This window comes from Oncorhynchus gorbuscha, linkage group LG10 (genome assembly GCF_021184085.1).
Source record: "Oncorhynchus gorbuscha isolate QuinsamMale2020 ecotype Even-year linkage group LG10, OgorEven_v1.0, whole genome shotgun sequence".
NCBI classification, from domain to species: domain Eukaryota; kingdom Metazoa; phylum Chordata; class Actinopteri; order Salmoniformes; family Salmonidae; genus Oncorhynchus; species Oncorhynchus gorbuscha.
This window is the reverse complement of record NC_060182.1, coordinates 60,341,948-60,402,895: the sequence shown is the minus strand read 5'-3', so window position 1 is coordinate 60,402,895 and position 60,948 is coordinate 60,341,948. Positions and strand designations below refer to the sequence as shown.

At 42.9% G+C, this 60,948-nt stretch overlaps 2 protein-coding genes across 3 annotated transcripts; one reads left to right on the top strand and one right to left on the bottom strand.

Moving 5' to 3' along the window:
• Positions 1–7,204: 7,204 nt before the first annotated feature.
• Positions 7,205–33,115, top strand: LOC124046309 (prepronociceptin-like). Its single transcript, XM_046366542.1, has 3 exons — positions 7,205–7,325; positions 26,775–26,924; positions 30,404–33,115. The coding sequence occupies exons 2-3, from the start codon at positions 26,799–26,801 to the stop codon at positions 31,022–31,024; spliced, it is 747 nt and encodes a 248-aa protein (XP_046222498.1). The 5' UTR covers positions 7,205–7,325; positions 26,775–26,798; the 3' UTR covers positions 31,025–33,115.
• Positions 32,882–60,281, bottom strand: LOC124046308 (zinc finger protein 395-like). Of its 2 annotated transcripts, none has more exons than XM_046366540.1 (10): positions 59,939–60,281; positions 50,728–51,033; positions 49,555–49,784; positions 45,685–45,791; positions 45,350–45,561; positions 45,100–45,200; positions 44,605–44,935; positions 43,471–43,563; positions 35,479–35,597; positions 32,882–35,243 (listed from the first exon to the last, which is right to left on the bottom strand). In XM_046366540.1, the coding sequence occupies exons 2-10, from the start codon at positions 50,920–50,922 to the stop codon at positions 35,132–35,134; spliced, it is 1,500 nt and encodes a 499-aa protein (XP_046222496.1). In that variant the 5' UTR covers positions 50,923–51,033; positions 59,939–60,281; the 3' UTR covers positions 32,882–35,131. The 2 variants fall into 2 exon arrangements, with proteins under 2 accessions (XP_046222496.1, XP_046222497.1); XM_046366541.1 differs by having other exon boundaries at positions 45,350–45,558.
• Positions 60,282–60,948: the final 667 nt, after the last annotated feature.

Sequence of the window (60,948 nt, the reverse complement as noted above, 5' to 3'; positions counted from 1 at the left end):
CACAGACTGGAATATATTCTGTGATTCTTCCGATGGCATTGAGGAGTACACCACATACACCATTGGCTTTATCAATAATTGCATTGAGGACGTGTCCCCACAGTGACTGTACATACATACTCCAACCAGAAGCCATGGATTACTACAGGCAACATTCGCACTGCGCTAAGGGGTAGAGCTGCAGCTTTCAAGGAAAGGGACTCTAACCCAGAAGCTTATAAGAAATCCCGCTATGCCCTCAGATGAACCATCAAACAGGCAAAGCATCAATATCAATACAGGACTAAGATCGAATCATACTATACCGACTGGATGTGGCAGGGCTTGCAAACTATTACAGACTACAAAGGGAAGCACAGCCATGAGCTTCCCAGTGACACAAGCCTACCAGATGAACTAATTAACTTCTATGCTCGCTTCGAGGAAAGTAACAGTGAGACATGCATGAAAGCATCAGCTGTTGTGGACGACCGTGTGATCACGCACTCCGCAGCCGATGTGAGTACGACATTTAAACAGGTCAACATTCCCAAGGCCACTGGGCCAGACGGATTACCAGGACGTGTACTCCAAGCAGGCGCTGACAAACTGGCTAGTGTCTTCACTGATATTTTTACCTCTCCCTGTCTGAGTCTGTAATACCAGCATGTTTCAAGCAGACCACCATAGTCCCTGTGCCCAAGAACACTAAGGTAACCTGCCTAAATGACTACCAGCCAGTAGCACTCATGTCTGTAGCCATGAAATTCTTTGAAAGGCTGGTAACGGCTCACATCAACACCATGATCCCAGAAACCCTGGACCCACTCCAATTTGCATACCGTACCAACAGATCCACAGATGACGCAATCTCTATGGCACTCCACACTGCCCTTTCCCACATGGACAAAAGGAACATCTATGTGAGAATGCTATTCATTGACTACAGCTCAGCGTTCAACACCATAGTGCCCTCAAAGCTCATCACTAAGCTAAGGACCCTGGGACTAAACACCTCCCTCCGCAACTGGATCCTGGACTTCCTGACGGGCCGCCCCAGGTGGTAAGGGTAGGTAACAACACATCCACCACGCTGATCCTCACCACTGGGCCCCCTTAAGGGTTTGTGTGCTCAGTCCCCTCCTGTACTCCCTGTACACTTATGACTGCACGGCCAGGCATGACCCCAACACCATCATTACGTTTGCTGATGACACAACAGTGGTAGGCCTGATCACCAACAACGATGAGACAGCCTATAGTGAGGAGGTCAGAGAACTGACCGTGTGGTGTAGGGCAACAACCTCTCACTCAACGTGATCAAGACAGAGGACATTATTGTGGACTATTATTGTGGTCTTACCTTTGTCATCTTGAATAACCATAGCCCCACTGATAAGATTGACAAGGGTTGGCATGACTCGGATCTTGTTGCACTTTAACCAGTTCTTTAATCACATTGAATCCAAGCAGCGGACTCTCAATCTCCATGCAACTCACCAGAAACGGGTCCTGAATGGATAGGTTGGGGTCCTCATTCCCAGGTAAGTTTACAGTGATTTCGACCCAACCATCAAATAGTATAATGTCTCCATTCATGGCATACATGTCAAATCTTCTGACGTCATGCCCAGGTAGGTATCTGTCCTTCCAGGCATGGACTATGATGCTAATTTGGGCCCCTGTATTAAGTAAGCCACTGGCTCCAAGTCCACTTGTGTAACATTGAATGATGCCCTTATTCCCTGTGAGCCAGACAACTTTATCCTTCTTCACAGCTGTTTGACCTGTTGAGCATGAAGTAGAAGTTTTCCTTGGCTTACCTCTCTTCTTGACACTAGCTGCTTCTCTGGATACGCATGGTGAGGCCATACTGCTGAAGTGCAGTCTCTGTACCTCGGCCCCTTGTAAACCTTCAGGTTGCTGCGGCCCGGTCACTGGTCGTTCTCATTGCTCTCATTTCCCAAACGCCTGAGGTTCTTTAAGACAGCCTAACACCCTGTGTCCTTCCTTGCAACAATAGAAGCATTGTTCGAAACATTTCACACAGCCATATAGTCTCACTCATTTAGGCATAGGCGGGACTTAAATGTAAATGTAAATGTAAATGTGTGCTCTGGCTGTACTGGCTGTTTCAGGGAGTCTATTATGCTTGCTAGTGATTCAACCTCTGCACCGTTGTTGTGTGGTGGTGGTATTTCTGCTTTTACGATCGGGGACCTCTTCCTTAGCATTAGGATCTTTACCAGGGTCTTCCTCAAGCTGAAAACATTTGTAGGTCTATGGCAGAGTGTTGATCCTACCTACATTTCCTCCTGCTTTCATCGTTCGTCATTTTCATTACATGCCTCAGTATAGCTTCATCATTTACATTTACATTTAAGTCATTTAGCAGACGCTCTTATCCAGAGCGACTTACAAATTGGTGCATTCACCTTATGACATCCAGTGGAACAGTCACTTTACAATAGTGCATCTAAATCTTAAAGGGGGGGTGAGAAGGATTACTTATCCTATCCTAGGTATTCCTTAAAGAGGTGGGGTTTCAGGTGCCTCCGGAAGGTGGTGATTGACTCCGCTGTCCTGGCGTCGTGAGGGAGTTTGTTCCACCATTGGGGGGCCAGAGCAGCGAACAGTTTTGACTGGGCTGAGCGGGAACTGTACTTCCTCAGTGGTAGGGAGGCGAGCAGGCCAGAGGTGGATGAACACAGTGCCCTTGTTTGGGTGTAGGGCCTGATCAGAGCCTGGAGGTACTGAGGTGCCGTTCCCCTCACAGCTCCGTAGGCAAGCACCATGGTCTTGTAGCGGATGCGAGCTTCAACTGGAAGCCAGTGGAGAGCGGAGGAGCGGGGTGACGTGAGAGAACTTGGGAAGGTTGAACACCAGACGGGCTGCCGCGTTCTGGATGAGTTGTAGGGGTTTAATGGCACAAGCAGGGAGCCCAGCCAACAGCGAGTTGCAGTAATCCAGACGGGAGATGACAAGTGCCTGGATTAGGACCTGCGCCGCTTCCTGTGTGAGGCAGGGTCGTACTCTGCGGATGTTGTAGAGCATGAACCTACAGGAACGGGCCACCGCCTTGATGTTAGTTGAGAACGACAGGGTGTTGTCCAGGATCACGCCAAGGTTCTTAGCGCTCTGGGAGGAGGACACAATGGAGTTGTCAACCGTGATGGCGAGATCATGGAACGGGCAGTCCTTCCCCGGGAGGAAGAGCAGCTCCGTCTTGCCGAGGTTCAGCTTGAGGTGGTGATCCGTCATCCACACTGATATGTCTGCCAGACATGCAGAGATGCGATTCGCCACCTGGTCATCAGAAGGGGGAAAGGAGAAGATTAATTGTGTGTCGTCTGCATAGCAATGATAGGAGAGACCATGTGAGGTTATGACAGAGCCAAGTGACTTGGTGTATAGCGAGAATAGGAGAGGGCCTAGAACAGAGCCCTGGGGGACACCAGTGGTGAGAGCGCATGGTGAGGAGACAGATTCTCACCACGCCACCTGGTAGGAGCGACCTGTCAGGTAGGACGCAATCCAAGCATGGGCCGCGCCGGAGATGCCAAACTCGGAGAGGGTGGAGAGGAGGATCTGATGGTTCACAGTATCGAAGGCAGCCGATAGGTCTAGAAGGATGAGAGCAGAGGAGAGAGAGTTAGCTTTAGCGGTGCGGAGCGCCTCCGTGATACAGAGAAGAGCAGTCTCAGTTGAATGACTAGTCTTGAAACCTGGCTGATTTGGATCAAGAAGGTCATTCTGAGAGAGATAGCGGGAGAGCTGGCCAAGGACGGCACGTTCAAGAGTTTTGGAGAGAAAAGAAAGAAGGGATACTGGTCTGTAGTTGTTGACATCGGAGGGATCGAGTGTAGGTTTTTTCAGAAGGGGTGCAACTCTCGCTCTCTTGAAGACGGAAGGGACGTAGCCAGCGGTCAGGGATGAGTTGATGAGCGAGGTGAGGTAAGGGAGAAGGTCTCCGGAAATGGTCTGGAGAAGAGAGGAGGGGATAGGGTCAAGCGGGCAGGTTGTTGGGCGGCCGGCCGTCACAAGACGCGAGATTTCATCTGGAGAGAGAGGGGAGAAAGAGGTCAGAGCACAGGGTAGGGCAGTGTGAGCAGAACCAGCGGTGTCGTTTGACTTAGCAAACGAGGATCGGATGTCGTCGACCTTCTTTTCAAAATGGTTGACGAAGTCATCTGCAGAGAGGGAGGAGGGGGGGGAGGAGGATTCAGGAGGGAGGAGAAGGTGGCAAAGAGCTTCCTAGGGTTAGAGGCAGAAGCTTGGAATTTAGAGTGGTAGAAAGTGGCTTTAGCAGCAGAGACAGAAGAGGAAAATGTAGAGAGGAGGGAGCGAAAGGATGCCAGGTCCGCAGGGAGGCGAGTTTTCCTCTATTTCCGCTCGGCTGCCCGGAGCCCTGTTCTGTGAGCTCGCAATGAGTCGTCGAGCCACGGAGCGGGAGGGGAGGACCGAGCCGGCCTGGAGGATAGGGGGCATAGAGAGTCAAAGGATGCAGAAAGGGAGGAGAGGATTGAGGGTTGAGGAGGGTTGAGGAGGCAGAATCAGGAGATAGGTTGGAGAAGGTTTGAGCAGAGGGAAGAGATGATAGGATGGAAGAGGAGAGAATAGCGGGGGAGAGAGAGCGAAGGTTGGGACGGCGCGATACCATCCGAGTAGGGGCAGTGTGGGAAGTGTTGGATGAGAGCTTCCCGAGAGGAGAGGTTTCAGCTCCCAGCAACATCACCATGTCTTTCCCCTAGTCCTTGGTAGGAATACACCTTGGACTATATCTGAGCTGTCCTTTATGTCAGAATTGGCTTGTTTTGACGTGAACAGGGTACTTTGTTTTAACCCTATAACTCGGCAGAGGAACTGTTGTGGCGTCTCATGCTTGTTTTGTTTGGTGCATACTAGCTCCTGTGCTATTACTTTCACCCATACCAGACTGGAGAAACCCCTTCAGCTCAGCTACTGTAATGTCATGCTTATTTATGATCATGTCCTTTAAGTTCCCTGGCTTTATTATCCTTCTGACTATCTATGGATCACTGAAGTTCTCCTAGGCACCTTCTTGTTGGAGAATATCGTTGTAGCTTATGTTGGACGCATTGTCGCCTATTTGACCCCCCTGTATTTTGAATTCCCTCCAGTGGAGGTAGGAGAGATCTCTTCGGAAGACCACTTTGTCATGTGTCTGGTGTGATACAGATTCGGATTGACTGCTACTGTGTGGTAGATTACTGTGTGGTTCTGCGTACAGGGTCTCAATAAGCTGTCGTGTAGGAGTAAGTTTACATTAGGGAAGTTTCTTACCTAGCTCCTCATAGCCTGAGAGTAACCTCTGGTACTCTGTGTGTGGTATGTCATGGGCTACATTAGCTGTGGTTACATTGGCTGCATCAATGGATAGAGAGAGTGTGTTGTGTGACTCGACATTAACCTTTGTGCGCGCAGGTGGTGCAACGGTTACACTACGGGCCTAGATAAGAGCGTCAATGGAATCTTTCAAACCTAACAATTCAACCATCCCCATATCCTTGGACTCAAGCAAAGGCTTACTATATATAAAAGTATTGACAAAATCAAAACCCTCCTCATTACCCACTTCAAGCTCTGATGGCTCTTTGTCTAGTATCTGACCCACGGTGTTGGCGCCCTTAAAGAGTTCCTTAGCCCGACAAAACGCGCAGGCACTTCCTAATGTCCCACACTAGGACTCTTCCTCCTGTTGTCTGACATGGCAACCTCTTCTTTTATCCCTCACACAGTCCCAGATGTCTGATTTACAGCCTCAACTCTCACTCTGATGTTCTGGAACACAGCCTCAGCTTCTGCTTGGTGCCAGATGTCATAGATCACTGGATCAGGTCCCAACCAGCAGGTGTCGCCAATCCCGGACGAGCCCCCAAAAATCTGTTACAGGTCCCAGATAATTGGTTTCCTGAGTCTTCATTTAATAAAATAAAGCGAACCGGAGCTTAAAAAGTGTACTTTTACAACTTAAAAAAGGTTAACATCCATGTTAAATCATTTCCACCTACCATGACTTATTACTTACAATGGGGAGACTTAGCATTTTATAGCTTCAACAAAAACTACTCCAAAATGTACCTTAAACATCACACGTGCTGGCAAGATGGCGCCGACAGACATGGCAGCTCTGCTTCTAGCTCCTAAGCACAAGCATTTCGCTACACCCGCAATAACATCTGCTAAATATGTGTATGTGACCAATAAAATGTGATTTTAAACAGATAGCAAAACATGTTATCTTACTATTTCGAAGTATATTTTGTATAGTTATACATTACAAACCTGTAAAACAGGAGAACTTATGAGACAAGAAGTTTCCTCAATAGAATGAGGAAGTAAGATCACAATCACCAGTGTCAAGGCCACCAACCAACAGATCTGCTGGCTCCACCTAGTGGTACCAATACATTTCAGTGCACATGAATGCTAAACCTGGACGACTGCAATAATTAAATAAAAGTAATGCATGCTATGGCTCAGAAATAATAAAACCATTTCTTAAAAATCTAAAACACATCGAATTAACATAAAACTGTACACCGCTTACATTTTGGGTGCGTCACATTAAAACGATTATGACTTTGTCATCTGGAAACGACTCAATGAATACACTTTAAAAAAAATCTTATGATGTTTTTATCCTGTACTAAGACAGTGAAATTACATTAGATCTAGACCTGTGTTCCTTATCTTGTGGGTATCTTTTAGGAGGCCTGAATAATGGAGAGAGAGGGATGGTGATGAGAGAGAGATGCAGAGAGAGAGAGAGAGAGAGAGATTGAGGAAGAGATGGTCTTGGGGTGATATTGGTGCTGAGTACATAGTTTGTCTGTATTTTTAGCCCATCACAGTTTGTTCCCAGGAAGTGTGTTGGTCAGATGACGTAGGAGACCGCAGGTTAGATAGCCGCATTGATACACTGATGCGTCTGTCCATCATAAATAATAAGCCCCCTCTCTTCTCTTTCCTTCTGTATCTTTCACCCGCTTTCAATTGCCCCCTCTCTTTCCTCATCCACCCTCTCCCTCTCCCCATGTCTCCAAACCCTCCCTCTCTCTCTCTCTAACTCTCCAACCATTCCCCCTCTCTCTTTCCACCCTCTCCCCCCTCTCTCCAGCCCCCCTCCTCTCTGTGATGAAAGTAAAAGAGGGATGCAGGGGGCTGCACCAAAGGGAGGGGTGTGTCCCTCTATAAGAGGTCTGAGCAACAGCCTGTCTGTATAGATGAAATACACTGAGATAGAAGACAGGACACTTACTAGATCTACTGTACTGTAGACCTAAATCACCCAAAAGACCTACGCCCAAACGCCTCATACACAGGTAAGTCTGACCTTAGACCTTCGGACTTTGGCTTAAGGTGTGGGGGTGGAAGAGAAGTCACCTGGCTTGGTTTGAGATGGGACCCTTCCCTGACTGCCACTGAAGGAGTTTGGGTTCAGCTTTAAACCCGAGAAGTTGCCAACGGCTTAGTGCCGTTTGGCATATCTTATGGCGGCTAGTTTATTTATAGTATGGCATGTGTTAGGAATTGGGTTATTAGGGTTCATTAGTTTCGAGCAGCGTATCATTTCTCTCTGGGTTTTCGTTGAAGTTGGGTGGACTTTTCCACACTGTCATTTAAATGCGAGGCATGTACATTGCACCTGAAAACAAATGAGAAGAACTGAAAAGAGGGAAATGGAAAGACCTCCGCAATAAGTTTGTTGAATCCGTCTGATAGATGTATCTGATGTGACACAAACACATAAGGAGAAAAGCAGAAAATAATGTTGCTCATACTGTCATTTAATTCCCTGAGAATGTGAAGTAACATGGCAATATATTACAGCAACTTTTTAGTGTTATCTTCTTAGCGATTTAATTGGGTTGTACGGTACATACCTCGGGGAGTTTTGCGATGTGTATCAAGAGTAATTGCTGGTAAACACTCACCGCTTAAGCCAAGCACTCTTTCTCGTTTATTCCCTTTGTCTGCGCTCTTTCTCTTTCTGTGCTCTCCTCTTTGGGTGCGCTCTTTCTTCCCCCCTTTTCTATCGCTGCTGTCTTTCTTCAATGTCTTTCCGTGTTGTTTTTCTTTCCGTGCTCTTTCTATCTCTTCCCGGTGCTTGTGGCACAGTTAAAGTCCTGACCCATGACAGGAGCATATTTTTGCCACTACTCTCATTATTATCCTATTGGTCCTCAAATCAATGCATCTCCACAGAGACGATGCAAGACCATTATTTTTGCACATTTAATACCCGAGGGAGAAGATTACATGTTCAATCTTTATGCTTAGGTGCAAAATACTAGGTGCAAAATACTAGGTGCAAAATACATTTACTGTTGATGATCTAATGACGGTAGAGGATGAACCACATAGCTGCCTATAATGCCTGCGAAAGCTCGGGGGCAGTTTCTGTTGCTTTCCAGGACTCAGTTTGTGTGTTCTGTTAATGGAACATCACCACCACCACTTAAATTAGTGGCTATCTACAATTAATTCATTACTGCCTTTTAATTGGCTTTGATTAAACTATATTATTTTAAAGGTTAATTCCAAACCTGGTTTAACAGTGGTTTGTTTGATGGAGGGGTTTTCCTTTTGAATATCAGTCAATATCAATTTGGGTTTATTTAAAGGAGTCAATCAGGATTCCCAGCTCTTAACGAGCTTTTAACTGATTATTGGCTTAAACTGTACATGACTAACAGCCTCTTGGGCGATAAAGGCGAGTTGATGGGCTAATACTGGTGCTTCCAGAGTGGTGAAGGCACAGAGGGACCCAGGAGGTCAGATTTAAAGCTGCACATCGACCAGAGCTGCTATCGGTCAAATTTCATTACAGGCTGATATTTGAGAGCACAGCAAGACTCTACTTAATCAAATGATCTTTATATTTTTCTCAAAAGATACTCTTTATAAACACTGTGAACCTGAACATAATCCAAGTAGGCTTTTCTTAGGATGACATTTTTTCATTTGAAATTCCTCAAATGAATGAAATAATGTATTATTTCCATTTAGCATATTCCTGAAGACTTGCGTTAGCTCCCCAAGCATATGCTTAGGCTTTAGCTCAGTGGGCATGTACAGCTTCATGGCGCTCTGACGACCCTGGTTCAAAATCCAGTCGTGACCAATATTATCGTCTCAGGGACCAGGTTTTTCTGCCGTTACGTCTTCAATACACCGATTAGACTCAGAATGTGTTTGTGCGCTTGTGTGTGTGTGTGTGTGTGTGTGTGTGTGTGCGTTTGCGTGCATCTGCTTACTTGCACCCGCCCGTGTGTCTGCATGACTGCATGCATATTTTCTTGTCTGCCTGTGTGTGTAAAAGAGAGCGAGAGGAGTGTATAAATGTTATTTTAAAGGGATTCCAAGACAATTAAACGCTGTCTCCTCAGACCTGCGGGCAGAATAATTCTAAACGTTCCCCATCCGGCACGACACAGATTTGCGTAAACTGTGAAATTACCCTTGATTAGCTCTCTTGTTGTTCTTCTGAGCAGCTGTTTGAATGGGCCTCAGCATCAGATAGACACAAAATACGTTCTACTCTTGAGTCATGTTAATGACACGGTTTATGTTATGTTGTAATAGTTGAAAAGTTGTTGGAAACCCTCAAATATATATTTGTGGATCAGTTGTGTAGTACTACCGGCAGTACTAGGCAGCCACTCAGTCTGAGGAGAAAAGAGAGTCAAGACTAACGGCATCCATATCAGGAAGTTGTCAAACTGCATTCCTAATATGGACTCCATCAGTGATGTAGTGGTAAAATATATGGTTGGTTATGTGAAAAAAGTAACACTCTCCATACTTAATATTTTTTCTGTGAGTTTTATTTTTTAATATACAACACAAAACAAAACACCAATTATAAAAAACATTCTCAAAAATGGTGTCACGATCGTTATAATGATTGGACCAAGGCGCAGCGTGCATAGAATTCCACATGTTTAATAATGAATAAACTCAACAAACAAGACAGAAGAAAACCGAAACGTGACGTTTTGGGCTGCTCACAGGCAGCTACACAAAAACAAGATCCCACAAAACACAAAGGGGAAATGGCTGCCTAAATATGATCCCGAATCAGTGACAACGATAAACAGCTGCCTCTGATTGGGAACCATACCAGGCCAAGATAAAAATATAAATCACCTAGATGACGCACCCTAGTCACACACCGACCTAACCAACATAGAGAAAGAAAAGTATATATATTATTATATTATATTATATATTATATATATATATTATATATATATATATTATATTATATATATATTATATATATATATATATATATATATATATATATATATATATATATATATATATTATACATTATATATAATATTATTATTATTATTATTATTAAAAGCTGGTCAGGGCGTGACAGATGGTCAACAGACAATTTTCAAATTCTGTCAAATGTGTCTGGTTTATGTTTGATTTTGTAATATATATATATATATATAAAATATATATATATAGTCTAATGGCATGTACAGTATCAGTCCAAAATTTGGACACACATACTCATTCAACGGTTTTTCTTTATTTTCACTATTTTCTACAATGTAGAATAATAGTGAAGACCTCAAAATTATGAAATAATGCATGGATTCACGTAGTAACCAAAAAAGTGTTAAACAATTCTAAATATATTTTAGATTCTTCTAAGCAGCCACCCTTTCCCTTGATGACAGCTTTGCACACTTTTGGCATTCTCTCAACCAGCTTCACCTGGAATGCTTTCCCAACAGTCATGAAGGAGTTCCCAGATATGCTGAGCACTTGTTGGCTGCTTTTCCTTCACTCTGTGGTCCAACTCATCCCAAAACCATCTCAATTGGGTTGAGGTCGGGTGATTGTGGAGGCCAGGTCATCTGATGCAGCACTCCATCACACTCCTCCTTGGTAAAATAGCCCTTACATAGCCTGGAGGTGTGTTGGGCCATTGTCCTATTGAAAAACAAATGATAGTCCCACAAAGAGCAAACCAGATGGGATTAAGTATCGCTGCAAAATGCTGTGGTAATCATGCAGGTTAAGTGTGCCTTGTATTCTAAATAAATCACTGACATTGTCACCAGCAAAGCACCCCCACACCATCACACCTCCTCCTCCATGCTTCACGGTGGGAACCACACATGCAGAGATCATCTGTTCACCTACTCTGCGTTTCACAAAGACAGGGCAGTTGGAACCAAAAATCTCAAATTTGGACTCATCAGACCAAAGGACAGATTTCCACAGTCTAATGTCCATTGCTCATGTTTCTTGGCCCAATCAAGTCTGTTCTTATTATTGGTGTCCTTTAGTAGTGGTTTCTTTGCAGCAATTTGACCATGAAGGCCTGATTCACACAGTCTCCTCTGAACAGTTGATGTTGAGATGTGTCTGTTACTTGAACTCTATGAAGCATTTATTTGGGCTGAAATTTCTGAAATACAGTTACCGCTACTGCAGAGGATAAGTTCATTAGAGTTAACTCTGGTTCTTCCTTTCCTGTGGCGGTACTCATGAGTGCCAGTTTCATCATAGCGCTAGATTGTTTTTGCGACTTCACTTGAAGAAACATTCAAAGTTCTTGACATTTTGCGGACTGACTGACATTCTTGTGTTAATGTGTTTGAGCCAATCAGAAAACAGAAGATAGAAGATAGATTTGGTAAAAGTCCATATAAAAGTCCATATTATGGCAAGAACAGCTCAATATGCAGAGAAACGACAGTCCATCAATACTTTAAGAAGGAATAAAATTCCACAAATAAAATGTTAACCTGTTAATTGAAATGCATTCCAGGTGACTACCTCATGAAGCTGGTTCAGAGAATGTCAAGAGTGTGCAAAGCTGTCATCAAGGCAAAGGGTGGCTACTTTGAAGAATCTCAAATATAAAATAAATTTGGATTTGTTTAAAACCTTTTTTGTTACAAAGCTCAGCAAAAAAAGAAACTTCTCTTTTTCAGGACCCTGTCTTTTAAAGATAATTCGTAAAAATCCAAATAACTTCACAGATATTCATTGTAAAGGGTTTAAACACTGTTTCCCATGTTTGTTCAATGAACCATAAACAATTGATCAATTTGTAAGTCGCTCTGGATAAGAGCGTCTGCTAAATGACTTAAATGTAAATGTAAATGATGAACATGCACCTGTGGAACGGTCGTTAAGACACTAACAGCTTACAGACGGTAGGCAATTAAGGTCACAGTTAAGAAAACCTAGGACACTAAAGAGGCAATTCTACTGACTCTGAAAAACACCAAAAGAAAGATGCCCAGGGTCCCTGCTCATCTACGCAAACGTGCCTTAGGCATGTTGCAAGGAGGCATGAGGACTGCAGTTGTGGCCAGGGCAATAAATTGCAATGTCCGTACTGTGAGACGCCTAAGACAGCGCTACAGGGAGACAAGACGGACAGCTGATTGTCCTCGCAGTGGCAGACCACGTGTAACAACACCTGCACAGGATCGGTACATCCAAACATCACACCTGCGGGACTGGTACAGGAGTTAGACAAGGAATGCACAATCCCTCCATCAGTGCTCAGACTGTCCGCAATAGGCTGAGAGAGGCTGGACTGAAGGCTTGAAGGCAGGTCCTTACCAGACATCACCATCAACAACAACGCCTATGGGCATAAAGCCACCGTCGCTGGACCAGACTGGCAAAAAGTGTTCTTCACTGATGAGTCGCGGTTTTGTCTCACCAGGAGTGATGGTCGGATTCGCATTTATCGTTGAAGGAATGAGCATTACACCGAGGCCTGAACTCTGGAGCTGGATCAATTTGGAGGTGGAGGGTCCGTCATGTTCTGGGGCGGTGTGTCACAGCATCATCGGACTGAGCTTGTTGTCATTGCAGACAATCTCAGTGCTGTGCGTTACAGGAAAGACATCCTCCTCCCTCATGTGGTACCCTTCCTGCAGGCTCATCCTGACATGACCCTCCAGCATGACAATGCCACCAGCCATACTGCTTGTTCTGTGCGTGATTTCCTGCTAGACAGGAAATGTTCTGCCCTGGCCAGCGAAGACCCCGGATCTCAATCCCATTGAGCACGTCTGGGATCTGTTGGATTGGAGGGTGAGGGCTAGGGCCATTCCCCCCAGACATGTCCGGGAACTTGCAGGTGCCTTGGTGGAAGTGTGGGGTAACATCTCACAGCAAGAACTGGCAAATCGGTGCCACCAGATACTGACTGTTACTTTTGATTTTGACCCCCCCTTTGTTCAGGGACACATTTTTCCATTTCTGTTAGTCACATATCTGTGTAACTTGTTCAGTTTATGTCTCAGTTGTTGAATCTTGTTATGTTCATACAAATATTTACACATGTTAAGTTTGCCGAAAATAAACACAGTTGACAGTGAGAGGACGGTTCTTTTTTTGCTGAGTTGCTGAGTACATGATTCCACATGTGTTCATTCATATTTTTTCACTATTTTTCTCAAATGTAGAAAATAGTAAAATTAAAGAAAACCCTTGAATACGTGTCCAAACCTTTGACTGGTACTGTAGGCACGGTAGATAGTTCTGTCCTCCAGTTTGTTATTGAGGGTGGATATGAGGCATTCCAATTCTTGGCTATAATTTATTTTTTTGCAATTAGAGTTAGGTTACAAAACTTTCTCTGATATTGATCACCAGTATTTACATATCCAACAAAAAATAATCGTGGAGATGAATGGAAAAAAATAAATTCCTAGACCTAATGAAATGATAACACATACATTATCCCAAAATGGTGTCAGTTTGTCACAGGACCACAGCATATGCAATAGGGTTTGTTTGTGCGTTTTGAATCTCCAACAGACGTGACATTTCTGGGTGCATTACATTCATTTAGGCAGGAGTGTAGTAAGTCGTATGAGTTATCTTAAATTGCGGTAGTTTATGTCTTATGTTGTAAGAGCAGGTATGAACACTCACATATACAGTTGAAGTTTACATACACTTAGGTTGGAGTCATTAAAACTAGTTTTTCAACCACTCCACAAATTTCTTGTTAACAAACTATAGTTTTGGCAAGTCAGTTAGGACATATAATTTGGCCATGACACAATTCATTTTTACAACATTTGTTTACAGACAGATTATTTCACTTTTAATTCACTGTATCACAATTCCAGTGGGTCAGAAGTTTACATACACTAAGTTGAATGTGCCTTTAAACAGCTTGGAAAATTCCCGAAAATTATGTCATGGCCTTAGAAGCTTCTGATAGGCTAATGGACATCATTTGAGTCAATTGGAGGTGTACCTTTGGATGTATTTCAAGGCCTACCTTCAATCTCTGTGCCTCTTTGCTTGACATCGTGAGAAAGTCAAAAGAAATCAAGACCTCAGAAAAAAATTGCAGACCTCCACAAGTCTGGTTCATCCTTGGCAGGAATTTTTCAAACTCCTGAATGTACCACGATCATCTGTACAAACAATAGTATGCAAGTATAAAAACCATGGGACCACGCAGCCTTCATTCCGCTCTGGAAGGAGATGCTTTCTGTCTCCTAGAGATGAACGTACTTTGGTGAGGAAAGTGCAAATCAATCCCAGAACAACATCAAAGGGTCTTGTGAAGATGCTGGAGGAAACAGGTACAAAGGTATCTATATCCACATTAAAACTAATCCTATATCAACATAACCTGAAAGGTCGCTCAGCAAGGAAGAAGCCACTGCTCCAAATCTGCCATAAAAAAGCCAGACTACGGTTTGCAACTGCACATGGGGACAAATATCATACCTTTTGGAGAAATGTCCTCTGGTCTGATGAAACAAAAATAGAACTGTTTGGCCATAATTACCATTGTTATGTTTGCAGGAAAAACGGGGAGCCTTGCAAGCCAAAGAACACCATTCCAACCGCGAAGCACGGGGGTGGCAGCATCATGTTGTGGGGTTGCTTTGCTGCAGGAGGGACTAGTGCCCTTCACAAAATAGATGTCATCATGTGGATATATTGCAGCAACATCTCACGACATCAGTCAGGAAGCTAAAGCTTGGTCGCAAATGGGTCTTCCAAATGGAGAACGACCCCAAGCATACTTCCAAAGTTGTGTCAAAATGGCTTAAGGACAACAAAGTCAAGGTATTGGAATGGCCATCACAAAGCCCTGACCTCAATCCTATAGAAAATGTGTGGGCAGAACTCAAAAAGTGTGTGCGAGTAAGGAGTCCTACAAACTTGACTCAGTTACACCAGCTCTGTCAGGAGGAATGGGCCAAAATTCACCCAACTTATTGTGGGAAGCTTGTGGAAGGCTACCCAAAACATTTGACCCAAGTTAAACAATTTAAAGGCAATGCTACTAAATACTAATTGAGTGTATGTAAACTTCTGACCCACTAGGAATGCGTTGAAAGAAAAAAAAAGCTGAAATAAATAATTCTCTCTACTATTATTCTGACATTTCACATTCTTAAAATAAACTGACCTAAAACAGGGTATTTTTACTAGGATTAAATGTCAAGAATTGTAAAAAACTGAGTTTAAATGTATTTGGCTAAGGTGTATGTAAACTTCCGACTTCAACTGTATATGACCAATGGTTTTTCCACTCACGATCTGTTTCCAAGTTCTTCCTTTTTCCAGGTAGAGTTTCAATCAACATCTTTTGGTGCAGCAGCTTCTTTCAGTATTTTGTTTTATGTTGGATCCCTTACGTCCATCCAGATTCTGTTGAAGTGATTGAATAAGAATTCTGAGTTGTAAGAACTGAATGAAATTGACCTTGGATTATCCAAATCTTGTAATTGATTGAATGACAATAGAGATCATCATAGTACACATGTAAACAATGAATGATGCCACTTTGGAAGCAGGACTTAAAGGTGTTGTCATTAAACTCTAGAGGTAAGGTGGGGGTTATTCCAAATTGGGGTGCCTGGTGGTATTGGTTTTATGGTGTACATTTTCAGAAATACAAAATGGAATTGAGAATAATTTGGATTGCATTTTTTCTTCAATGCCTTGGACCCGAAGTCGTGAATATACAGTATTTTAGACTGTATGGTATACTATTTGTGACTTCAATACTTTCAATAGATTTTTTTCACAAAAGGTGTGTAAAAGCTCACACAAAATTACAAAGGTGTGTAAATGGCGTTTACATGTTTTTACCCTGCCCTACACAGCTGGATACCATATAGACACGTTTTACATGTTTTTACCCTGCCCTACACAGCTGGATACCATATAGACACGTTTTACATGTTTTTACCCTGCCCTACAAAGCTGGATACCATATAGACACGTTTTACATGTTTTTACCCTGCCCTACAAAGCTGGATACCATATAGACACGTTTTACATGTTTTTACCCTGCCCTACACAGCTGGATACCATACTAGACACGTTTTACATGTTTTTACCCTGCCCTACAAAGCTGGATACCATATAGACACGTTTTACATGTTTTTACCCTGCCCTACACAGCTGGATACCATATAGACACGTTTTACCTGTTTTTACCCTGCCCTACACAGCTGGCTACCATATACCATATAGACACGTTTTACATGTTTGATCAATTGAGGGAGAAATAAGAAATTAGTTGACTGTTGTTCTAATATTAGTTTTCAATTGCAAACAGTTTTACCTGTTTTTACCTAAATGTCCCTAGAAAAATGGATACCATATAGACACGTTTTACATGATTAAAAAAGCTGGATACCATATAGACACGTTTTACATGTTTTTACCCTGTGCTCTATGGAACAGTGTCCTAAATGTCCCTAGAAAAATGGATTAAAAAAAGTATTGTTCCTCTTCTTTCTAAGTGGCTCATCCTTGTTGGATCAATTGGGAGCTGAACAGAATGACACGCAATGACATGTGTTTGGAGGAAAAATCTGAGGTCTGTATCTCTCCATTCCCTTCATTATTGACAGCTCATGGGGTGTTCTTTGATAAGGGGTCGGAGGTCGTGTGTGTGGTGGTGAACACCTGGTGAGGACTAGTCTAAAGTCACAGGATTAGAGTGTGTTAATCCAATCATAATGCCACAACTCAGTTGGGCTCCTCTCTCTCTCTTTGTGTGTTTCCAGGATTTTATGAGATCTCTCTGTCCCGTTTATTATCCCTTTCTACAGTCAGGGATGAGGTGTTTGCAGATATGTGTGCTTGTGTGTGGCTGTGTGCGTGCGTAGGTGTGGACGTGCATATACACATTTGTGTGCATGTGTTTGCGTATATGTGCGCATGTGTGTAACACACCTCTGAACTGCCTCACCTCTACTCCTAACCTCCAGTGAAGTGAATTCATCTCAATAAAGAGAGAGATTGATTTAGGTCCATGTGTATCTCTTAATGCCTTCTCCATTAGATCAGCCTCTGCCACGTCATGGTTGTCGCAGCAAATCAACTCTGCTGCTGCCTCTCACTGCATCACAGGTCTGAAGTGTGTCATGCTATTATTGATATATACACCCATCGGCCAGTTTTTTAGGTACACCCATCTAGCACCGGGTCTAGTACCATTGCCTCCATAACAGCCTGACATTCTTCGGAGCATTTCTACAAGGTGTCCACAAGGATGTTGGTCCATACTAATGCGATGGCATCATGCAGTTGCTGCAGATTGGACGGCGGTACTGTAATAGTGCCTGTGTGTAGCTGGTGTAGAGGCTCCAGCAGCGCACCGACACTGACCTCGGGGACGACTCGGAGGACGAGCTGCAGAGCGATCCGGATGGAGACGGTGGAACTCCCGCAGCAACGACGAGTCCAAGATGTCCTCCACCGGCACCCGGCATCTCTCCTCCGGACCGTACCCCTCCAGTCCACGAGGACCTGAAGGTCCCTCGCCCGACGCTTCGATTCCAGGATGGCTCGAACACTATACGCCGGGGCCCCCTCGATGTCCAGGGCGCGGAGGAACCTCCCGCACCTCAGATTCCTGGAGTGGACCAGCCACCACCGGCCTGAGGAGAGACACATGGAATGAGGGGTTAATACGGTAAACGGGGGGAAGCTGTAACCTTTAACACACCTCGTTCACTCTCCTCAGGACTTTGAATGGCTCCACAAACCGCGGGCCCAGCTTCTGGCAGGGCAAGCGGAGGGGCAGGTTTCGGGTCGAAAGCCAGACCCGGTGCGAACACCGGGGCCTCACTGCGGTGGCGGTCAGCGCTCGCCTTCTGCCGCCTCATGGCCCATTGCAGGTGCCCGAGGACTCCCTCGGGAGCACGAGCCGAATCCCGCTGGGACCGGGTGAAGGAGGGGTGGACAGTGGGGCCTGCTGTAGTGGGGCTGGTGGAGGTGCTGGAAAACCTCCTCCTCTCTCCCAACGATCTATCGTCTGCAGCACGCGATCCATGGCGGTGCCCAGACGTTGCAACATGGTTGCGTGCTGCTGGACTCGTTCCTCTATCACCACAGGGAGAGAGTCTGCTCCTGCTTACTCCATTCAGCGGGTGAGTGATTCTGCAATAGTGCCTGTGCGTAGCTGGTGTAGAGGAGTCAGGCGCAGGACAGCAGATATGAGTAATAAACGTAATTTACTCAAATATTCACAAATACAAGCACAATAAATCAGTCCTACAATAATGGACCGTACAAACAACCGATCACTCACAAACAACCATGGGGGAACAGAGGGTTAAATAATGAACAAGTAATTGGGGGATTGAAACCAGGTGTGTAAGACAAGGACAAAACAAATGGAAAATTAAAAGTGGATCAGCGATGGCTAGAAGGCCGGTGACGTCGACTGCCGAACGCCGCCCGAACAAGGAGAGGGACCGACTTCGGCGGAAGTCGTGACGGGTACATTCAGGACTGCCACTGACTGGATTTTTCTTTTTGTCGCACCATTCTCGGGTAACCCTAGACACTGACACATTTAAGTAGCATTTTTTCCACTGTGTTTTAAGGGATATTGTTTTGAGTTAGTGCATGTTGCACCTCTGTTGTTACAGTTCGTTGTTTGTTTAATTTATCCTTTGTTGTTTTTGTGCGTTTTCAATGAAATAATATGTGGAAACCATATCACGCTGCAGCTTGTTCCGATATTTATTCCAGCGAACGTGACAATAGTCAACATACCTAATGAAATAATGTGTTAGTAATCCAAGTAGTTTAGCACTTAAACCGGCTGGCCCAAAAGTTGGAAGAGTTCCAATGTTGTGTTGGGTTGCCAGTTAGCTAACGTAGCATCCCTCTGTTTGGGCAGGGTGTTTGATTAGGCTAAACTAGCTAGCTGTATTTGCTAGCTAAGTAATTAAGTGAATCTCAATGTGAAAAAAAAGTTGATCTCTCTCTCTCGCTTCTCCTTAATTTTGGAAGAAATACATTCGTTCAAAACTGTTCAACTATTGTCTTTTTCTCTCTTTGAGTCAACTACTCACCACGTTTATGCAGTGCTAGCTAGCTGTAGCTTATGCTTTCAGTACTAGATTCATTCTCTGATCCTTTGATTGGGTGGACAACGTCATTTTATGCTGCAAGAGCTCTGATAGGTTGGAGGACGTCCTCCGGAAGTTGTCATAATTCCCGTGTAAGTCTATGGAAGGGGCTGAGAACAATGAGCCTCCTAGGTTTTGTAGTGAAGTCAATGTCCCCAGAGGAGGACGGAAGCTTGCTGTCCTCCGGCTACAACATAGTGCTATGCTACAGAGTGCTGTTGAGGCTAAAGCAGACCTTAATTTCAAAATAGTGTGTTTTTATCAATTATCTGGTGATGTGATTATATTTAGTACAGTTTTATATAACAACGATAACTTTTTAATGTTGAATTATTTGTTCTTTAAATAAAATTCACTGAGGAGGATGGTCCTTCCCTTCCTCCTCTGATGAGCCTCCACTGCTCTAAGATAATATCTATCTATCGCTATATTGATCCGTGGTGCTGTGGGACCAATACTGATGTGGTTTTACAGGGTGGAAGATGATACATTTAACTGATAGTTAGTGATGTATACTATTGATACAGAGGCTGATGTTTGGCATGGTATATCAACGTTTGTCACTGATCCGCCCTCGTTCATCGATAAAGTTGTAATGTGTTGAAGAATATAGTCGTGACTGGCATTCTCGGTAGAGGTTGTGGTTGTTAATTTCCCTCAGTACCATTCTATCCTAATAGCTTGTCTTTATTGTATCCATTGAAGTCATGAGCTTGAAATATTCTAGACACGTAGCACACAGGATGTCAAGTTGAAGCACCTTGTTTACAAGCTATTATTATTTTCAATCATAATCTTCTTCGTCTGCTATGTGGCATGTAAAGGCAATGTTTCTATGTTCGCGGAGACCGCATTTATTGTATTCATTTATGGTATTCACCATCAGAAAATACCTTCAAATGGTGCATAGCAGACAATGCGCCATCGGATTGAATCCCAGCCTTCCCCAGAACACTGGTCCTATTCCTTTGACTGTAGTGGGAGCAGACAGACAGAGTCAAGAAAGACACAGACCCCATGGATCATTTTTTGGTTATTATTAGCAGGTCTAGCAGTCAGATTCACCAGAGGACTTTGATAACCCAATTACTGTGTTTAATTAAGTGATTTACTCAGCAATAAGCCGGTTAATTAAACAATTATAGCTGGGCTATCTGGAGACGGGGACCTGCTGATGAGCTGCAGGTGTGAAGGAGGGAATGAGAGCGTGAGGGAAAAACTGCAGATACTGGGAAAATAGTATTTCATACAATATTGTGTGTGTGTGTGTGTGTGTGTGTGTGTGTGTGTGTGTGTGTGTGTGTGTGTGTGTGTGTGTGTGTGTGTGTGTGTGTGTGTGTGTGTGTGTGTGTGTGTGTGTGTGTGTGTGTGTGTGTGTGTGTGTGTGTGTGTGTGTGTGTGTGTGTGTGTGTGTGTGTGTGTGCGCATTCTGCTCCTGTGGTACATTCCTTTTCTAATTGAGGGATGATATAAACACCTCTTAGATAGTGGCAGCCGTAGCCTTTTTAACCTCTGATCACTTACATTACCTCTCTTTGCCTCACACACAGGGCCGATTCCAGGCATAAGCAACGTAAGCGGTCGCTTTGGGCCCCCGACCAAAACAAATGGAAAAAAATTGTTACGTTCACCCGGTGCAATTTTGAAATTTGGTTGTGCATCAGCAGTTTTTATCTTGTTTTTTTCTTATTATGTCAGTCAATGACAGTCCTTCAATCATCCATGTCAGCTAACACTTTTTAGATTGGTAGTTAGTCTAGTCAGCATGCAGGGCACGTGCCCAGGAGCCCTGATCTCTAGGGAGCCCGTATAGACCTTGTTATTCTCACTCAGCTGCAGTGCCTTCAGAAAGTATTCATACCCCTTGACTTATTCCACATTTTGTGTTACAGACTGAATTCAAAATGAGTTAAATGAAATAAAAATACACGAGAGAGACAGTGCCGGCCCTTCTCGCACACCACTTAGGTGGTGAAAAGGATGGGGTGAGAAATAAATGTGTGGGATTGTGGTTCCTTTCCCTCTCTCTCTGTGGAACACTGAAGCTGGAAGTGTACGTCAGAAGACGTCCAAATGCCCCTATCTCAAAAGTGTTGAATGATCTATGCCAATATTGGCAAACAGTTCATCTATCCTTCACTCTCTCTCTCTCTGGCTGCTGTATCCAACATTTAATTCCATTTCAGTCCAGCTTGAATGTTCATCATGTTAGACACGCCGTTCCACAGAAGAATGTTCCGGACAAAGTATTTGAATTTGAACCCATTCTGATTCTATGGTTCCGGGTGAGTTAGTGTTCCGGCCACATCATTGGTCCACTATCTCTCTGTATCTCTCCGTTGTTCTCTCAACACTTTCCTCATTACCGCAGTGTCCTCATCAAGGCCAGGAAATGTCAAATAATTTACTAATCTCAAGGAAAGTGTTAAATCCGGATTATTCACACATGGCTGATTCTCCTACAGCAATTTGTCTGTCTAGGCCTCTCCCTCCTATTACAAGGCAAAGTGATAAGTTCAACTTAATTGCAAATATGTCCTTGTTTTCTCTTATCATAGTTTTCCTGTGCTTGTAGAGCATTTTCTGACAATAGCTGTAGAGGGCTTTTGTGCAGTAGCTGAAATTTCTCTAAATATTTTCCTTTATCCATGATTTTCATTTGCAGTGCCACACTCACAACCTGTTGTGATGTCATAATGCACATAAACAGAATTGTTCATGCGTTTATTTATTCTTTCTACTCCATTTCGCTTCCTGATTATGCATTTCTGTCGATAGGGACATTGTCAATCATACTGGATGTGTGTTTCTCTGGTCCCAGAGAACACACACACACACACACACACACACACACACACACACACACACACACACACACACACACACACACACACACACACACACACACACACACACACACACACACACACACACACACACACACACACACACACACACACACACACACACACACACACACACACACACACACACACACACACACACACACACACACACACACACGAGTGCACAATGGAGCTTGAGAACCCAATGGTGCTTTTAGCACAAGGCTCATTTGTCAATCATATCAGTGGCTCAAACCCAGTGGTATTTACACTGGTACTGGCATGGCTGCTTTGGTCTGATAATGAACCCTCATAGAGTTGGTCTCCGTATTTCATATCATGGATGTATCTGAGTGGGGTACCCCTGCATACAATAAACAGTATTTGTGGGTAGGTAAGAGCACGTTATAATAACGTTCAGTAATAAACCATTTAAAAGTAATGAACAAAACAGTTCTCACTATTTATTCATTATTGCTCTCACAATTGTAAATGTTAGTAAGCTAGTTATTCACGTGTGTATAAACAACTTTTCAATTCTGTATTAATGATTCAAAGGATAATTCATGAGATGTTTAATATAGGTCCTTATAAACCATTTGCTAATCATCACTAATCACTGGCAAGTGTCTTCACTGACATTTTCAACCTCTCCCTGACCGAGTCTGTAATACCTACGTTTCAAACAGACCACCACAGTCCCTGTGCCCAAGAAAGCAAAGGTAACCTGCCGAAATGATTACCGCCCCGTAGCACTCACGTCGGTAGCCAGGAATTGCTTTGAAAGGCTGGTCATGTCTCACATCAATACCAACATATCGGAAAACCTAGAGATACTCCAATGCCCCATACCGCCCCAACATATACACAGATGACGCAATCTCAATCGCCCTTTCCCACCTGGGCAAAAGGAACACCTATGTGAGAATGCTCCTTCAATGTTAGCAAGATAAAGGAGCTGATCGTGGAGTATAGGAAAAGGAACGCCGAACAGGCCCTCATTAACATCGACGGAGCTGGAGTGGAGCAGGTCGAGAATTTTTCAGGTTCCTTGGTGTCCACCTCACCAACGAACTGTTATGGTCCAAACACACCAAGACAGTTGTAAAGAGGGCACAACAACACATTTTGTTGCTCAGCATCTGACCATTAGGTGCTACGGAGGGTAGTGCATACAGCCCAGTACATCACTGGGGCTAAGCCTCCTGACATCCAGGACCTATATCCTCGGCAGTGTGAGAGGAAGGCCCCAAAAATTTTCAAAGACTCCAGTCACCCAAGTCATAGACTGTTCTCTCTGCTACCGCGCAGCAAGCGGTACCAGAGCACCAAGTCTAGGTCCAAAAGGCTCCTTAACAGCTTCTTCCTGCTGAACAATTAATCGAATGGCCACCTGGACTATTTACATTGCTGCTACTCAATGTTTATTATTAATGCATAGTCACTTTACAAATGACCTCGACTAACCTGTACCCCTGCACATTGTCTCGGTACCGGTACCCCATGTATATAGCCTCGTTATTGTTATATAATTTTCTTGTGCTCCTTTTTCATTAAATTACTTGAGTAAATTACTTAATTTACTTGAGTTTATTTAGTAAATATTTTCTTAGCTCTATTTCTTTGATCTGTATTGTTGGTTAGGGGCTTGTAAGGAAGCATTTCATGGTAAGATCTACACCTGTTGTAATCGGCGCATGTAACAAATAACATTTTTGATTTTATTTAAATATTCATAAATGTTTTGAGTGACCAGTGTAATTTCTCACAAAAAGATGGACATGCAATTGGTAGAGATTCCATCAGAACCTGATGCTCCTTCAGGTGTCAAAATGAACATATCAAGGGTTAAAGAAAAAGCACACAACACAGAGGATGTTTAAGGAAATATATTGAACATTTCACTTGCTGAACATTTCAAGTGCAGTGTTACCTCTGAGGCTTGGGCTTATCTTAACTCATATCAATCCCACATCCCCTTTTCTCAAATCCGGAGGCTTTGAGGCTAGAAACACTGCTGATTTTCATTCTTAATTAAGTGCATTTCTTGAATTTTTCGAGTGCCATCACTAATTCAACGTGGTCCTTCGAGTCAGATAATCAAGGACTGATTTCAGACCTGGGACACCAGTTGAGAAGACTCTCTGGCCAACCAGTGATATCAATCAATTAATCAATTACATACCAAGTAGAAGAAGAAGAAGAAAACAGTAGGACACTCCAGACCTCCAGGCTGATTCTTTGTGACATTTGCGAGCAAAAATGCTTGATTTTGCTATGGAGATTCTGACATTTTGCATGGCAATACGCAATTATTTTATCCAATTTGACGTGAAAATGTGCCGACGAGGGTGTTTGTTTAAGTGTGGCTTGATTGAACTATATTATACAGTAAATTTGCAGTGATTGGTTGAAATTGCGAGCCCTCTTTTTGTACTGCGGTGATGGGTCCGTTTTATGTGATAATGTTGCAATGATTTGATTGTTTTGTGCCATGACTGGTCAAATTTGCAAGCCCTCGCATAATATGCAGGGAATGGTTGATTTTGCTAAACAAATTGCAATCGCAGAATGGCGGAATCCTGGAGGGACTGATGTACTGTAGATAGTCTATAGAACCTCCTGGGATACACAGAGAACATCATACTTCAGCCCCAATCTCATTACCTTCCCTTCAACCGGCCTTCCAATGTCTAGCCATGAGGAACGAACCAAGCTATCTCCTGCAAAAATCTATGTAACTTAATAAGGTGGTTTTAAAACCACACCATCGGCAACCCCTCCTTTGTCCGCCCTGCCCGATCCCCTCGTATCGTATTTGTAATTCACTCCCCTACATTATAATCCCTTGCCACCTGCCGGCCTTTCTTTAGCTGTTCCACGGGACACCATTAAGTAGAAACTCACTCAAGGAGGATATCGATTTGATGAGGAGTGGTGAAGTGGCTTTTGTGTCTTGACTGAGTTAGAGGAGGGTGGCCGAGAAGAACAACATGTCACAGTTTTGGACGTGAAAGAGATGTGTTTCTACTGTTTGTAGTAGAAGTGCTGATTCTACAATAGAGAGAGGCGATTGGAAGTGTCCAAGTTCTCTGCAATGGGGAATAATAACCAGTAAACACCAAAGATTGTTCATGAAATACAGGCTCTCTCTTGTACTTCCCTCAAGGGAATGACGCAGAGTAACAACAATGGACAACACATTGTACTTTCTGATACTTTGCAGTACTAGTTCCCCTTGGGGTCGCACGTGAATGGTCAGCGCTTTCTGGGTATGTAATGTTCTCTGTGTATTTCCATGTCTCATACAGTAGAGACTTCATTTGTTGTGTCCATTTAGTTTCTATGGTTTGAGATGCTGCACTGGGACCTGCATTTTGCATTGGAAGCACTAAACTCAATGAAGTCCTTGAAAAACTGAAAACATAAAAAGGGGTATGAACTGTTCTCGAAGGGGGAGAAACTACTTTCAATATAACTACTTTTCCCTTTCTGTGTTCATTCACACATGATGTTCTACAATCACACTCGTCCTTTTCCAACTACCGTTTATCGATACTAAAGCAGTTTTTAAAGAGTATAGGTAAGCTGCTCTCAGGAGATGAATGATAACATTGAATCATCGTTACTGCTAGTTAATAAAATAGTTCAGTACAATTCATTTGTAATGTCCCTGACAAACAAGTTTAATCTCTAATTATTTGAATTCTATAATAGATACACATCTATTAATTGCAGTTTTGGGGCATTAATGCCTTTGTGTGTGTGTCATTGACATATACATGGTGTGGTCAGTGATATCATGCTTGCGTGTGTGTGTGTGTGTGTGTGTGTGTGTGTGTGTGTGTGTGTGTGTGTGTGTGTGTGTGTGTGTGTGTGTGTGTGTGTGTGTGTGTGTGTGTGTGTGTGTGTGTGTGTGTGTGTGTGTGTGTGTGTGTGTGTGTGTGTGCGCATCAGTGCATGGGCATATTCCTTGTTCTCTGTTTGTTACAAGTGCAACACAGCTTCGGAATCCTCTCTCCATATTTCTCCAATCTCTTCCTGATGACTAATCCAATAAAACAAAGACTCCGAAATGCATCAATGCTTCCGAAATGCTTCAATGCTTCTGAAATCACCCCGTTTCTTTTGGCCATAGTGCTCCCTCCCATCATGCCAGAAGCGCTAATTCAGGGTTCAATTAAGGCGATGATGAGTTTGGTTAATGATGTACAAACAGCTGTTGTGTGTCTTACGTCGTTGTCACAAAACAGGGGACTGGTTCACTGCCAAGGTCGATACAACTCCCAGATAAACAAAAGCTTTAGTGTTTATCACTTATATTTGCCTGTCGGTCGGTCGGCGATGTCTGTCTGTGTCCTTGTTGTCTGTCTGTGTCCTTATATCTCTCTCTCCCCCCGATTCTCTCTCTCACTCCTTCCTTCCCTCCCCCTCTTTCAGTCTGGCTGTTCAATGTGAATGATGACTGTGCAAAAGTCCATGAATTGACCTCTGACCTCTCTCCTGTGTCCTGTCCCAGGTTGTCCTATCGATACTGAGGAGAATGAAGACCCCCCTATGGGCCCTGTTGCTGCTGTGTCTCTGTGTTCCGGGACACTGTAGTGACTGCCAGGAGGACTGCCTGGCCTGTAGCCACATCCTACCCCAGGAGATCAACTTTAACACACTGGTGAGGGTCTCTAAAGCCACCAACAACACCTATCCTCCATCTGTCTATCACTCTGTTCTTCTACACTGAACAAAAATACAAATGCAACATGTAAAGTGATGGTCCCATGTTTCATGAGCTGAAATAAAATATCCCAGAAATGTTCCATACACACAAAAAGCTTATTTCTCTCAAATTATGTGCACACATTTGTTTACTTCTCTGTTATGAGCATTCATTTCTCCTTTTGCCAAAATAATCAATCCACCCAACAGGTGTGGCATATCAAGAATCTGATTAAACGGCATGATCATTACACAGGTGCACCTTGTGCTGGGGACAATAAAAGGCCACTCTAAAATGTGCAGTTTTGGCATGCTGACTGCAGAAATGTCAACCAGAGCTGTTGCCAGAGATTTGAATGTTAATTTCTCTAACATAAGCTGCCTCCAACGTCATTTTAGAGAATTTGGCAGTACATCCAACCGGCCTCACAACCGCAGACCACGTGTGTGGCGTAGCGTGGGCGAGCGGTTTGCTAACGTCAACATTGTGAACAGAGTGCCCCATGGTGGGGTTATGGTATGGGCAGGCATAAGCTACGGACAACGAACACAATTGCATTTTAGCGATGGCAATTTGAAGGCACAGAGATACCATGAGGAGATCCTGAGACCCATTGTGAGGCCCATTTTTTTCTGGTATCTGCGACCAACATATGCGTATCTGTATTTCCAGTCATGAGAAATCCATAGATTAGGGCCTATTGAATTGATTTAAATTGACTTATTTCCTCATATGAACTGTAACTGAGTAAAATATTTCCAATTGTTGCATGTTGCGTTTATATTTTGGTTCAGTATATGTCTCTATTCCTCTTATCTGTCTATGCCTAACCCTGCCTCAGTCACATAATGCCCGAAGAGATCAACTTCAACACAGATTAAATCCCCTGTTGTCCATCTCGCTGTCATAATCTAGATCTGGTTATGACACCTGTACTATGTCAGATATAGAGTTGAATTGTATTCAATTCTGAGTTTGCATTTCAATATTACACTTTATATACATCACATAAGACTAAAATAGAACAAAATTGTTTAACATAGGAACACCGGATTTTTATTTAATTTTTATATACACTATATATAATGTTTATTAATTATGAAATTATTACAAATATTAACGTTCCACCCATGAGGCCTCTAGAGGGCGCTTTTGGTCACTCGACTGCAGGAAAGGGGTACTATCTCAAGGAACTCTGACTGTGTTACCAGTGGACTGACTGAATCTAACAGTGTTTTTAAATTGTATTTTTAAATCATAACTGTATGTCTAATAAATTAATGTGTGTGTTTATTTCATAAAAATAACTCAAAATATATCTGTGATCATTTATTTCCCTGAGCCTCCTTGTGCTCTTAAAATGCTCAGTCTGATCATGTGGGAGTGTTGATACAAATGTAAAATATTTACATAAGCAACCATGATTGGCGGATAGGATCGTCTAGACTCTAGAGCCTACCTGTTTAACCCTTCAAAGTAATAAAATACAAATGGTCATTGTTCAGAATAATCACATCAGATTGTGTTTTCATGCTTGTGGGCCAAAAATCCTGAACAGGCTGAAAATCCACGTGTTTTTTCATTTTTTTTCTAAATAAACTCTTACACTAAAAGGGAATTATCATTTTCACAACTTCAGAGTGTTATTTCCAACCTCATAGTGTGTAAATATTTAAAAAAACAGGCAAAGCACTGCCCCTTTAATAGGTTGATTGTCTGTGGGGTGATGGAGCTAATTCACTCAGGAGATGCTCCTTTGGCTTTAAACAGCTTTGGTGATTCAGTTAACTTAGAGCGTAGTCTAATTATGCACACACAATAAACAGCAGCTGGTTGGCCCACTGCCGCCGCCTGGAGAGATTGATGATGTCACAAATAGAGTGGTGCTCGCCGTCGTCGAAGAGAGATTGGGACCCCCCCCATAGAGAAACACGCATGCATGCGCACACAGACGCACCTACCATCTCCCTCACTCCCCGCACCCCTGCATCCATCACGCTCTGCCCTCATCCTTCTCTAAAACGACCCTTCCTCTCACCACAGTCATTCTCCCCACAATCTATCTCCTATATTGTTGATGATATCTGACTCTTAGCATTATGCCCTCCCAGCCTCCCGGCATCTGGCTTTTAATTTGCGCTGGCTAATTGATTCCTGAGGATAGAAGTGAGTGTTCTGCCCTCTCCATTCTCTCCATCTCACTGCTGGAGGTTTAGCGCACCACCGACCCCCCCTCTTTGTCTAGTGGCTTCAGTGTATTATGCTACGTTCTCTCCTATGTAAGTAAGTAGCCTTGGCTTGTACAAGTCGAAACGGCTCATAGGAGCAGGAGCTTATCTCCTGTTTCTGTAGCGTGAGGCAGCTTGATGTACAACTACACCCTATGGACAGGACGCAAGTCTATCGCAGGGCCTTACCCCAGATCTATCAGAGACGCATAGGGTCCCGTGTTTTATATTCTTTGGTATGACTCGGCACCCTGAGATAAGGATAATATTTGTGTGTGTATGTGTTGATAGCAGGTTCTGCTCTGATGTGGATAATCTCCACTGACAGACTGCGAGACTAGACTGTGATGCTTTCAGAGAAACCCCAAACCCACTGACTGATTCTAGATATATATTCACACAAAGACCATTTAGATAGCATGGACGCCATACCAATTCAAGGTGAGGTATTTGTAAGACAAAGAAAGTACTATGTTCGGGCGAGAGAAGAACAGTACGATGTCTTCGTGGGCATCATAAACATTTTGCTATCATTCTTTAAAAAATACATATACTGTATGTTTTATTGTCACATACACCAAATAGGTGCGTTGAAATGTGTTGTTTTACAGGGTCAGCCATAGTAGTACGGCGCCCCTGGAGAAAATGAGGGTAAAGTGCCTTGCTCAAGGGCACATCGGCTCGGGTTCTCGAACCAGCAACCTTTCGGCTCTAGCCTGCCACCCTCACAATGGGAATCCCAGTGTCTGACGGTGTATCATCGTCTATCTCAATGAAATACATAAAGCCATTTTCACGTCAGCATTTGAAAGAAAGTATACTGGTGCCACCTTATTTGGGGAGGACGGGCTTATAGTAATGGCTGGAACGGAAAAAATGTAGTGGTATCGAACACATCTAGCACGTGGTTTTCATGTGTTTGGTACAATTCCATTAACTCCATTCCAGCCATTATAATAAGCCATCATCCCCTCAGCAGCCTCCTCTGCTCTGTACAGCCCCTGGACAAAATGGTGACTGGGGAAGGAACCAATAACTAACAAATCATAACTTTGGATTGTCCTTTCTTTTTTTCTTTCTTTTTTTTTCTTTCTTTCTTTTTTTCTCTCTCTCTCTCTCTCTCTCTCTCTCTCTCTCTCTCTCTCTCTCTCTCTCTCTCTCTATCTAACGACCATGTGCTCTGTTGTCCTCCCTCTCTCCTCTCAGGTATGTCTGGTGGAGTGTGACAGTAACGTCTCCCCTGCCTTCATTTGGGACCTGTGTCGCAAGGTCTTGGCACCGCCACAGTTACCATTCCTGTCCATAGGGGGCGCTGACATGCTGAAACGGGCCCAGGAGGAGGTGGAGGCCATGCTGCCAGAGGAAGAAGAGGAACAGGGGGATGAGGGGCTGATGTACCCAGCAGCCCTGCAGAGGTTTGACCACGTGGCCCGTGCTCTGGGGACAGACGAGCTGGGCAGTGAGAGACAGCTAACCCTCGCCGATGCTGCCTACAACTCCCAGCTGCCCCAGGAAATGGAGGAAATGGACGAGGAAGAGGGGGATAGCGCAACAGAGAAAGAGCAGGACGGAGCGGCAGGGATAAGTCTGTCAAAGCGCTTTGGGGGGTTCCTGAAGGGAAGGCACGGCTACAGGAAATTGATGGGCCCTGGAAGGCCCTTGCAGAAGCGCTACGGCGGGTTCATAGGCGTCCGGAAATCTGCCCGCAAGTGGAACAACCAGAAACGCTTCAGTGAGTTCCTGAAGCAGTACCTGGGCATGAGCACCCGAGCCAGCAAGTCCTACAACAGCTACTCCACTGACATCACCCAACAGAACGAGGTGTAGCCATGCCCAAAGCAACCATATCCCTGCCATAACCTAGCAAACCCCAGACCCTCCCCTAAATATTCAAATCCGTCACCACGGTGATGATTATGAAAATCCACACTGGAGCATTATAGATTCAGTCTTGTATATTTCTCATTGATAGCGATATCAACATATCATGAATAAAAGCTAAAAATAAAATAAAAATAGTAAAAAATACAATGTATACAGCTATTAATGGTTTATCAGAGAATCACTCTGGATTATTATTATAGTCACACAAACACACTTTATTTGCTTTGCTTTTCCATACTGTATCTGTAATGTCACTTTTCAAACATATTTTGCCTTCATCAATCTTGGCTATTAGTATTACATGGGTAAATTCAGTGGAAACTTCATTGATTTCAATGACTTACTAGTGAAGTTTTCATTGATTTTCTGAACCATCCACAAAGTTTCTAAACCCAGAGCCGCAACATCGCGAAACTTCGGTAAACACTTTCGAAACAGACCAAGCAGACCAAGGTTTGGGGTTTGAGAAGTCAATAATGAGATAAGTGAAAAATGATTCCTTAGATGTTCATTTAAACACTCTAAAGGCACAACCTAGATTCGAGCCAATGTCATAAGTAGTTGAACATGCTATTACTCCAACCTCATAAAAGTGACAAATTGGCACGTTTTTATTTTCGTCAAAAACAACTGTATATCGAAGGAGTGCCTTTAATTTGACAGGTTGCACATGCGCAGTTCTGCGCGAGACCGTTAGACCCGATGACGTGTTTCTACGCCGGAGTTCAGCTAGCCAACGTCGCCATGACATCGCCTACAAGCGTTATCGGGATGTCTTGGAGAAGCAGTTTCTGCCTATCGATAGGATACTGTACTGCCTTTGGTACATCAGTACATGAGAGAGACGGAGACTGTCTTTGGCGGATCAGGGCGTCACTCTCTTTATAGTGCTACCCTCTAGTGGCTGACCAAAAATGATCTTTCAGATTTCCAATTGAAAATGTGCTAGTATACGTTCATGACTATTTGATATATAACACAAACTCATTATTGGGTGTGTGGATGGCTCAATCTGTAACCTATTGACATGTTCAGAACTTCTTAATATTCTCTAAATATTCTCCAAACTTCAATATCAACCCTGATAGTGTCTACTATCATTTGGTACAAAACATCACAACAAAATATTCCTACTGTATAAGACTGCAGGAGGTTATCCATGCTCATATACAAATTATCTGTAGGCAAAGCTAATGTTCTGATTTGAAATTAACCTTGGCGTGTGTTTGTTGAAGCAGACACAAGATGTAGCCTACTGTATGTATGAACAGTGTTCTTTTTCTTTACATTGCTATTATGTGAAACAATTTTGTTGTGCAGTATAAAACCTGTAAATAGCAGACATTGAACATATCAATAAAGATAGTTTACTATTTCTTTTGTGGCTTGTCATGCAGCAAATGATTCTGTCTTGAGGTGTTCTGTTCCAATGTTCTAGAATGTTCACAAGATGATGACATCAGTTTATACTGTGTCAATCTCACAACACCCCATTTATTACACAGAACATTTCCAGACCAATATTGTCTTGTATAATAACAATCATTATCATCATCATGTTCTCTTGAATAAAATCTCCTGTATAGATACAGGCTCATAAGCCAAAATGGAAAGCCTAGAGTGGTTTCCGTCACATATTTTGGAGCATATTTAAAATATAACTTTACATCTAACTTAAAAGGCCCAGGACACATTTTTTTTAAAACACTACAAAATAGAAGACTACTTTTGACAGGATAAATCTTTATCAAGTATATTTCAACATCAAAAAGACAAAAACATTTCAGATTCCATATAAAATGAGTGCATCATAATACAAATTGTACTTTATTCAACAGTTGTTTTTTCTCTAAGTACATACATAGGACAATATATATATATAAAATACAATTGTTTAGTTTTTTTGCTTCTGTGGATTCATTGGCTTACTGCAAGGAAACATGAGTTTCAATAAACAATCATGAATATATTTTGGGTCTTAACATATGAAACATCTGTTTATGCCGAACGTTCATTAAAGGCTTTTTCAACAGAGATGTATGCATGTTCATTTACAATAGGTGGTAGAGTGACAAGGGTTTGGGTTAGGGCCACAATGCCCCCGAGCAGCATATCATTTTAAAATAAGCCTAACTCAGCATGTTAAATGCATTCAGACTCAATGCTGGCACCATATTTAAGATATTATTATTGGTACTATGTGGTATATTCCACATCTAACCAGGAACCGCGATAATTAAATTAAATTAGTGTATCGCCACTAATGAGAGCGGTATGGGTTATTGGCCATCCAAGTATATGACAAATGTACGGAGATAGATTCCTGCCCAAATATATTATACAAATGTTAAATTTTATTACAATGATGTAAGACACAACCTGCCAATGACCTCCATGTTGTAAAAGGACCCAATCCTTCCATGTCCTAATCTATCATAGTGTCTCTTTAACAATAAACTACAGTGCTTAAAATGATATCTGTTAGTGTAACTAAAGCCTGTTACTTGGCTATATTATAGACCACTTCTGGTGTAACCGCCCCCCAAAAGACTCTGCTCTTACAAAATGGCTGCTCTTACAGATTATCTGTTGACCCGAACAAAGAAGACTAAGGCAAAACAGGAAGGATAGCTACAGTAGCTGCTAACAACAAGGACGAGATACTGAGTCTTTAACTTTTAACAGTTGCTTGCATCATAGTCAGAGAAGTGAAAATCAGTGTGTATGACATCTGATTGGTCTAAAGTATGTGAATTGATTCCTATATCCCACAACATGGTAATTCTTGGTAATAACATCTTAGAAAAAACGACAAGTTGCAAAATATAGACACAACATTGCTGGATAATATAACGAAACACACAATACAAATGACATAGTCGACGTTGACAAAACATTATTTCTGTTTCCTTAAAAAAGCCCATTTCAATAAAAAAAAGGTACATACGAATTTGCAGGAATAAATGGCTTATAAACACATCATCAGACGGGTTGGGCATATTGAATCCCAAATCTGCATTTTACATCTCCTCCAATTACAACTCTCCAATCAATTCTCAACGTTTAAGACACAACTTACTGGTTACAACTTACTGATTGGTAGATCGTGAGCAGATGTAATCCTAGAGGTCAAGGGGGATTCTCCCAGCCAATCAGCGCACTTTATGGAATTGATAACAGATGGTATACATTATTAACAAATAACTGAACAAGTTGATGGCCAGCATCTCTCCTCTCTGACATAGGTCCTGTATTTAGCATGCTTGTTACGAAGTATTTAATGAAGCTTCACCTCTGCTACTTAGGGCTAACTCCCTCCTTCTATCACTTTACTTTCTTCTCCTAGTCGTTCATTCTCCACCACCTACACTGACAGAAGGCCAAAGCGTGAATGTATCGGTTAATCTTTGTATCATATGGATCTGTTCTTGCCCAGGCATTTGGAAGTTGGATTGATTTACAGATCAGATATTCTGCTCAGCACCTGCCTGGCTCATGTCCACCCTTGGCCACAAGCAGAAAGCCTTGTTCCCAAGCCAAGTTATGGACGGCATGATGTCATAGAGCAATAGGCATCCCCTATATAGCTGCTGGGTATAGAAGAGCTGCTGGTTATAGGATACGGCCAAAGATTTGGAAGAGAAGAAGTCTGCTTCCTGTATAGCCCCTCACTGGGCAGGAAGACAGGGGAACTGAGATGCGGGACTATGCTGCAGGTATAGATCATAGGTTTACCGGTCATAGGTCATTAAGCTGCGCCCGCCAAGTTCACCGTGAGCACCAACACACAAGAACCCGAAGTTCTCAAAGACATGAACAAAGTACATAAAAAACTTTTAGTAAAGTTGTAAAAAGTACCAAAAAAACCGAATAAAAAAAGAAAAGAAATAAACACCAACGTACATGTTGCTCCACTGGTTGACCCCCAAATCTTTCCTCGGTCTTCACTTGGAGAGGTGACTGCTCCTCTCTTCTGGCAGTCTCTCACTTTCTTTCTCTCCTCCATATCTCTTTTTCTCTCTTCGTCCCTCTCTTCTTCGAGTCAGGAGTTCAGTCGAGGAAGCGCTGGCAGGCTTTCTTCCAGCGACAGGCGGTGCACCACTGATCCCGGTGCTCGATGCCGTAGACCTTACGACACTTCTTAGCCTCGCCACGGATCCTCCTGTAGAGAGAAAGGGAGGGAGGGAATGAGAGAGGAGATGGAAGAGGGAGAGAGTCAGAGATTGAGTGAGTTGACAGTAAATGTATGAATGGAATTGGACAGAGAGACATGTGTAGAGAGGGATGCATAGAGGGATGCGGGAAGGGAAATGACCGTAGACTCAAATTGACTGAGGCAGATATGTTATCAATAGCAATAAGGTAGTAATAGTATGTAGTATAGTATAATAGCTCACCTTGTGGTCCAGTGGCTGCGTGGGGGAGAGGTGCTGGCAGGGTGTGGCCTAATTGGGGCATTCTGCTGCTGCAGCCACTGTTCTCCCACACTGACTGACCGCACAAGGAATGGTGCGCCCTGGTGGACAGAGGGGGAAACACACAGATGATGAGCAGAGAAAAACTACAGAACATACACATATTATTACTGCCTGCGTTAGAGGTAATGAAGAGGGATTTGAGCAGAATCGCAAATCCCATCCAATCAAAAGGCTTCTTTTCCAAGTCTCCTCTCCTTCATCTGCACTGATTTGAAAGGATCTGCAGATTAAGGAATGGAAACAAGGACAGGGTGCCACTATACAGTTGAAGTCAGAAGTTTACATACACACAGGAGTCATTAAAACTTGTTCTTCAACCACTCCACAAATTTCTTGTTAACAAACTATAGTTTTGGCAAGTCAGTTAGGACATATACTTTGTGCATGACACAAGTAATTTTTCCAACAATTGTTTACAGACATATTATTTCACTTATAATTCACTGCATCACAACTCCAGTGGGTCAGAAGTTTACATACACTAAGTTGACTGTGGTCTTGGATAATTCCAGAAAATGATGTCATGGATGTAGAAGCTTCTGATAAGCTAATTGACATCATTTGAGTCAATTGGAGGTGAACGTATTTCAAGGCCTACCTCCAATCTCAATGCCTCTTTGCTTGACATCATGGAAAAATTCAACAAATCAGCCAAGACCTCAGAAAGAAAATTGTATACCTCCACAAGTCTGGTTAATCCTTGGGAGCAATTTCCAAATGCCTGAAGGTACCACGTTCATCTGTACAAACAATAGTACGCTGGTATAAACACCATGGGACCACGCAGCCGTCATACCGCTCAGGAAGGAGACGCGTTCTGTTTCCTAGAGATGAACGTACTTTGGTGCGAAAATTGCAAATCAAACCCAGAACAACAGCAAAGGACCTTGTGAAGATGCTGGAGAAAACAGGTACATTAGTATCTATATCCACAGTAAAACAAGTCCTATATCGACATAACCTGAAAGGCCGCTCAGCAAGGAAGAAGCCACTGCTCCAAAACCACCATAAAAAAGCCAGACTACGGTTTGCAACTGCACATGGGGACAAACATCGTACTTTTGGAAAAATGTCCTCTGATCTGATAAAACAAAAATAGAACTGTTTGGCCATAATGGCCATCGTTATGTTTGCAGGAAAAACGGGGAGGCTTGCAAGTCGAAGCACACCATTCCAACCGTGAAGCACGGGGGTGGCAGCATCATGTTGTGGGGGTGCTTTGCTGCAGGAGGGACTTCATAAAATAGATGGCATCATGAGGACGGAAAATTATGTGGATATATTGAAGAAACGTCTCAAGACATCAGTCAGGAAGTTAAAGCTTGGTCGCAAATGGGTCTTCCAAATGGACAATAACCCCAAGCATTCTTCCAAAGTTGTGGCAAAATGTCTTAAGGACAACAAAGTCAAGGTATTGGAGTGGCCATCACAAAGCCCTGACCTCAATCCCATAGAAAATCTGTGGGCAGAACTGAAAAAGCGTGTGCGAGCAAAGATTTTTGGCCATGGCTAATGCTGTGTTGTTTTACTCAAACATAATAACATCATTTTCATTGCTAAATTCATTTTCAAATCTCCCAGATGATCTAGCTTTTATTTTGGTGATTGTTAGTTCTCAACAATTATATTATCTGTCCTAGATACTTTATATCTGGTTTAAGTCATTTACGTTTACATTGAAAGCATTTTTCCATACCGAAAATGTATAAAACAATTTAAAAAAAATATATATATATATATACAGCACCAGTGGTGTAAAGTACTTAAGTACTCGTTACATTTTAACAGGAAATTGGTCCAGTTCACATCCCTGGTCATCCCTACTGCCTCTAATCTGATGGACTCACTAAACACAAATGCTTAATTTGTAAATTATGTCTTAGTGTTGGAGTGTGCCCCTGGCTATCCGTCACTTAATAAAAAATAAAAATGATGCCGTCTGCACCACTCGGGCTCCCGAGTGGCACAGCGGTCTAAGGCACTGCATCTCAGTGCACGAGGCATCACTACAGTCTAGAGGTCGACCAATTAATTGGAATGGCCGATTAATTAGGGCTGATTTCAAGTTTTCATAACAATCGGAAATCAGTATTTTTTGGCACAGATTTTCCGAAAAAAAAAAAAAAGATTTATATTTTTTTATACCTTTATTTAACAAGGCAAGTCAGTTAAGAACACATTCTTATTTTTCGATGACGCCTAGGAACGGTGGGTTAACTGCCTTGTTCAGGGGCAGAATGACAGATTTTCACCTCGTCAGCTCGGGGGATCCAATCTTGCAACCTTACAGTTAACTAGTCCAACGCAATAACGATCTGCCTCTCTCTCGTTGCACTCCACAATGAGACTGCCTGTTACGTGAATGCAGTAAACCAAGGTAAGTTGCTAGCTAGCATTAAACTTATCTTATAAAAAACAATCAAAATCACTAGTTAACTACACATGGTTGATGATATTACTAGATATTATCTAGCGTGTCCTGCGTTGCATATAATCTGACTGAGCATACAAGCATACAAGTACCTGACTGAGCGGTGATAGGCAGAAGCAGACGCGTAAACATTCATTCAAACAGCACTTTCGTGCGTTTTGCCAGCAGCTCTTCGTTGTGCGTCAAGCATTGCGCTGTTTATACCTTCAAGCCTATCAACTTCCGAGATGGGACTGGTGTAACCGAAGTGAAATGGCTAGCTAGTTAGCACACGCTAACTAGAGGGACGGAAGCTATACTGTTACACTGGCAATACTAAAGTGCCTATAAGAACATCCAATAGTCAAAGGTTAATTAAATACAAATGGTATAGAGGGAAATAGTCCTATAATTCCTATAATAACTACAACCTAAAACTTCTTACCTGGGAATATTGAAGACTCATGTTAAAAGGAACCACCAGCTTTCATATGTTCTCATGTTCTGAGCAAGGAACTGAAACGTTAGCTTTCTTACATAGCACATATTGCACTTTTACTTTCTTCTCCAACACTTTGTTTTTGCATTATTTAAACCAAATTGAACATGTTTCAATATTTACTTGAGGCTAAATTGATTTTATTGATGTATTATATTAAGTTAAAATAAGTGTTCATTCAGTATTGTTGTAATTGTCATTATTACAAAAAAAAACAAAAAAATTGTCTGATTAATCGGTATCGGCTTTTTTGGTCCTCCAATATTCGGTATCGGCGTTGAAAAATCATAATCAGTCGACCTTTACTACAGTCCCTGGTTCGAATCAAGGCTGTATCACATCCCACTGTGATTGGGAGTCCCATAGGGTGGCGCACAATTGGCCTGGGTCGTCCGGGTTTGGCCAGGGTAGGCTGTAATTGTAAATAAGAATTTGTTCTTAACTGACTTGCCTAGTTAAATAAAGGTTCAATAAAAAAATAAGGAATTTGAAATGTTTTTTAAACTTTTGATACTTAAGTACATATTAGCAATTCTATTTGCTTTTGATACTTAAGTGTATTTAAAACCAAATACTTTTGGTTAGACTAGACTTTTACTCAAGTAGTATTTTACTGGGTGACTTTCACTTTTACTTGAGTCATTTTCAATTAAGATATCTTTACTATTACTCAAGTATGAAAATTGAGTACTTTTTCAAAAACTGTACAGTACCAGTCAAAATTCTGGACACACCTGGGGTTTTTCTTTATTTTTACTATTTTCAACATTGTGGAAAAATAGTGAAGACATCAAAACTATGAAATAACACATATGGATTCATTTAGTAACCAAAAAAGTGTTAAACAATTCCAAATATATTTGAGATTCTTCTAAGTAGCCACCCTTTGCCTTGATGACAGCTTTGCACACTTTTGGCATTCTCTCAACCAGCTTTACCTGGAAAGCTTTTCCAACAGTGTTGAAGGAGTTTCTAAATATGCTGAGCACTTGTTGGCTGCTATTCCTTCACTCTGCGGTCCTACTTATCCCAAACCATCTCAATTGGGTTGAGGTCAGGTGATTGTGGAGGCCAGGTCATCTGATGCAGCACTCCATCACTCTCTTTCTTGGTCAAATAACCCTTACACCGCCTGGACGTGTGTTTCGGGTCATTGTCCTGTTGAAAAACAAATGATAGTCCCACTAAAAGCAAACCAGATGGGATGGTGTATTGCTGTAGAATGCTTTGGTAGCCATGCTGGTCAATTGTGCCTTGAATTCTAAATAAATCACTGACAGTGTCACCAGCAAAGCATCCCCACACCATCACACCTCCTCCTTCATGCTTTACGGTGGGAGCCACACATGTGGAGATCATCAGTTCACCTACTCTGCGTCTCACGGCGGTTGGGACCAAAAAATCTCAAATTCAATGACGGCCTAAAAGGGAACAGTGGGGGGGGGTAGAACCTTGTCAGCTCAGGGTTTCGATCCAGCAACCTTTTGGTTATTGGCTCTAACCACTAGGCTACCTGCTGCCCCGATTATCAAGGCAAAGGGTGGCTATTTTGAAGAATCTCAAATATAAATATATTTTGATTTGTTTAACACTTTTTTGGTTACTACATGATTCCATATGTGTTATTTCATAGTTTTGATGTCTTCACTATTATTCTATAACGCAGAAAACAGTTTAAAAAAAAGGAAAAAAAACCCTGGAATCTTTTACACTATTTGGACTATGCGGCCCCGCCCAGGGATTTCAAATCACATCAAAATGTATTAGCATGCGCCGAATACAACAGGTACCTTTCAAAATGTATTAGCATGCGCCGAATACAACAGGTACCTTACAGTAAAATGCTTACTTACAAACCCCTAACAAACAATGCAGTATAAAAAATACAATATGAGAATAAGAAATAAAAGTGTCAAGTAGTTAAAGAGCAGCAGTAAAATAACAATAGCAAGACTATATACAGGGGGTACTGGTACAGAGTCAATGTGTGGGGACACCGATTAGTCGAGGAAATGTCGGTAATATGTACATGTAGGTAGAGTTATTAAAGTGACTATGCATAGATAATAACAGAGTAGCAGTGGCGTAAAAGAGGGGGGGCAAAGCAAATAGTCTGTGTAGACATTTTATTAGATGTTCAGGAGTCTTATCCCTTGGGGGTAGAAGCTGTTTAGACGCCTCTTGGACCTAGACTTGGCGCTCCGGTACCGCTTGCCATGCGGTAGCAGACAGAACAGTCTATGACGAGGGCCTTCCTCTGAGACCACCTGGCATAGAGGTCCTGGATGGCAGGAAGCATGGCCCCGGTGATATACTGGGCCGTACGCACTACCCTCGGTAGTGCCTTGCGGTCAGAGGCCGAGCAGTTGCCATACCAGGCAATGGTGCAGCTGTAGAACCTTTTGAGGATCTGAGGACCCATGCCAAATCTTTTCATTCTACTGAGGGGGAATAGGTTTTGTCGTGCCCTCTTCACAACTGTCCTGGTGTGCTTGGACCACTTAATGATGGTGATGTAGTCGTGCCTGGCCGTGCAGTCATGAGTGAACGGGGAGTACAGGAGGGGACTGAGCACGCACCCCTGAGGGGCCCCTGTGTTGAGGATCAGCATGGCGGATATGTTGTTACCTACCCTTACCACCTGGGTGCGGCCAGTCTGGAAGTCCAGGATCCAGTTGCAGAGGGAGGTGTTTAGTCCCAGGGTCCTTAACTTAGTGATGAGCTTTGAGGGCACTATGGTGTTGAACGCTGAGTTGTAATCAATGAATAGCATTCTCACATAGGTGTGTTCCTTTTGTCCAGGTGGGAAAGGGCAGTATAGATGCAATAGGGATTGCATCATCTGTGGATCTGTTAGGGCGGTATGAGAATTGGAGTGGGTCTAGGGTTTCTGGGATAATGGTGTTGATGTGAGCCATGACCATCCTTTCAAAACACTTAATTTGTAGTAAATTGTAGTAAAACCTCTGTATACACTACTGCACACAACTGCTGCAGATGTGAACTGAAGGGGGAAGATAAATCTGGTGCAATACATTTTTTTGTGGATGGTCCCTGACAAATATACTAATCAAATAAATTAGGACATATTGCATTTGATGTGGATATCTAACAATACTGCAAGGTAAAAGTGCAGCAAAACAACACAGATGAATTAGCAAGGAAACTCTTTATCCACTATTTTAGCATTCATGACAAACAATCTGTCCAAATTGTCAAAATCCAATGCATATTTAGTGCACATCAAATTGAACAATCCGTGTTTACTGCTGAAAGGGTACGTGCAATGACTGTTCTGTGTGTGCACTGCAGCTGATCTACTGCAGTGACTTGATCGTGCCATTGACCACGTGTTGTTTACAACACATAAAAATGACCCCCAGTTCCTACTAACGATCGATAGGTGGCAGTGATGTAGCTCCACAGAACGGGAGTCTACGGGCCAGTGGAGACAAAGGCGATGTTCGGTAATGGAAAATATGATCAAATCAACAAGGGGATTGCCTGGTAAATATCCACAACACGCTATTGGCAGTATAGAGCAGCTCTGGAGGCAGGGTTATAAATCTATTGTCCATGATGGACTGACTTCTACTACACAAACTGGCAAAGGCTCTGTAGGGGGAAAATGTTTATGCAAATGCACGCTTTTCAAGAAAATACGTGATGAATTCAGAAAGCTTAGAGATATAGAAAGCTCTGTGTTTAAAGAGGGAAAATGAAGTGAAAATAGCATATACCTGGACATACAGCATGAAACATGAACAGCAATTGTGGTGTTCTTAACTGAGTGTTTATACGCAAATTATCTATGGGAATTTCCCTTCAGATTATTCTATTGGATTCTACAGTCAGGGTTGCATTCAAGAGCCTCAGGAGTCAGGGTTTCTTTCTAGGTGCATTTGTATTAATTATCAGCTGAGACGCGGGATGGGCGGAGTTTGCACATTTGAGAACATTCCTTTGGTCCCAAAGTGCAGCTCTACCCCACCTGGTACACCAGGGTTGTTACATGAATTCGGGGGCATTTTGAGACGTGTAACTTGGTGGATTTTTTTTGGATTTCACCCAATTTTAACATGATGTCATAAAGAAAACATGTTCAACTCCATAAAAAAACAAGTTTTCCCATCTAAAGAGGTTAAGTAATAAAATGACTAAAGTACGTGCCTATTAAATCCCAAATAAAGTAACAGGGTTAACGATTTCAGCTTAAATCAGCCATAAATCTCCTTGTGACAGGTGAAATGGAAGCTTGTTGTGTGCAACAGGGAAGGGCAATTGAATGCAAATACCCCCCCCCCCAAAAAAAATGAAATTGTTAAACCATTTCTATCCTGTCTATCTATGGGTAACAGGGTTGATGTGTTATACTTGACCCACTCAGTTCTCCTCCACAAAACACCAGAAAATGGCCAAAAACAGTAGAACCAACTCACCTGCTTTAAAAATATTATTTGTCTATTAGATGTTCAATGTTTCTTTTGAAAAAAATCTTTACAAAGGAATACTATATTAAAATGAGAGTTTAGTTCACGTGACAGGGTTGACCATAAAATGAGGGAAAGTAAAAATCTGTACCTTAAAATGAATCAATTATCACATGAAATCAATAATAATCTTCAGAAATTACTTTGTCAAAAGCAACAAAATAACTAGGGCTTTAGAATGATGGTGACATTTTTGAGAAATGTTGGGGTTAAGGATTGGGATTAAAATCTTCCTGGAAGTCACAGAAGGTACACGGAGGGACATGTCAATATGCATATTTTTAAAAAGTATTTATTCATATTTTTCAAAATCTGCTTTATTGAATTCTCCATGTGGTCTATATTAAAGGGCACTTCATTAAATATAACAGGCTTTTAAAATTCAATATTTGTGCACAATTTCGACTTAAAATATCAAAAGGGATGCAAAAGGCACTCATTTCGTGTAACGACCCACCAGGCAAGGTCAAATGAATGCATACTTTCAGTTTTAAATCCTAATGCAAGCCTACCTGACTTGGTTGGGGGGTGGAGGTGGGTTTGGTCCAACGGCAGGTGGAGGAAACAGAGACGGGTGATGCCACCACCTGGACTGAAGCAGGAGCCTGCAGAAGTAAACAATGTGGTCAATGGTCCAAATCAGGTTGGAGCATTAAATGCAAAATACAAAACAAAAGGCTGTACAACCACTTGCAAAACAATACAGAGGTTTCAATAGCTGCTCATAGTGTGCTTGTAATGTGTTCAACTCAAGAAACATTTGATTTCCACTTTTTATGTCCAGAACAGAGAAAATGTAAACATTTATTAGGTACAGTACACCATCATGTTCATGGAAATGGTTCTCTCCTACAGACGGTGGGCATCCAGTTACTTTGAGCGCGGTATGATCGTCGGTGCCAATGTGTGCCGGTTCCAGTATATCCGAAACGGCCGGCCTCCTGGGCTTTTCACGCACGACAGTGTCAAAGGATTACCGAGAATGGTCCGCCAAACAAAAAACATCTGTCAAGAATCGTGCAAGCAAACAGGCGGTCCACAAAAAGGCAAATAATGGCGCAATACAAGAGTGGTGTGCAGGACGGCACCTCAGAACGCTCAACTTGTCAGTCCTTGTCACGGATGGACAATTGCAGCAAGACGACCACACCGGGTTCCACTCCTATCAGCTAAATACAAGAAGAAGAGGCTCCAGGGGGCCCGTCATCACCAACACTGGACAATTGAGTGGAAAAACATTGCCTGGTCTGACGAATCACGGTTCCTGTTTCGTCATGCTGATGGCAGAGCCAGGATTGGTGTAAGCAGGTGTCAATGGTACAGGCTGGTGGCGGTGGTGTAATGGTGTGGGGAATGTCTTCCTGGCACATGTTAGGTCCCTTGATACCAATTGAGCAACGTTTGAACGCCACACCTTGTAGAATCCATGCCCTAAAGAATTCAGGCTGTCCCTGGAGGCAAAGGGGGATCCGATCCGGTACTAGATGGGGGGTGCACCTAATAAACTGGCGTGTATCTCTATTATGCGTGGGAATACTTTGGGAACAAATTAAAATCACTTGGATCTAATTTGCTGGTGTTTTTATAGTCTTTTATGTCCAACAAATCACCCACCACCAGTTGGGGAACCCTGTCCTAGTGCCTACCTGGTAGGAGTGCTCAGAGTGGACCTGCCCGAAGCACCCTGGGATGGAGGGGGCAGACTGGCTGAGCTGGCTGGGCTGGGGATTCACTTCTGTTGTGGAGTCTCCTCCAGCTCTTGCTCCTACCCCTGGTTCTCCTGGTCCTACCCCAGAAGTAGAGGGGCTGGAGGGGGAGGCACAAGTCAACCAGGGGGTGCTGGTGCTAGTGGTAGGGATAGGGGTGTGGGTGGAGACCCCAGGAGGTGGGGTGAGGGGCTGCAGCTCCCGCTGGTGGATCTCTGTGTAGTAGAAGTCCTCCTCGCTGCGGGAGCAACGCTCATGCTCAACACTCTGGCTGTGGAAGGGAAAACACATATGGTACATAGATTAATGCAACTGTTGTTTTTTTTGTATTCTTCTGCCACTACCACGGCTAGTAGAAGCACTCCCACATTCTAACAATACAAGTATTTTATAAAGCTTTGTGGATACACAATTGGAAATGTTATTGTCACTTACCCCAGGTGCAGGGTACGGATGTGACGTTTCATCCCCACGACAGACGTCAGAATCTTCCCACAGTTGGGCCACAGACACCTGTAGGCCACCTTCACTGAGTTCTGGAGAGAGGGAACACAAGTTCACAGTTAAGCAAGGTTGATGGAACTGACTCAACCGTAAATGAAGAACAAATAGCTAATAGCTGATGTGTTTGCCAGACAATTCTGGTAAATTTTAGCAAGGTTATTTCCGTGACTACCCTACTCACCCTGCGTTTCCGTGGCGCAGGCTCATCAAACAGCACCTGCTCCAGCTCCATGTCCAATCCCTCATCAGTGGGCGTGGCCAGGCTGTGACCTTCTGTCTCTGTGATTGGCGGAGATGGGGCCGGGCTTCTGTAGCCACGGTCACAGCTCCAGTAGCCACTGCTGCCGCTGTCTGAGAGTTCCCCCGCCCCACACTCCATGCCAGTAGAACCTGCTGTGTACACATACAGACACACACACACACACATATTATATTAGACCTGCAATGATTAATGACAAATGTACAGGAAAAATATAATTAAGAGCTCATCAATCAATTAATATATCGTTGAATTACCTATGACTGTGTCTCTGTGAGGTGGGCTCTGAACAACAGGGCTGCAGGACAGGCTGGTCAGAACGAGGGCTGCCATCATCTCATCCATATCCACTGACTCTGGACTCCTGGAGCAGGGAGAAGGATTAGGTACATTCACAGAGAGACAGACAGAGAGAGACGTATACCCTGCTCCCATAAACACACACATGCCCAATCTCATACAGAACCTCCCACACTACATTATACTATCCTTACCTCCACACACTACATTATACTACCCTTACATCCCCACACTACATTATACTACCCTTACATCCCCACACTACATTATACTACCCTTACATCCCCACTACCCTTACATCCCCACACTACCCTTACATCCCCACACTACATTACACTACCCTTACATCCCCACACTACCCTTACATCCCCACACTACCCTTACCTCCCCACACTACATTATACTACCCTTACATCCCCACACTACATTATACTACCCTTACATCCCCACACTACATTACACTACCCTTACATCCCCACACTACATTACACTACCCTTACATCCCCACACTACATTATACTACCCTTACATCCCCACACTACATTATACTACCCTTACATCCCCACACTACCCTTACATCCCCACACTACATTACACTACCCTTACCTCCCCACACTACATTATACTACCCTTACATCCCCACACTACATTATACTACCCTTACATCCCCACACTACATTATACTACCCTTACATCCCCACACTACCCTTACATCCCCACACTACATTACACTACCCTTACATCCCCACACTACATTACACTACCCTTACCTCCCCACACTACATTATACTACCCTTACATCCCCACACTACCCTTACATCCCCACACTACATTACACTACCCTTACATCCCCACACTACATTACACTACCCTTACATCCCCACACTACATTATACTACCCTTACATCCCCACACTACCCTTACATCCCCACACTACATTACACTACCCTTACCTCCCCACACTACATTATACTACCCTTACATCCCCACACTACATTATACTACCCTTACCTCCCCACACTACATTACACTACCCTTACCTCCCCACACTACATTATACTACCCTTACATCCCCACACTACATTATACTACCCTTACATCCCCACACTACATTACACTACCCTTACATCCCCACACTACATTACACTACCCTTACATCCCCACACTACATTACACTACCCTTACATCCCCACACTACATTATACTACCCTTACATCCCCACACTACCCTTACATCCCCACACTACATTACACTACCCTTACCTCCCCACACTACATTATACTACCCTTACATCCCCACACTACATTATACTACCCTTACATCCCCACACTACATTACACTACCCTTACATCCCCACACTACATTACACTACCCTTACATCCCCACACTACATTATACTACCCTTACATCCCCACACTACATTACACTACCCTTACCTCCCCACACTACATTATACTACCCTTACATCCCCACACTACATTACACTACCCTTACCTCCCCACACTACATTATACTACCCTTACATCCCCACACTACATTATACTACCCATACCTCCCCACACTACATTACACTACCCTTACCTCCACACACTACATTACACTACCCTTACCTCCCCACACTACATTACACTACCCTTACATCCCCACACTACATTATACTACCCTTACCTCCCCACACTACATTACACTACCCATACCTCCCCACACTACATTACACTACCCTTACGTCCCACACTACATTACACTACCCTTACCTCCCCACACTACATTACACTACCCATACCTCCCCACACTACATTACACTACCCATACCTCCCCACACTACATTACACTACCCATACCTCCCCACACTACATTACACTATCCTTATCTCCCCACACTACATTACACTATTCTTACCTCCCCACACTACATTACACTATCCTTACCTCCACACACTACATTACACTACCCTTATCTCCCCACATTACACTACCCTTACCTTCCCACATTACACTACCCTTACCTCCCCACACTACATTACACTACCCTTACCTTCCCACATTACACTAATCTTACCTCCCCACACTACATTACACGACCCTTACCTCCCCACACTACATTACACTATCCTTACCTCCACACACTACATTACACTACCCTTACCTCCCCACACTACATTACACTATCCTTACCTCCCCACACTACATTACACTACCCATACCTCCCCACACTACACTATCCTTATCTCCCCACACTACATTACACTATTCTTACCTCCCCACACTACATTACACTATCCTTACCTCCACACACTACATTACACTATCCTTACCTCCCCACACTACATTACACTACCCTTATCTCCCCACATTACACTACCCTTATCTCCCCACATTACACTACCCTTACCTTCCCACATTACACTACCCTTACCTTCCCACATTACACTATTCTTACCTCCCCACACTACATTACACGACCCTTACCTCCCCACACTACATTACACGACCCTTACCTCCCCACACTACCCTTACGTCCCACACTGCATTACACTACCCTTACATCCCCCACACTAGATTATACTACCCATACCTCCCTACACTACATTACACTACCCTTACCTCCACACACTACATTACACTACCCTTTCTACATACCACTACCCATTCTTACTAGAGTTCACTAGCATGATCTTGTGAGCGTAAAATCGCACAATCAACAAGTTTATGTATAATAGATTTACGTGTACGCTAGGTACATTTTATTATTTTACCTCCCCACATTACACTACACTACCCTTACCTCCCCACATTACACTACACTACCCTTACCTCCCTACACTACCCTTACATCCCACACTACATTATACTACCCGTACCTCACCACACTACATTACACTACCCTTACCTCCCTACACTACATTACACTACCCTTACCTCCCCACACTACATTACACAACCCTTACCTCCCCACACTACATTACACGACCCTTACCTCCCCACACTACATTATACTACCCTTACCTCCCCACACTACACTACACTACCCTTACCTCCCCACATTACACTACACTACCCTTACCTCCCTACACTACCCTTACATCCCACACTACATTATACTACCCGTACCTCACCACACTACATTACACTACCCTTACCTCCACACACTACCCTTACGTCCCACACTGCATTATACTACCCTTACCTCCCCACACTACATTACACTACCCTTACATCCCCACACTACATTACACTACCCTTACCTCCCCACACTACATTACACTACCCTTACCTCCCCACACTACATTACACTACCCTTACCTCCACACACTACCCTTACGTCCCACACTGCATTATACTACCCTTACCTCCCCACACTACCCTTACGTCCCACACTACATTATACTACCCTTACGTCCCACACTACATTATACTACCCTTACCTCCCCACACTACATTACACTACCCTTACCTCCACACACTACCCTTACGTCCCACACTACATTATACTACCCTTACCTCCCCACACTACATTACACTACCCTTACCTCCCCACACTACATTACACTACCCTTACCTCCACACACTACCCTTACGTCCCACACTGCATTATACTACCCTTACCTCCCCACACTACATTACACTACCCTTACATCCCCACACTACCCTTATCTCCCCACACTACATTACACTACCCTTACCTCCCCACACTACATTACACTACCCTTACCTCCCCACACTACATTACACTACCCTTACCTCCCCACACTACATTACACTACCCTTACCTCCCCACACTACATTACACTACCCTTACCTCCCCACACTACATTACACTACCCTTACCTCCTGGGCACATTGGGAACATCGATGCAGGAGGACACTTGGTATGGTTTGCTTGTGCTCTGTGTTGCAGCAGGAGGATGAGGAGGGACGGTGGGTGAGGTCCAGACGTCCTGTAGTTTCCTCAGGACATGCTGTCCCAGAGCAGGCAGCAGGATGGCCACCTCATTATCCACATGGTTGTGTTGCTCCACCACCCCTGTGCACTCACGCCCTCCACACAACACATACACCTGTGGAGGGAGGGAGGATTTAAAGACAGTGACATGTTCAATCGGGGAGGGAGGGAGGGAGTGGGAGGGAGCGAGAGAGAGAGAGGCAAAGCGAGAGACAGGCAGAGAGAGAGAGGGATAGAGAAGTACAACGACAAGTCAAAAACAACAAGTCAGAGTTAGTGTCAAGCTAGGGGGAGAGTGGTGCGAAAGACATAGCGAGACAGAGATATAAAAGAAAGAGAGACCGATATAAAAGAAAGAGAGAAAGCGATGCCTTGAGGTAATCGTGCCACTCTGGCCATCAAACAGCCCAGTGGACAAAGGCAGAGTGACAGTGACAGAATGACAGTGGACTGCTGCCCAGCCTGTAAACCTGAGAGAGGAGTGAAATACTGTAGATGAGAAGAGATGAGATAAAGGCCAAAAGATACTGATTTACATCAACACTGAAAACGAGGGAAAGATAATGGGAACAGACAGTGACAGACAGACACATTGGCTGTTTTTCTCTCATGCAGAAATCAGAAGGCTGAGACCACATGGGGATAGATACAGATCACCCTGTTGCAGGAGAACATTCCTGCAATGCAGGAAATTGAAAACGTGCAGTGTATTTGAGGTTTAGGCTTCTGAATTTTGTAGTTTCCACTTTGAAATTTCAGACATGATTTTCCCTTACGAAAAATGTATCAACCCTTTCAAAAATGTCCATTAACTAAAGTGGTTTCCTGTTGCTGCAGGATTCTTAAAATTGGCTCAAATGAAGATCCTACATCTGTAGTAGTTATGAAAAGTTATATAAGAACAGTGCATTCCACTTTTTCTCCCTCCCTTCTCTCACCTACACTCTGTCGATCTAGCCCCTTCTCTCCTCTACCCTCATCCCTTTCCCACTCTCCCTCACCCTCTCCCCTCCATCCCCCTTCTCTCCTCACCGCTCCCTGTCTCCCCTCTCCCTCACCTTCTGTCCAGGGTGTAGTTTGTAGTTGAACCTGCTGAGATGCTGGGGCCCTGGTGGTCCCATAGTTGGGCTCCCCACACCCCCCTCAGGGTCCCCGTGGGCCCCTGTCTCCAGTGTGCTCTCCATGGAGGGGCAGGAGGTACACAGCAATGCTCCTAGGGGGGAACGCTTCCCCAGACGAGTCTTGGGTAACATGGTTGGGAGTAACACTTTGTCTGTAGACTCAGAAGATCTATTGAGGTTTGGTTCTCTGGAACAATGGCAAAGACTGGTCGTAGAATAGGACGGAGTGAGAGAGAGGTACAGCTGAAAGAGAAGAAACAAGATTGGAGAAAACGTCTTCCGCGATACTTCTGCGATGCGAATTGAATCCAGCCCTTAGAAATTGACCATCTGCTTTCAATACATTATATAACAGAGAAAATCTTTGTGCTCCTTTTCCTATTGTATTTCACGCTTCAAAGCCCTATAAAGTTGCCTTCATTGACATAGTCATATCTGTCCAGATGCATGTGTTAATGCCATGAGCCTTGATGGATTGTTTAAATGTGCGGGGAAGGCATTTTTGGTTACAATGTACCCCTCTCCCCACCTCCTCTCCTTAAAAGCTCTTGGTTGAAATTGCTCCTGATCTTGGATAAGATTACCATATCCGCCAACCCTATCCTTGACCATTAGAGGGATTAAAACAAATCTGACCCCAAATCAGTGGGTAGAAGCGACCCCTTTTTTACACCGCCCTCTGACTATATACGGTATGTGTAGTGGCTTGGGATTAGATGGCTCAAGCTAATAAAGCTACAACTAGTGTTGCACGGTATACTGAAACTTCTGTACTTTTTCCGATACTAGAACACGAAAAACGGTTCGGTACGAGAATATTTCTTACTTTCGGTATTTCTGTCAAATGTGTCTCATGGATCAAGCCTGTCTATGTGCCTGTCAGTGTAGCCGACCCCTTATCATAGCTCACCCTGCCTGCTCCACTTACTCACTGCTAGCCTGCACTGGGAGTCTGAGCTGCCTCATGTTAGCTCCACTCACTCACTGCTAGCCTGCACTGGGAGTCTGAGCTGCCTCATGTTAGCTCCACTCACTCACTGCTAACCTGCACTGGGAGTCTGGGCTGCCTCATGTTAGCTCCACTTACTCACTGCTAGCCTGCACTGGGAGTCTGGGCTGCATTGTGTTAGCGCCACACTCATGCTGCACAGAAGTTAACAGTCTTGGAGAAGGGAGCAATTCAGGGCGTTCCTGCATGTGGTCATTCTCACATCTGCAGGAACACCTCTTGATACTTGTATTGTTACATTTTTAAGCTGGGACAGGTGGGGGGGGGCAGGGGGGGGGAGCTCCGGTACAGTAGGTATCATAAGGGACATAGTCTTTTCATGCTACTTTGATACAAAGTGATTTTAGTAGCAGGTTAGGAGAGCATTTTCGCTAACCGTAACCCCTTTCCTAACCTTAACCACAGTTTCCTAACCTGCTACGTTAATTATCCTAACCTGATGCTTAAGTTCTCCTAACCTGCTACAAAAAAGTAACTTCAGTATCGAAGTAGCGTGAAAAGAGTGTTTCCCAGCAGCGACCTTCGCCCCTGCCTGTCGGGAACTGTTGACGGCAAGAGCAGGTGTTCGGAAGGCTGAAGCAAAGGACACTGTGTGCGAGCTAGCTAGTCCTACGTAAGACTCAGTACACGGCAGGTGGGAGGTGACGAGCAAGCTAGCTAGTTCGCTAGCACACGGTGTAGCTCCCGCTTCCCGCCTGCTGTGTACCGGAATAGCTAAAGGGAAGCAGGGGCAACACCGGTAGACAGTGGGTGTGTTCAAGCGGTAAGCCTAACGAAGCCGACTGTAGACAAAAGTTGGCGAATGATGTCAGGGAGGTGCATCTGCGATAGCCGAGTTGAAGACTGTAGTGCTTTTCAAACAGCAAGGCTCAGATCAACTCAACATGGCAGTGTCAACATAGATGCTATTGCTTATAAAAGTTTTTCTTTATAAATGTAGAAATAAACTTCTCTATACACCCCATATTCCACACTCACAAAATGAAAACATAGCGTGTGTGTGTACAATTAATTGGTTAGATATCAAATATCACTTTCATTTGTAGCCTATCCCCTATAGCTTTAGAATCGTGGCAAAGTTGTTTGCTGTTTCAGAGTCATGTCTTTGGCCACGTTCGTGAAGGTCAAACAAAAACACCCTAATGATTGGTTGACAAATAGTGCCTCCCACAATGCAGGTGATGGTTGCATGGTGTAGTTGGTGAGAAGCAACTACAGTGACTTGAAGGCGACTTCATAAAAACTGTATGACCTTTGATCACATGATTTTTGTAAAGTTAATGCAGTCGACATGTAGTTGCAAGTCAGAAAAATGTTATACCCCTAATGCAACACATTTGAAAGGTGGTGACCAACATTGGTCAACATCTTGACAAAAGTGATCTGCTTGAATGCGCCCGGTGTTCTTCGCACCACCTGCACCTGCCTGTTGTTCTTCGCACCTGCTTGTTGGGTACTGCAGTTCTGTTAAGGGCAGGTGTTCGGCAGATGGGAGCGAAGGACACAGTGTGCTAGCTAGCTAGTCCTAGGAGGACTCCGGTACACAACATGCGGGAGGCAGGGGAGACACTGTGTGTTAGCTAACTAGCAAGCTAGCTAGCACATGGTGTCACCCCCGCCTGCTCTGCACTAGAGTAGCTGGCGGAAGGCGGAGCCGACAGGTAGACAATGTCCTTCGCCCCTGCCCTGTCGGACACAGTATTCCCACTGTTCTGTGGGGGGGGGGGGGGGGGGGATAGAATAATGAATAATAATAATAATAGAATAATGCGAAACGGCATGTGGAAATTTTCACTTGTCAGTGACCAGGTTTACATTCACATCCATGTTTACAATAACCCCAAAAAGCTTGTATCCCAGTTATGAGAAACTCAGATAAGATGCCTGGGATATGCTGTTCTTAGACGGGATACTGTGGCATGTAAACGTCTCATCCCCTTTACTGTTGTTTTCGCGGTCTGCGCAGGCTCCATTTCTCAAATCACGTGTGTTGTGTGATGATGTTTTCATCCAATTGTCAAACAAATCACCATAATAATTCCATAATAATTTTGCATACTATCATTAATTTACTATAAATTAAATGACGTTTCTGCTTATAATTTCCGACATTTGCTCGGCCATATTATCATTTCCAACATTTGGTAGGCCATTTGTCTGTCAACTATAGTTTGATGCAGCTTCTCTTCTGTCATCATTTGTTGCCCCAGAAGACTAAATAAAGAATAATATCTTACATTGATAGAATGAATGCATTAGTAATCTAGTTAACACTGGTAAAGTTGTCTGTTTCGTTTAGGGACCAGGGAGAAAACACAAAAACTCCACAAAACAGTGGAAAACGGAAATTAGGAAATGAAAAGATGAGAAAAGGACAAAACATTTCTGATAAGGCTTCCATTCATCTTGGGTGCATATTTTATGTGGTTCAAATACTGTATGCTGATATAGTGTCAGAGATAACACATTAGACGCACATTCCTATTTTCTCAAGCGATGCTGAAAGAAATAAATCATATTTCTCCACTCCTGTTCCCGAGACAAAATGAACATTGTGGTTGTATAATTTCACTGCACAAATGCACAATTTTGCAGGAGGTAATATTATATTACACTACATGTGAGCGGTTATAGGCCTAGAGTCAGTGTCCAGATTTCACTTACTCTTCCATTTAACCAATATGAACTTAAATGAGGAATATTCTGTTCATTCATGGATACAGGGATACTCATGAGCAGGATATCAAATGGTGCATGTAAACAGCATATCCCGAATAAAATGTTAAGCGGGATATGAGCTGCTATCTGGAATACTGTGTGCATGTAAACGTGATCAGTACATGAAGATACTGGTAGCTTCCAGCTTTGTAGGCTTCCCTTGCTAGCTGACAGCTAAAGCTAACATCAATCCACTACCCAAGTACTTTGGTTGCAGTGGTGTAAAGTATTTTACTAAAAATACTTTAAAGTACTACTTCAGTAGTTTTTGGGGGATATCTGTACTTTACTTTTGATATTTTTGCCAACTTTTACTTCACTACATTCCTAAATAAAATAATGTACTTTTTACTCCATACATTTTCCCTGACACCCAAAAGTTTTTGTTGCATTTTGACAGGAAAATGATCCAATTCACACTTATCAAGAGAACATCCCTGGTCATCCCTACTGCCTCTGATCTGGCGGACTCACTAAACACAAATGCTTCGTTTGTAAATGATGTCTGAGCGTTGGAGTGTGCCCCCTGGCTATCTGCCAATCATTTTTTTTTAAACATTGTTTAATATAAGGAATTTGAAATGGTTCGTACTTTTACTTTCACATTTCATACTTAAGTACATTTTAGAAATTCCATTTACTTTTGATACATAAGTATATTTAAAACCAAGTACTTTTAGACTTTTACTCAAGTAAAAAGTCCTTCTGTAGCTCAGTTGATAGAGCATGGCGCTTGTAACGCCAGGGTAGTGGGTTCGATCCCTGGGACCACCCATACGTAGAATGTATGCACACATGACTGTAAGTCGCTTTGGATAAAAGTGTCTGCTAAATGGCATATATATAAGTAGTATTTTACTGGGTTACTTTCACTTTCACTTGAGTCATTTTCTATTAAGATATCTTTACTTTGAACTCAAGTATGAAAATGTAGTACTTTTTCCACCACTGTTTGGTTGTGAATCACACAACTATACAAAAATGATACATTTCTTTAAAATAGTATTTGATAGGCTGAAATATTCTTTGAGGACTTTTCTCAGCACTTATAAAATGTGCAAACCATAATGCTAAATATGCTTATTTCAAAGACGATTGCAACCAAAAGCATTAGTCATTCACTTATTTGGTCTCTCTCTCACATCTCTCCCAAAGAATATCAGCAAATGAAGTCATTACTGGTTAAAGAGACAGTGCACATTTTGATAAAAGAGGCTACTTCAATGCAAAAGATGCCCAAAGATTGTCGTGGTATCGTTTTGGTATCGAGTATTGTGATACTAAACATTGTATCGATATCGAAGTCAAAATTCCAGTATCGTGACAACACTAATTGGAACACAAAAATGTCCCATGATGACCTATTTTGAAGCCCTTCTATTTCGGACACTGTTGTTCATCATTAGATTTGTCTTGATACTTATTTAAAGAGAGGAAGGGCTGGTTGCTGGTCAGACCATCTACACACAGAGCTAAAGTTAGATGCAATTCAACATCCCAATGGAATGTTTAGGCCTACCTTAGGTTTTAACATACAATTACGTAACAGTAGCCTGTAAATATTCTCTTCAAACCAGACAGAATATGAATGACATAGTTATTACAAAAGAGTGCACTACTAATGACTCTTTCCACTTGTTGAATTTCATGTTATTCAAGTTACCCTGCACATATTCAAAATACATGATTATGTCAAAATACTTTGTATTTACCCTGCTTAGGAAAAAGGCTAAAAGTCAAGACACTGCTCCAATAATAGTCTTCAAACAGTCTCCAAACAGTCTCCAATAAGTCTACAATCAGTCTCCTATCAGGCTCCAAACAGTCTCCAATAAGTTGAGGTGGGATTCTTCAATAATACTCTGCCAATAATTACTGAACGTTCCCCTGCAAAGCGGAGGACTCATTCTACCACCAATCACGCTTCCTGTCTCACGTAGTCAATACAAATCACTATTTGGATGTCATCATGAAACTGATGCAAGTCTCAATACCAGAGAGCAAGACAGACACAGAGAGTCATCCTTTCTACAGAGTACAGAAGAAGAATTTACAGGTGGGAAAGATTTGGGGTGGGGAGTGTGGATTAGAGTGCAGGGTGGGGGAGAGAGGAGGGGAGTGTATGTGTGTGTGTGTGTGTGTGTGTGTGTGTGTGTGTGTGTGTGTGTGTGTGTGTGTGTGTGTGTGTGTGTGTGTGTGTGTGTGTGTGTGTGTGTGTGTGTGTGTGTGTGTGTGTGTGTGTGTGTGTGTGTGTGTGTGTGTAAGCAACACCAACGCCACCAGGGAAGCCAAAGACTGAGTAGTAATGATACTAATTACAAATCAAATGTATTGGTCACATGCACCTAATACAACAGGTGTAGACTTTACAGTGAAATGCTTACTTATGAGCCCATTCCCAACAATGCAGAGGTAAAAAGTAAGACAAATATTTTCAAAATAAAAAGGAAATAGAAACACAATAAAAACATTTAACGAGGCTATACAGTTGAAGTCAGAAGTTTGCATACACTTAGGTTGGACTCATTAAAAACGTGTTTTTCAACCACTCCAAATTATGTGGATATATTGAAGCAACATCTCAAGACATCCGTCAGGAAGTTCAAGCTTGGTCGCAAATGAGTCTTCCAAATGGACAATGACCCCAAGCATACTTCCAAAGTTGTGGCAAATGGCTTAAGGACAACAAAGTCAAGGTATTGGAGTGGCCATCACAAAGCCCTGACCTCAATCCTGTAGAATATTTTTGGGAAGAACTGAAAAAGCGTGTGCGAGCAAGGAGGCCTACAAACCTGACTCAGTTACACCAGCTCTGTCAGGAGGAATGGGTCAAAATTCACCCAACGTATTGTGGGAAGCTTGTGGAAGGCTACCCAAAACGTTTGACCCGCGTTAAACAATTTAAAAGCAATGCTACCAAATACTAATTGAGTGTATGTAAACTTCTGACCCACTGGGAATGTGATGAAAGAAATAAAAGTGTATAAAACTGTACATAGAAGGAGTACCAGTACTGAGTCAATGTGCAGGGCTACGAGGTAGCTGAGGTAATACAGTATGTACATGTGGGTAGGGTCTGTTGCTGAGAATTTTCCTGCACTGCAGGAAATGCAAACTTGTAGTGTATTTGAGTTTTTAAAAGGCTTCTAAAATTTGTAATTTCCACTTTGAAATTTCAGACTCGATTTGACCGAATGAACAGTTGATCAACCTCTACAAAAATGTGCAATAATTATAATCCGCATAATAATTCACATTTTCCTGCTGTAGCAAGATGGCTCAAATTAAGATCCAAATCTGTATGAAAGAAAACATTTGAGAGACTAGGAGAATGAGAGTGAGAAGGAGACGTCTCCGAAGGTCTGGTTGGTAACTGCCATAAAAAAACTCTAATTACAGTCAGGTTTTTTTCTCTCCATCCCCCTCCTTGATTCCAGTAATGGTTGACTCATTGTTGTAATAGTGAACTGATCTGATCGTAACAGCATTTCCTTTGATTGCACAACATTGGCCTTCTGTGTTACAGTAGCTCTCTACTGTACATGCCACAATTGCCAGTTACAGACAGCATACTTTATTAATTTATTTGACCTTTATTTAACTAGGCAAGTCAGTTAAGAACAAATTATTATTTACAATGACAGCCTACTGTCAGGGGCAGAACAGATTTTTACCTTGTCAGCTTGGGGATTTGATCCAGCAAGCTTTTGATTACTGACCCAATGCTCTAACCACTAGGCTACCTGCCACCCCATACTGTCAGGAATACTAGGGAAAAAACACATCCTGAAAGGTGTTTGTAATTCTGACCAGAATGTGATTATTATTATTTAACTATGCAAGTCAGTTAAGAACAAACTCTTATTTACAACGATGTCCTACACCAGCCAAACCCACCCTACAGGACTCCCAATCACGGCCAGTTGCAATGCAGCCTGGAATCAAACCAGGGTGTCTGTAGTGACACCTCTAGCACTGAGATGCAGTGCCTTAGGTATCCTTGTGGCGCAGCAGTCTAAGAGGGCAAGGGGGGCGCAAATCCCCTTGAATGACAGATGAGGCCCCTTTTATTTGTATTTATTTAACCTTTATTTAACTACCTATGCATGTTCATGCAAATGTAATCCTCTACTTTCTTAATATTTGTTTCTAAATATTATTTTCAGGAAAGTAATATTGTTTTTATTTCAAATCAGTTTGCTCTGAAGAGTATGTCCTTGAGTATTGTCCATGACAGAAAGGTGGGGGTGTTCGTTTCATTTGGAACACACTTTTATATTCATATTTACCACTGTAACAGTTCAACACTGCAATTTAAAGAAATGGAATCGGCAAATTAGCATTATTTAGAGCCCCCCAAAGTTTGGCTTTTGTCCCCGCAGGAGGCCTTTTGCCTTTTGGTAGCCCGTCATTGTAAATAAGAATGTGTTCTTAACTGACTTGCCTAGTTAAATAAAGGTTAAATAAAATAAATAAATAGCTTTATTATCACTGTCATCATCATTCTCATCAGTGTATATTACTTAATGTAATAACAACGCAGCATAATAACGTTGACCAGGGGGTGAATGGCAAGCTTTAATTCAAGGTGTCAATCAATGTCATCATCATTGCATTAAGAAGCGTTGTGCTTACAAAAACATCACTCTGAAGGAGTGTCCACCCCCTATCGGTAAAGAGTGGTATGACCACGCATGCCCGCACTAACTGCCCATTGTGTATTTCCCTTACCAAAACAACTTCTAGGTGAGCTTACTAACCATGGCGTTACATTTTTTAAAATACCATGAAAATACCACCATGTTATCCCTAATGCAGCAATATCCTCACCACAACACTTTTAATGTAAATATTTTATTCACTATAATGCATAATAATTGTTTTATTAGTATACATATTTTTTGCATGTTCACATGTTCCACAATAATAGGATCATCTTGGAAGTTAAGAGGAATACATGTATTAACAAGGTTATTGTAACAAAGGAGCACTGCGCACAAGAGAGTTTAGGATGCAAAACATGACTTTTACAGTAGCCCAGCCTACATTCTGATACTCTGTTGTGTTTTGAAAGAAAATGTCCGTACAGCACTACTCAGCATTGCTTCATTGAAGAATGATTGATGGCCCACAAATCAAAACAGTGAGTCTGTTTTGACTGCGTCCTCCTAATATTCTTTGCCACTCGACCGTTGATCAACATTGGTCATATAAAAATGAGCCCCAATACATTTTGCAGCGATCAGATCAACACGTTTTTTTTCATGTTTACAATGAAACATATACCCTTACAATCGAGTCCTTGTGCAATACAGAAGAAATCTACTTGAACGTTGACAAGCATCGGTGAAAAATGCATCATAAACAGCACTTTTCTTTGAGAAAAACAACCCAAAGTTTCAATGGGTACAGTACACTTACCTCCGCCAATTTTTTAACACACCCCCTTCCTTCAAGCTCGCTTTAACCGGCTGTAACTTGAAATGCTATTTTCTGTGCCTGGAAAAGGGGTTGTATGCTGGTTATATCCAAACCCGATATGGAGTCAGGGGCAGGATTGGAATGGAGCTTTTCTTCTGCTAAAACAGTCTCAAGTAAATACCATACAATGCCCTTGGACGCAAATAACCGTGTACTTTACATGTAGCTTCAATCGGATAGATAAATCAGCGGCGGTGAAGCCATTTTTAGTGTGGAAATATAGCTGTAGGTGTCAAGTTTTGATATTAAGACACGACATTCAATCCGGGTTTTCTTAAACTCTATATTCAGCGGGGTTTTCAGGTCTTCTAGTAAACAAGCTAACCATGTGGTAAAGATGTCCGCGTTCATTGGTCAAACCCTGTTTCTCAAGACACACGTCCCACAAATCTCACTTGTTTACAGTGGCCTGTAGTTGGGCGTGCTTGAGTGGAGGGGAGCTCACAATGGACGTACAGTAACTAAACCAGGTTACATTGTTGTATCTCTGCCCTGCTGCAGAAAGCAAATAACTACGTTTAACGTCGCTTCAGTGCTAGCCGGTCATAGGCTGCAATATGGAAGCTGGGGATGTTTGAAATGAATGAATGGAGAAAGACAAGCCTACTGATTATACATATATGTCATCTACTATTATTTGTATTCGGCCTACAGTGTTGTTATTGTCATATCATACCCCTCCACAACATGAACAATGTTGCTACTTGTATGGAGCGACGTCATCATAATCTCAGTATTGATCAGCGTTCGACAAGACATTGCAGCGTTTGACAAAACGAGTCGGGCGAGATTTGCTGTGACTGACACAGTAGGCTAAATGCAGCCCACACTGCCGCCGTTTACACTAATTATAAGGTGTTGTGAGTTTTCATTTTCTTGAGGTGAAAACAACAAATACCTACTGTATGTGCAGTTTGGTATGCGGATTGCTTGTGTGGGCGGGGAGTCCC

Bases quoted from the DNA above. Each gene is read 5' to 3' on its own strand.
- LOC124046308 (XM_046366540.1), bottom strand. From the start codon at position 50,922: ATGTTACCCAAGACTCGTCTGGGGAAGCGTTCCCCCCTAGGAGCATTG. The intron at 49,785-50,727 runs GTGAGGGAGAGG...CTCCCTCCACAG, and splicing joins AACTACACCCTGGACAGAAG to GTGTATGTGTTGTGTGGAGG. The intron at 44,936-45,099 runs GTAAGTGACAAT...TCCCTTCCACAG, and splicing joins ATCCGTACCCTGCACCTGGG to CCAGAGTGTTGAGCATGAGC.
- LOC124046309 (XM_046366542.1), top strand. From the start codon at position 26,799: ATGAAGACCCCCCTATGGGCCCTGTTGCTGCTGTGTCTCTGTGTTCCG. The intron at 26,925-30,403 runs GTGAGGGTCTCT...CTCTCCTCTCAG, and splicing joins AGATCAACTTTAACACACTG to GTATGTCTGGTGGAGTGTGA.